The sequence below is a fragment of the Balaenoptera musculus genome, chromosome 14 (genome assembly GCF_009873245.2).
Source record: "Balaenoptera musculus isolate JJ_BM4_2016_0621 chromosome 14, mBalMus1.pri.v3, whole genome shotgun sequence".
Taxonomy (NCBI): Eukaryota; Metazoa; Chordata; class Mammalia; order Artiodactyla; family Balaenopteridae; genus Balaenoptera; species Balaenoptera musculus.
The window spans coordinates 77,947,271-78,019,359 of NC_045798.1; the positions used below are offsets into that span (position 1 = coordinate 77,947,271).

Consider the following 72,089-nt stretch of genomic DNA (forward strand, 5'->3'; position numbering starts at 1 on the left):
TTCCCCTGTCTCTTCTTCACCCCCATCCTCAGAGAATTCTCCTCTGGAGTTACTCCTAAATACCCAGCATGTTGAGGGTGGGAGAGAAGCGCTGCCCTCTCTGTGGGCTCCCCATTCTCCTCTCTCTGTCCTCTGGCCACGTGGACCGATTTGTCCTCCCAGAGGTCTCATGAGAGTAGGCCTGGGCATGATGTTCAGGGAAACCCTTGTCAGGAGGGCTATTGGCGTCCTCTCAACTGAAAGCCTGACAACAGAGTGTTCAAGACTCCAGGACCCGAGGACCTTTGTTCTCGGATGTGTTGGTCCAAGTTCTGGAGCTCTGCCTCAGTTGCACATTCTGGAATGACAACTGACACACCTAACTCAAGGAATCGGTCAGTTTCTCTTCCGTAAAGGTGAATTTCTGGTCTTGGTTGTGGCCCAGTTTCCCTGCCCTGTGACCGTCCTCCTCCCAGTTGCCACTGTGTTGGTTAAATGTGGCTGTAGCAGTTTTTAAAGGAAAAGGTAGGTTAACTTCACCTGCTCTCCTGCCAGCCCGCCCCTAGTTCTCTCACTAGTGTTTTCGTTGTGCTGGAGAAGACAACTGTCATGTTCTTCATAGAGGCTTCTCATGGTCAAAACTTGTTCATGGTATAAAATTTTCTCATTGGTAACATAAGGCTGTTATTCCTGGACTTTACCCAGAATGCATGTGCCACACATCAAATTTATCTCAGATAATCAAAAACATAGTCTCTCCTGCGGTTCCTTTTGGGAATAATGTTTTGAGGGCTGATTCCGTACTGACCTGGCACCACAGCTGGACACTGAGTGAATAACCATGACCTATATTATAGGTCTGGCTTTGTCTGGCATTGCTTTTGTTCTTATTGTTTTCCTTGATAAGCATATTTTCTCATTTGTATTGGTATTTTTCAGAATTTTAATCATGAGGGGAAAATGAATCTATTTACAATAAAGAGAAAGTGTGATGCTTAAATCTTTCTGTAAGTCAGTAAACACATTATTTTTAATGATCTGTGATTGATTAAAATGTTTCCTAGTGAATAAAGCACTTTTGTCATTAGTTAAAATGTGTTTGATGTGTTACCAACTGACTTTTTTTAGTGACATAAATACTTTAAAGTTCATCTAAAAATGTAGAAATACATATGCTATAAAGCTAACAATTCTTCTCAGTTATGTAAGAATAATATATCTTGTGCCAGTAATAATTTTTTCCCCAACTTTCCACCATAATTACATACGAAGGCACACAAAAAAGATGAAAACTCACAACAATTCTGAAATCTAAGAGTGATGGCGAATGGATCATTATAATAAGGGGAACGTTTCTGCTGACTACACGTTGATGGGGCTGGATGGAAAGGCGTGGTTGAGGGGTGACCTAATCATGCCCCCGCTGTGTCAGCCTGCCTTGTTTTCTTCCTAGAACTGCCTTCCACTGAATTCAGAAACACAAGATCTCTGCCAGTCTCAGCATGGGGCACCCATCTCTCTACTTCACACTTGCTGCTGTCTCCCAGCCTCTGCCTTTCTAATCAATCTGTTTTCTTTCTGCAGACATTGAAAGACTGAATGACACTCCCCACGTTTGACTCGGAGGAAGGTGAGGACAGGCATTGGTGCTTTCCATCCTAGGCAGTTTAGTCATTGCAAGTGAAGTCCTTTTGTTGCGACAAGAATAAATAGAGCCCTGGTGGCGGTGTTCTTGGGTTTGTATCGTTCACCTGCCCTCTCTGTTGAGGGTGTCAGAGAGTCAGGCCATCCAGAGAGGGGAGGGTTCTAACTTAGTGCCACAGAACCACACGAGAGGGACGCCTATGAGACGCTGGGAATTAAGCTCAAAATTAGGATCCCTTTGACTCTTTATTCTTCTCACACCAGCAAGGATAGAAAGGAATGAAAATGTGCCATTTGCAGAGACATGGATGGACATAGAGACTGTCATACAGAATGAGGTAAGTCAGAAAGAGAAAAACAAGTATTGTATAATATAGCTTACATGGGGAATCTAGATAAATGATACAGATGAATTTATTTGCAAAGCAGAAATAGAGACATAGACGTAGAGAACAAACATATGAATACCAAGGCGGGGAGGAGGGTGGCTTGAACTGGGAGATTGGGATTGACATATATACACTATTGATACTATGTATAAAATAGATAACTAATGAGAACCTGCTGTATAGCACAGGGAACTCTACTCCGTGCTCTGTGGTGACCTAAATGGGAAAGAAATCCAAAAAAGAGGGGATATATGTATAGGTATAGCTGATTCACTTTGCTGTACAGCAGAAACTAACACAACATTTGTAAAGCAATTATTTTCCAATAAAGATAAAAATAAAAATAAAAAAAACTTAAGGGCTTCCCTGGTGGCACAGTGGTTGGGAATCTGCTTGCCAGTGCAGGGGACACGGGTTCGAGCCCTGGTCTGGGAAGATCCCACACGCCATGGAGCAACTGGGCCCATGAGCCACAACTACTGAGCCTGCGCGCATCTGGAGCCTGTGCTCCGCAACAAGAGAGGCCGCGATAGTGAGAGGCCCGCGCACCGTGATGAAGAGTGGCCCCCGCTCGCTGCAACTAGAGAAAGCCCTTGCACAGAAACGAAGACCCAACACAGCCATAAATAAATAAATAAATAAAATTAAAACAACAACAACAACAAAAAACTTAAAAAAAAAAAGAGTGACCAGTGGGGACGGAGAACTCAAAGAGCAGGATGAGTATGAGGCAGGCAGCCATTGTGGCGGCAGGATTGGGCACTTCACTAGGAGCAGACGGGCAGGTGTGCATCTTTCTGCCCCTGCCTTGTGCTACACCACAGAGTGACATAGGTCTCTGCCTCCAGGCTGGAGCAAGTAAGTGTGTCTGGGCATAGAGGCATCCCAGTGCCGCCAGAAGGCTGTCCGTATTGAAGAGGAGGACAAGTTCCCACTCAGGGGTTATGAGCTCCTAGTACCCTTGCCTGGAAGCCCACGCAGCCTCTCCCGCTCCTAAGTTGCCAAAGCAAATTGTGGTAGCCGCAAAAACGCGTTCGTAGACGGTCTAATGAGGAGTCTCAAGTAGAGAGACAAGCATATAACCGAGATCACCAAATGGTTGGGGGAAATAACCACTTGAAAGAAAAACAACCTCCAAAGAGTTAATCGGTCGAACAAGAGACATCAAAAAATACGAAATAAGAACAGGGGATTATTAAAATATTCATTTAGCGTTCCTGGAAATAAACGTCGTTATTACAAAAGGTCAGTAAATTGACTGAGGAACACAGCTGAAAAGTCAGTTGGCAGATTTGATCCGTGGAATTCTACAAAACTATAGAGTAAAAAGATAAAGAGAGAAAGTACTTTGTTAAGAGCCCTGCAAGGTAGTTGAAGAAGTTTCAGCATTTATCAGTGAGCATTTCAGGAACAGAGAGAGCTGAGGGGAGAATGTACTCAAAGATCATCAGAAAAGAAAATGTAGAGAATTAAAAGCAAATTCATGCAGGCTGAAAGGGCCCATTGAGAACTTATGCTTCCACACTGTGGCAGAATTATGGAAGATCAAGGAAAAAAGTAAGTGTTCCAGAAGCACTGTGAGTTAGAAGAAATATAATTCATAAAATGGAACAGGAATCAGATTGAGTTTAGGATTCTCTTTGTCTCTGCCAGAAGACAGAGCAATACTTTTAGGTTCTGAGAGAAAAAAAATTATGAAACGAAAATATGTACCAGTAGAAACTGTTATTCAAGCGTGATGGTAAAGGCATGACTAGGGACCCTAAGTTTAGTACCTGCAAACTTTAGCCTAAAAGAATATCTGCTCTACTCCAAAAAAATTTAAAAGATGAATTGGAGAAGAAAATGTGGGATATGAGGAGTGATGCCAACAAAGGAACAAAAAAAGAATAAAACATTATTTAAGCCTAAATTAGAATTGACAAATTAAGATTCAGATGATCTCAACATGAGAGGTGGGAGATGGTGGGATGAGGAGTGAGGAGGGAACTAGAGGCATAGGAATAAAACCTCTTGTTATAGTTCAGGGGACGGTGGGGAGAATAGATGATCCCTACATGTTAATAGGAAATTATGTTCAGTATTTGTGTTAAACCTAAGGATGACCAGTTGCAGAACTAGGATAGGCTGCATAACTGCCAAAACATGAGGTGGCAAAAAGAATGAAAAACACTTGATCAACTCAAAGAAATGTGAAAAAAGAAGAAAAGACAAGAAAGCATGGCAATACATAAAACAAGATGGCAAATAAGTCCAAATATGACTAGTCCCAAGAAATGTGAATGAGTTAAATTGGACAGTAAAGACATACTGAATTAAAAATACAAATATTTATTTATAGGCTATTTATAGGAGACAATAATAACAATAATAAGATTAAAATAAAGGTAGAGAAAAAGAGATACTAGAGAAATATTAACAGGAGGGAAGTGAGAATAGGAACAATATCAGATAAACACCTAATCAAAGTCTAAAACAATAATAGGGATTAAAGATAAATGTTTCACTTTGATAAAAGATGCCATTTATCAAAAACAAAAAATGATATCACTTAAGAGTATAATTTCTAAATACAAATAGATACAAATAAAGGAAGAAATTGAAAAATCAACAAAAATAGTGAATAACTTTAATACATTTTTTTCTACATAGCAATTCAAGTAGGAAAAAAAGCTACTCACAGGAAAATGTAAAACTTTTAATGCACTTATTAGAAAACAAGAAACAATTAAAACACTAATTAAGATATTCCCCCCGGAAGTTTAAAAAGAGAACAATACACTTAAGCCCCTGTAAAGGTGAAAAGAGTGAAAATAAAGGCAGAGATTTAAAAAAATGGAAGACAAAAGCTTAAAAAAGGAATTCGAGGTATGATAAAAAGAAAGACTATAAAGACATTAACGAACAATCTAGGAATAAGAAGTGACATGTTATTTTGGGTTTGTGAAGGTTTATCTTTAGAGGAAATTCCTAGGAGCAAAACTGCTGGGACAAAATGCTATTATTGCCTATGTGACTTTGTTAGCTATTGCTGAATTCATAGCATAACGGCTATACCATAGCACTCCAATTAGCAATGTGTGTAGGTGCTTGTTTCCTTATAAACATGCCCACAGAATGCTGTAAAACCTTTGGATTTTTGCCAAACAGATAGACAAGAAAAGATATATTAGTATAGATTTAATTTGGGTATCTCTTGTTTTGAATGAACTTGAGCTTGTTATCATATGTTAAGTCTTTTTTTATCTTTTCCTGTGTAATATCTATTCATATTTTTTGACTGTATTTATGTAGGTTTTTTTCCCCTTGATGTTGTCAACTTAAAAAAAAAAAGCACAACGTGAGGGTTGTGAGTTAAGTTTCATCTGGGGCAAAATGAGGACTGTAGCCTGGGAGACAGCAACTCAGATAGCTCTGAGAAACGGCTCCAAAGAGGCAGGGGTGAAGGCCAGTATATACGTGATTTTGGTGAAGGCAGCCCATATTTTTTGCAGAAGGTTTCTGCTAGTCATGAGGAGCAGTCATCACCATGAAGGATTTTAGTGTTTTTCTGGAAATGAGGAGATACAAGAATTGGGCTCATAAAATTGGCTCCTGAAAATATCTAACTATCTGAAGACCTGTTCTGCCAGTTTTTCCCAGAGCAGAGCGCCTCATTTCTGCTCTCCACCCTGAACTCCTGGCAGGGGGTGTTGAAGGTCAGCAGCAGCAGCAGCAGATGATTTAATCCTCGTAGAGGCAGATGGCAAGTGCCCATGGCGAGTGCCAGTTTGTAGCTGACAATGTTTAAGAGCTCCTTATGAGTTAGGAAAATTAACTCTTCACGTTAGAATTAGCAAAAACTATTTCTTGGGTTGTCATTTCTCTTTGACATTACTTATCATATCTATTTTTCCTTTGGCCAAAAAAAAAAAAAAAACCCAAAAACTAAATTAAAATTTTTTCATAAGCTGAATTGATCAATCTTTTCCTTCATTGCTTCAGGCTTGCCCCACATCCAGGCTGTAAAAGAATTTACCCATTTTTCCCCCCCATTACCTATAAGATTTCAGTTTAAAAAATTTAGATGTCTGGTCCAAATGGAATTTGTTCTGGCGTAGGAGGTGAAGTATGGATCCAATTTTTATCTTTTTCCAAATGGCTATCCAGTTGTTCCAATACCAGAATTTGAGGTACCACATTTATTAGACATTAAATTTCTGTATGTGCTTCCTTCTTTTTATGAACTTTTTGCCCTGTTCCATTGGTCTGTCTACCCATGTGCCAGCATCACAATATTTTAATTATAGAGATTTTATTGCTTTCCTTTTCAAAGTTTTTCTACGTATTCTTATTTGCTTATTTTTTCATATGAACTTTAGAATCGTTTTGTCGTGCTGTTTACTATTTTTTCTCTTTTGAATTTTTCCTTATGGTATTTAGGAAAGTTTGTATTTTTTTGTTTTAGATGTTGCTTTTTATCATTACATAATGACATTACACTTTTTAACTTGCTTAGGTTTTTATTATTTTTAAATGATATCTTCTGACTCTCATCTATTACCGGGGCAATAACCAATGGACTTATTTGACCTTCTCATTTTTTTCTAGCATCTTCTCCCACATTTTGAGTCGTGTTATTTCTGCTTTGGTGGAACATATGAAACTTAGAGTATTTACATGTTACTTTTCCACCCTTATCCCCGAATTTGTTTTAGTCCTAGAGCTACAATAAAATATATTCATGCTTACTACTACCAGCTTTTTGCTGAATCTTCCCCAATCATTTTTGCTGTTTTTGGATGAAGCTTATCCTCTGGTAAATATCTCAAGAAGGGCTAACAAATATAATATTCTTGAAACCCTTGACTGTTTAACACTGTTTCCCTATGGTCTTCTTTAAAAAATTAATTTATTTTTTTTTAATTGGGTTGTAGTTGTTTACAACGTTGTGTTAGTTTCTGCTGTACAGCAAAGTGAATCAGTCATACGTATACATATATCCCCTCTTTTTTGAATTTCCTTCCCATTTAGGTCACCACAGAGCATTGAGTAGAGTTCCCTGTGCTATACAGCAGGTTCTCATTAGTTATCTATTCTATACATATTAGTTTATATATGTCAATCCCAATCTCCCAATTCATCCCACCCCCCCTTTCCCTCCTTGGTGTCCACATGCTTGTTCTTTACCTCTGTGTCTCTATTTCTGCCTTGCAAACAGGTCCATCTGTACCATTTTTCTAGATTGTAGAGACGTGGATGGACCTAGAGACTGTCAAACAGAGTCTGACGTAAGTCAGAAAGAGAAAAACAAATATCGTATAATCTCTGTGGTCTTGATTCATAAAAGGGAACTTGCTGGGATATAAGATTTTTGGTTTGGATTTACTTTGAGTTTCTTTAAATATTGTTCCACTGATTTGTATGTTGCTCTCAAATCTGATGTCAACCTGATTTTCTTTACTTTATAACGAGTTGATTCACACCACCACCCCCCCTCCCCCCGGACCCTGCACACCCTCGGGAGATGGATGTTAAAGACTAATCCTTTTTCTAAAATACGCCTTAGACTTGGTTGTTCAGGGTCAATTTCCCAGGTACACTGTAGGCCCTTTCAATATGTAGATTCAGGATTTATTTTAATTTGGAACGCTTTCTTGGATGATAGTTCTAAATATTATTTCTCCTCCACTGTTTTATTTTTGTGTTTAGAGACTATACATATTTAGACTTGCTTGGTTTCTATTTCTAACCCAATCTCTCTGTTCCTTTGACTCCTTCTTTACTTTGTTTTCCTGCTCTAGGCTATTTTTATTTCTCTTCTCTATGTTCCTTATTGTACTTTCTCCTATAGACGACTTGTTATTTCATCTGATTACTGAGATGATTTTATTTCTATACTTTCTTGGGTTCAGACAGATCTCCTGACACATCTTCCTTTTTGTTATTGTTGCTGTTGATTTCTATTCTGAGTTTTTGACATGATGATTTGTAGCATTCATCGTGTTTACAATTGCTTTACAAATGATATTTATTTTGTAAGGTAGCTTTATGTTGTAGCTTTTTTTTTTTTTTTTTTTTTTTGCCTCGTGGTTGATTTCTTGGAGAATATTTTCATCAGCTGAAAAGTTTTTGATTTTCACTCTTTTCTTCTTAAAGTAGTTTTACATATTTGTTGAGCACCTTTTTCTGTTCATATTAAAATGTGTAGGATTTTGGACTAAAAATGACAGGTAACTTTGCAAAGGCAATTTGGGTTCCTCACTGCTTTTTGGTTCAAGGGTGCCCTCTTCAGTTGGTTAAGTTCAGCTTTTAAAACAAATGGTGCCTTATTGCTAGACTTGTTGATCTGAGCTATGTGCACAGAGATTTGAAATTATTCTGAGGAACGGTTTCCACCAGAGGAATAAACATTGGTAAAGAGAGACCAAGCCATTATTCAGAGACTTTATGATCATTTTTTATGGAAAATCTAAGTGAATTAGCTGACAATTTACCTAATAAGAAAGTTCTTTAAGATGTTCAGCTAGATATCCAAAATTAAAAACAAAACAAAAAAAACCAGTAATAACTATTGGCAAGTTCAATGTTTTATTTAATTCATAAAACTCAATTCTATTTGAGATTTTTCTTATTACTTATTTGTTTATTTATAGTATGCATCTCCCTAATAGAATGTGAATTTAATGATAGAAGGGATCTTTTATGTTTTATTCATTGATGTACATCAGTACCGAAACCAGTATGTGTCACAGAGAAGATGCTCAAAAATATGTGTTGAATAAATGAATGAATGGAAAAACCAAAGAGCTTCTTCACAAGCATATCAAAACAATAAATATCTATGAATAAATCTAACAAGAAATGTGTTTTTGTGATGAATAACACAATATGGAAATATTATTTTTAATATTTTATATAAAAATATAGCTCAATGAATTATCAAAAAGTGAACATCCATTAAACCACCACTCAGGTAAAGAAACAAAATATTATCATCACCTAATCCCTCCTTGTGTCTCTTTCCAATGATTATTTCCTTCATCCTCCTTAAAATATAACTAGTATGTTGACTTGTATCACCATAATTTAGTTTTGCCTTCTTTGGAATTTTATCTATGTAGAATCAGAGTATGTATTCTTTTGCATTTGGATTTTCTTGTTTAATGCTGTTGGTGAAATTCATCCATTTGTTATCTGCAGCTTTATTTCATTCATTGTCATTGCTATGCAGTATTTCAGTATGTGAATGTACCATCCTTTACTTTATATGGTTGTACATGCCTCTTGGTACCCGTGAGCACATACTTCCGTTGGGTGTACACCTGAGGTGGAATTGCTGGTCATAGGGTATGTGTATATTTAACTTTAATAATGTTTTTTGAATAATGAAAGCTTTTAACTTTTATGTAGCCAATTTATTAATCTTTACCATTAATGTAAATACTTTTGTTGTGTTTCATGTAGTTCCGCAATTCACTTAGAATTGATGTTTTGTATATGGTATGAGGCAGTAGTTAAGACTTATTTTTACCCCATACGATCATCCAACTGACTCAGCATCAAGATTTATTTTTACCACATACGATCATCCAGCTGACTCAGCATCATTTATTGAAAACTCAGCTCTTTCCCCACTGCTCTGCAGCAACGTTTTTTAAAAAAGTCAAGTGTGCACATATAAGTAGACACTTTTCTGGGCCTTTGTTCTGGCCTACCCTTTGCCAAAACAACACTTAATTATTTAATGGCAAGTCTTGCCATCTGATAGAACAGGTCTTACCTCCTCCTCCTTCAGGAATATTTTGCCTATTCTTGGTCCTCTGCTATTTCATATAAATTTGGAATCAGCTGGTCAATTTTTTGAAAATGAAACCTCTTGGGATTTCATTTGAGATTGTAATAATCCATTTTGGAAGAACTGACATCTTTAGAATACTGAGTCTTCCAAACCATGAATAAAATACATCCTGCTGTTTGCTTAGATCTTCTTAATGTTCCTATATTACGTTTGATCTTTTTCTACATACAGCCTAGCACATCTTTCATTTTTAATAAGTTTGAGATGCTTTTTGATATTCTTTTAAATTGTACATTTAAGAAATTTTCAATTTCTAACTGTATGTTGCTAGTACATTAAAATATTTGATTTTTTTGACTACTGACCTTGCATTCAGCAATTTTGCTAAACTCACTTTTTAATTCTTATAAAGTATGTGTTGATTCCTTTGTGAATGATAATTTTGTTTTTTCATTTTGAGTGTCTTGAAACTTTTAATTAACTAATGAATTAATCAATCAATTGCCTTATTGCACTTGCTAGGATCTTTGGTTCAGTTTTGAATGGAAATAGTAAGAGTGGGCATACTTGTTCTGTTTTTGATCACAAACAGAATGCTGGTTTTCTCTCTCTCTCTTTCTGCATTTCTTTCTACGTATAAACTCCAGTGAAGAACATGTAAGATAAGCATGTTTCTTGCTCAATATGTAAAGATGCCAATGTCTGCTGCATTTACGTGCCAGTTCTGAAGAGTCCCCATCTAAATTCCCAGAGGGTTTTTCGTAGGCCTTTCCCCATTTTCAAATCAACTCAGTCATACCTGGCCCACTGGAGAAAATACTCCCACGACATCCTACTCTTTTTTAAAAATTTTATTTATTTATTTATTATTATTCTTATTATTCTTTTGGCTGTGTTGGGTCTTCGTTTCTGTGCAAGGGCTTTCTCTAGTTGCGGCAAGCGGGGGCCACTCTTCATCGCGGTGCGCGGGCCTCTCACTGTCGCGGCCTCTCTTGTTGCGGAGCACAGGCTCCAGACGCGCAGGCTCAGTAGTTGTGGCTCACGGGCCCAGTTGCTCCACGGCATGTGGGATCTTCCCAGACCAGGGCTCGAACCCGTGTCCCCTGCATTGGCAGGCGGATTCTCAACCACTGTGCCACCAGGGAAGCCCCATCCTTCTCTTTATATCAATCCATTATTTCACCAAGGCTTCAATATCTTCATCTGCTCACATCATATGCCAGTCAACCCGAGCAGCCATTGAAAGCTCACTAGCCGTTTAAGGGCTCAGAGCAGCAAGATATTTAGGAGAGAGAGATATGCAGTGGTGTGAAAAAGTTTACATTAAAACAAGAAAAATGGATATTCAATGTGATTGCAACTGTATAATATATATTATATTATGTATTAATATAATATAAATTATATCATAATATTATAGTTATATATAATTTATATACAATAGTATAGAAATTATATATAATACATATGTAGACAAAGATTAGAGGGGAATAGTCAAAAATGAAATAATATATATCGATAGAGTAAGAAATGACTTATTTCTCACCTTTAAAAATTCATTTAATGCTACTGAGTTTTCATACATACACAGATAATTTAAATAGAGAAATATAAGACAAGTGCCTGGTATATAAAGATAACAGCTGAGTGAAATGAAATTTCTATTTTCATTTGTTACTCAAACTAATGATTTCTGACTGATATACATTAGCGTTACACTGTTTCAAATTTTTATTGATAATCATGCCATTTTTCCCTCCTTTTTTTTCTTAATAGATTATAGATAAAATAACTCCCAAGAAATTAATAGAATGGACTAGCCCAGGGCATATGGAAGAAAGGCATATGAACTTGCACTTGCCGCGCTTTGCAGTGGAGGCTAGTTGCGACCTGGAGGCCGTCCTGACAGCCATGGGGATGGAGGACGCCTTCAGCCAGCAGAAAGCTGACTATGATCCGGGAACGTCCTCACGCTCCGGGTCGCATGCCCACAAGTTCCTGCACAGGCCCTTCTTGGTGGTAACCGAGGAAGGTTCGGAGGCTGCAGCTGCCACCAGTGTGGGCTTAGCTGTCACATCTGCGCCAGATTATGAAAATTTTCACTGCAATCACCCTTTCCTGTTCCTCATCAGGCACAATGAGTCCAACAGTGTCCTCTTCTTTGGCCGATTTTCTTCTCCTTAGGACAGTCAATGCCCTGGCATAAAACAACCACTACCACCGGTGTTAGAGCATTAATAAGATTACGGAAATAGACCATTCTCTTAAAAATCCTTTTACTTGAATTCCAAGTTTACCATCAAAATCAATGATTAATGACTGTAATAGTGTGTGTATTTATAATGTTCCTTGCAACTGAAATGTTCTTTTGTTTGTGACATGCATATAGTAAGTCAAATCAAGGCTCCTTAATACTCTTCCATTGATTTCTTCTGAAAGTAAATCAGTGTCTTGTAGTTTTGTGCACTAATGGAGAGAAACAGTCTCTTCAACAAAGACTATGGGCTCGTGATTTTGAGACTCCCACCAGTTCTAATATTTTGGTAGATTATAATACAGGAGTAAAAGAAAACAAAAATTTACTCAATTCATGTCTTACTTTTTTCTTTCTCAGCAAATAGTGTGGCAAACTGAACATAAAAAAGAGAATTTAGAAACACATTAGCAAAACATAAAAACTCAAAAGCCAAAGCAAAATAAAATAAAACAATAAACCAGGCAGAGAGGATTCCCATATTTTCGTCCTCTGTTCTAACAGTAGATTATCCATTGTCAGTTTCATAAGCATTTTGATGTTGTGAAATAAATGTGATCATAAAATAAATTGCACTCATTTTAAGCCTAGAACTTGATGAGTTTTGATAAATGTGTACACTCGTGAAAACACCATCACACCCAAGATACGGAACATATGTGTCATCCTCCAAGGTTCCCTTGTTCAGCTTCCCAGTCAATTGCCCCTGTACAACTCCTGCCCAGGCAACTGCTGATGTGCCTTCAATCACTACAGGGTAGATTTGTCCTTTCTAGAGTTTCATTCAAATGGATTCATGTAGTGTGTCCTTTTTCTGTGTCTAGCTTCTTTTGCTCAGCACTGCGTTTTTGAGACTCGTTGAAGCAGTTGGGATATCAGTAGTTGGTTACTTTCTACTGACAAACAGTATTGCATCATCTGGATAAACCACATTTTGTTTACCCATTTACCCACTGATGGGCATTTTTGTTGCTTCCAGTGTTTGGCAACTATGCATAATGCTATTACGCACATTTGTGTATATAAGTCTTCGTGTGAACATGTACTTTCCTTTCTCTTGGGTAGATACCTAGGAGTGAAATGGCTGGGTCTTATGGTGAGTACATGTTTAAACAAACTGCTTAGGTGTTCTCCCAAGTGCTTGTACCGTTTCCTACTCCTACAAGCAATGTATGAACGGTCCAGTTGCTCTGCATACTCACCAGTAGGTGGTGTGGCCAGTCTTCTTCATTATAGCCATTCTAGTGCATGTGAGGGTGGTATCTCATTGTGGCTTTAATTTATGCATTTCCCTTATGACTAATGATGTTGGGCATGTTTTCATGTGCATATTGGCCCTATGTATATCTTCTTTTGTGAAGTGTCTGTTCAAATCTTTTGCCCATTTTTATTAGATTGTTTATTTTCTTATTATTGAGGTATAATTATTTATAATATATTCTGAATAAAAGTTCTCTGTCAGATATATGGATTACATTTTATTGATGGTGTCATTGAAAGCTGTTTTAAATTTTAAAGGGGTCCAGTTCATTAAATTTTTTCTTTTATGGTTTCTTTTTTTTTTTCTTATTTAAGAAATCTTTGCCTATCTTAAAGGCACATTCAATTGTTCCAGCATCACTTGTTGAATAGACTATTTTTACCCCCAATGAATTAATTGCCTTGAAAACTTTGTGACATGTATGTGTGTTGGATCTGTTTCTAGATCCTGTCTTCTTCCAATGATCTATGTTTCTGTCACATGTCACTACCTCTCCATCCCTGATAATGGCCCTTGTCCTGAAGTTTAATTTGTCTAATAATAATATAACCACTTAAGCTTTCTTATGGCTAGTGTTCACATGCTATGTCTTTTTCTATCCTTTCAGTTAACCTATTTGTGTCCTTATATTTAAAGTGAGGTTTTTTGTTTGTTTGTTTGTTTTTAAGTAGACATCATAGACTGAGATGTTGTGGTCTACATACCATTTTGCCTCCATGGTAAAATGGACACCCCACCAAAAAAAAAAAAAAAAAAAAAATTGGTTGGACATTGAGATGAATGATTCCACACCTGCACCAAGAAGGTATGAAGAGATTTATTACTCATGTAATGAGGCTTTCTGGGGAGCACATGGCAGTGTCCCTGGCTGCCAAGAGCCAGGAGGGCTTTTACTGTGGTTGAGTTGGGCTTGGGTAAGGGTTCCTGTGCATGGTAAGGGCTTGCTTGGTTTGCACTTCCTGCAGGTACCAGGGGAGGGAGCCGAAGGCTTTCCTCACCAGCTGGCTCAGCCATAGGTTAGAGGGAAAGAAAAAGGGGTGGGACTTGAACACTGTGAGCAGTCAAATATCAAAAATGAATAGGACTCTTTATTATACTGGCTCCTGCTTTTTTGATGTAGTCTGACAGTTTCTATCCTTTTAAGAGTGTTTGGACCATTGGGGTTTGCTGTAATTATCTTGTGTTTGGGTTTAAATCTACCGCATTGCCATTTGTTTTCTGCTTTTCTCATTTGTTTGTTCTTCTACTTTCCTTCCTTCCCTGACTTCTTTCTGATTATTTTTAGCCTTCCATTTCATCTCCACTACTGACTTCCTAGTGGTTGCTTTAGAGTTAATACTATCCATATTTAGCCCCTCATAGGCTATCTTAAGGAAATACTGTACCATTTAATTTTTAATATGACAACTTTACAATAGTGTACTTCTACTTCTCCTGTCCTTTGTGCTATTGTAATTATAGATTTGAGTTCTACATTTCTTATAAAACCCACAATAGATTGCTATTCTTTTTGCAATTAAACAGTTAATTATCTTTTAAAGATGAGCAAAAATGTCTTTTATATTTACCCCCAATTTCCCATGTTGGTCACTCTTCATTCCTTTGTGTAAATCTAAGTCTCTATTTGGTATCATTTTCCTACCACCTGATAAAGTTTTGTGAGGCAATTCAAGCAACTCCTTGACGAGAAGTATGGAGGTGATCTGACTCCTAGGGGCACGTGTGATGGACCCATGGGGTCACACAATTGGACTTTTCCTACCTTGCTTGAGACTCTGTATTCCCAAGTAGAAACATAAAAGAGAAAGCAGGCATAATTTTTAAACCTGTGATGTTCAATAGTGTAGTCACCAGCCATGTGAGGCTACGTTACATTTAGATTAATTAAAGTGAAAAATTCAGCTTCTGTATTAGTTATCTGTTGGTGCATAAAAAATTATACCAAAATGTGGCAGCTAAAAACAATAAGCATTTCTGATCTCACATTTCCTGTGGGTCAGGAATATGGGCAGAGCTTAGCATCAGGTGCTTAGAAGAAAACAGAAACTCCTCTTTTCTGTTACCAAACACAAGTTTGTGTACCCCATGCAGAGTGAGGCCAAACAAACTGAAAGTATGGAGTTTGGAGCAGAGAAAGGTTTAGTGCAGGATAAGCAAGGAGAATGGATGGCTTGTGCTAAAAAAAACCCTGAACTCCCTGAAGGTTTTCAGGGAGTTTTTTTTTTTTTTTTTTTTTTTAGGGAGAAGTTTTTATAGGCAAAATTTGGGGCGAGAGCTGCAGTGTGTGTGACTTTCTTTGGATTGGTTGGTTGTGAGGTAAAAGGACAGCACTCTAGAAAAATTTTGCTCAGCCAGAAGGAAGTTACCATCCTACACCTGGGTGGAGGGCCTTAGTTCCTGCAAAAGAACTCAAAGATATTGTTATGTATATTCCTTGAGGAGGCACCAGGATCCTGCTTTAATCCTGCACTCTAGTTTCTTAATTGTTCCTCCTTTGTTTCTGCATTCCCTCGCTTCCCTGATTAACAACTGTTTGAATCTGCCCTTTGGTATTCAGGAAGGTCTAGGAGGCTGAAGTCTTTTTCCTGCAAATAAGGCATGGAAAGAAAGGCTTTTGTGCCCAGGAGAGCTCCACACATTTCTACTTGGTTTCACTTCCAAGTTACAATTACTGCACACATTTTTTAGCTCCCATGGCAGGCTTCTGGTGGGACAAAGCATACTCTTCATCATGGTGGAATGTGTTGGGGAAATATAATTAAAAGTAAAATCCTCCTCCAACCCAGAAATTCTTTCCACAAAGAGAAAACACTTTTATTATTAAGTAAGCATTAAACCAGGCAATTCGGTAAGAAATTGCAAAGGCGGATACTGTTATACAACCAAACAGATACAGCACATTACCTACATATTCTCAGACAATAAACAATAACAAGTGTTCAAGTAAGAGACTTCACAGCACCATTTGTCACACAGAGTTCATCCTAGATTCTCCTGGTAATTAGGGTGACCACCTGGGTTAGCTAATTGCTTTTAACCAGAGGAAAATCAAACTTCTCCTATCTTTAGGATGGGAGGTAATTTTGCAGCTTGGCCCTTTAATTTCAGTGCCTACCCTTCTACAGAAGCTGGGAGGTAGGGCTGCTATCTCCCCTGAAGTTTCCATTTCAAACATGTCTCCCAGGTCCTGGAAAAAAGACATTCCTCTCCCATAAAGCTAACAAAAGGCTTATTTAGTCTTCAAAAGGATATATATATATATATTTCAAAGGGGAGAAAGTGCTTAGAATTACAAATTTCCTAAAGTAGATGCTGTGAGGAAAAGGAAGGGAGGGGAATCTCTTCTTTCATTTTCAAAGGGAAGAATTAAGCCTCTTATTTTTAATTTGTATTTGTCCTTACAATTGCTACATTGACCTTGTGTTTTTTCATTTAATGTTAAGGCAGTTACCCACAATCTGATTATCACAGCTGTCATATCTTACTCAAAAATTTATGTAAAATAATGTGGTCATTAATATACTTTCACTTCTCTCTTTAAACCCATTGCACTGTTTTCTTTATCATTGTTTTTACTGTCTTGAGCTAGAACTACCAGATGTTTGGAAATAATAGTCACCAAAACCACTTATTAGAATTACAGAGTATGGAAAATAGTGAACCTTTGTAGACAATAGGATAATTGCAGAGCATTCTGCTTTGTTTAATATGCGTCATGGCTTATTCCAACAGCAGTGGTTTATGTTGTACTCTGTGTTCCTAGCCAGTGGATAAGTCTATTAATGCAAATTGATATTGCTCTAAAAGCCATAGTAAGGTCACACTAGATCTTTTAATATCTTTAATCTTAGTTATTTTAAATTGGGTCTGTGATAGTTCCTACATTTGTATCATCTTGGAGTCTGGTTCTGTTGATTGCTTTGTCTCTCTGCACAGTGGGTTCTTTTCTTCTTTGTGTATGTTTGTGAGTGTGTGTGTCTCACAGATTATTATTGCATATCAAATTTTGTGTGTGGTACAGCAGAGACTGAGGGAAATAGCCTTTATGCTTAGCATGACTCTTTTTTTGCCATATAATTAGCATGGGGTATGGAGTCATTCTAGATAGGATCTGAGCTGAGTCTGCATTTTGTTGTTGCAATGGTTGCCTTCAGTGCTGCCCTGGCTTTCCATTCCTGTGGGGTTACTCTGTGTTTGGGGTGGAGGCCTGAATGCTGGAAGGTTTCCCTGGGGGTCTGCACCGCTGCTATGGGAGTGACAAGGTTTGCTGCCCTGTCTCAGAGGTTAATGACGTCTGTTTCTTGGGGGAGAAGAATCAAGTGGGGCTTTAGTCCTTTTTGCAGTGGCAGCCCCTTCCTTCTCCACTGAGTGTGCCCTGTCCCCAGTCTTTCCCTTGAACACCCAGTGAACCTCTGGAGAGAAGACTCAGTGGGTATAAACTCCCTGCGTGGCTGCGGCTCTGAGGGTCTGTACCCTCACGCTTGTCTGGGGCCCTGCCTTCCCCCGTGTCCGCCCCAGACATGTCAGTGTTTGCATCTGTCTCTCCTTGGGGGCATAGTAAGTCCTCTACATATGAATGAGTTCCGTTTGAGAGCGTGTTCGTTAAGTCCAATTTGTAAGTCCAACGAAGTTAGCCTAGGTACCCAACTAACACAGTCAGCTATGTAGCACTGTACTATAATAGGTTTATAATACTTTTCACACAAATAATACATTAAAAAAACACATAAAATAAAGAAAACGTTTTAAATCTTATGATACAGTACCTTGAAAAGTACAGTAGTACAGTACAACAGCTGGCATCCAGGGGCTGGCACCGAGTGAACAGGCAGGGAGAGTTACTGGCTGGAGGAGGGAGAGGAGGTGGGAGATGGTAGAGCTGAAGGACCATCAGCAATAGGAGACGGAGGGCAAGCTGCAATTTCCCTCACGCCTGAATGCATGTTTGCATCTTTGAAAGTTCTCGACTTGAAGGTTCCTATGTAGGGCACTTACTGCACTTGTTTTTTCCTTAGATTTCAGGCTGGGTAGTTGTCTTGCACCTGTGGCTTTCTGATGAGTTCAAGCATTTGTGTGTTATCCAGACTCTCCCATTAGAGGAGCGGCTCTCTTTCCAGCTTTCTCCATCACAGCAGAAGCTGGAAGGTGGCGTGGTTCCTGGGGTGACCCGCCGCTTCTGTGCTCCTGGGTCAGATCAGGCCCAGGAAGCTTCCAGCTGCTGACCCGGTGTGCCCCGGCCCTATGACTGCTGTGGTGATGGCTCCCAGAGAAGGCCTGCTGTTTTCTGTGTTAAGGGGGTATTTTTGCCGAGACTTTCTGAAATCTGCTGTTGCTAAAGCCCTCTCATCCTTCTTCTTGATTTTCTCTTATTTCCTCCAGGGCTTCCTGCTCAACCCCAGTTGCTTTCACCTTTGGCAGCCTTTACATGAATTATGAGTCCCCAAATTCTACCAACTTTATTGAAAAAGGAATCTACAGAACGACCTTAGATTAATTAAGTAGTTTTTGCTTACTACAATCTGCAAAAGAGAAGAGAAAAGATACTGATATACAGAGCCATCTTTTATGCTGGAAATCCCATTTTAATTTTTTCGTTTTCTGCATTGGCCCAGCAAGTTTCTCGTTTACAACTTGAGCTGTGAACTTAAGCAACAGAAGACGTTTCCAGGGATAACTAGCCATAAATTTACAGTACGTTTCCCTCTATATATGAATACATTGACACTCTGGATGTGAAATATGTAAATCAGACACTTCTGGATTGGAGTCAAGTGCAACTCTCCTCCTGGAAGCATTTTTTTCCTGCCCCTCCCTAACTATCTCACACAATCCAGTCCTCCCAGAGTGCCTGCTGAAGCTTTTTCATACTGTTAACTCTATCGTATTGATATGTTCTGTTCAAATGAGTCTCCACTGCTAACTGGAGTCATCTTTGCACGCTCAGCATGTAGAGCAATGTCTGGGAATACAAGTGCTCAAGAATCTGGTCAGTTCCTGGTCCCTGCACATCTTTTTTTCCAAATTGTATCTCAAAGCTCTTAATTTTTATTTTTATTTATATATATATATATATTTTGGCTGTGTTGGGTCTTCGTTTCTGTGCGAGGGCTTTCTCTAGTTGCGGCAAGCGGGGGCCACTCTTCATTGCGGTGCGCGGGCCTCTCACTGTCGCGGCCTCTCTTGTTGCAGAGCACAGGCTCCAGACGCGCAGGCTCAGTAGTTGTGGCTCACGGGCCCAGTTGCTCCGCGGCATGTGGGATCTTCCCAGACCAGGGCTCGAACCCGTGTCCCCTGCATTGGCAGGTGGATTCTCAACCGCTGCGCCACCAGGGAAGCCCCCCTGCACATCTTATATCCAATGTTCTAGCTACCAATTTATTGGAGGAGCAAGGAGACAGCACCCAATGGAAACTTAGTAGCATCAACATATATACACTACCAAAAGTAAAATAGTTGGCTGGTGGGAAGCAGCAGCATAGCACAGGGAGATCAGCTCGGTGCTTTGCGATGACTTAGAGGGGTGGGATAGGGAGGGTGGGAGGGAGACTCAACAGGGAGGGGATATGGGGACATGTGTATGCGTGTGACTGATTCTCTTTGTTGTGCAACAGAAACTAACACGGTATTGTGAAGCAATTATATGCCAATAAAGATCTATTAAAAAAAAAAGAATATAATTGCCCTAAAGAAAATGGAAGTGTTTAACTCCCATGTAATCTGTTAGGTATGAATCACAGGGTAATCAGCCCTGGGCCTGTTGATGATGACCAAAGGTGAGTGGATCGGGGAATGGATACACCCAGACCCGTGCAGTCAATGCTTTTGGAGGATAACAGATCAGTGGGCAATATAACATGTAAAACTGAATTGATCAAATAGTGAAGGGAAAGAAAGTAAATGAAGAACACCAGACCCGGAGTCAGGAAGTTAGAGTTTCTATCCCAGCTCTGCCCTGACTTAACTGTGACCTCAGAGAAGGTAGTTAATGTCTCTGGAATTTTGGGTTTTTTATTGCTTAAATGAAGAGCATTGTATAAATGATCTCTAATATCACTTCTAACATTATATTTGGTGAGTACTTCTAATGAAATGATCCACTAACTAATTACATGGAAAATAATTAATCCAGGGAATTAAGGTCAACCACTTTAGCAATAAAAACAAATTTTGTTCATGTCCATTTCTAAATCCTCCTCTTATGTGGCAACTTTAGGGTCAGACAAACTGAATAAATATCTGGGCTTTGGGAAGAGCTATAGGGCCTTGGGTAGTTTTGTTCATCTCTCTAACCTTCAGTCTCTTCATTTAAAAAAATGGGTTTTATAAGAGTTTCTATTTTATTGAGTTGTTTGAGGATAAACAGACTCCGTGCTTATTAAAGGATCTGGAACATGGTATGCCTCCAACTGATATTTGCTGCTCTTTTCTTCGTCTTTGACATCAGCACGACCACCATCACCACCATCATCACCATCATCACCAACAGCAGCACCCTCTAACTTTGCTTAGAAACCAAATCATAGCCACCATATTAGAATCTGAGCTGTCATTGATCAGTTCTAAAACATTAGTGAATTTCAGGTACAGAGGCATTCCTCTCTCTGCTTGATTTGTATCTCCAAGTCAGTATTTGCAAGTGAGTGATCCAGGACAACAATGTGTGTATTAAACCAATGGAGGGTGTTCAAAAGTTCTGGCTCATGACGCTTACATGGATAAATCCCTTGGGTTTTGAAAATATTCACATGTGATCCATTATTTGTGACGCATTCTGCATCTCCAAGCAGTTTTTATCTCATTGCCACACCCAAAGCCTGTCCCTGCAGGAGGTGTTGGTAGAATAACCAGTTCTAAAATTGACATATGTCCAAGCTGCCTTTCTATGCCCCTATCTGAGAGTCAGCAGAAGGTCCCAGGACCTCTGAGCACTTATTTAACCACCGCTTCTTCATCTATATGATAGGAATACTGGCATATAATTAAATGTGGTTAAATGTATACAAATAAATTGAGGATCAGACAAAAGTTGGTAAGAAGGGGGTTGTTTTTAAAAACATATTTAGTTAAGAACTGTTTTTCACTCAAATACTTCTAGAGGCAACAATAACCATGTGTGTTTTGTATAATTCTCTTCTTCTCCCTCCTTCCCTGTCTATTTTATGAGGCAGAATTTATATAAAGCAAAAGTGACACACTGGGGGGTGTACCCATCAGTGACTTTTCACAAAAGTAAGCATCCATGTAGCCACTGCTCAGTCAGATTACAGAGCATTCATCTCAACTAGAAATGTCCCTTGGACTCTTTTGCAATCAATTTCCTCCCTGATTCCAGCCCTGGGAAAGCACTAATCAGCTCTCTGTCAGGTTGGACTCCACACATGTAGAATTATGCAATGGGGACGCTTTCTGTTCAGCTTCTCTCCCACAGCGCAGTGTTGGGAAGTTTCATCTGTGGCTCTGCAAGAATCAGTATTTTCTTCCTTTTTATGGCTGAGTCCTATTTCATTGTTTACCCATTTACTCTCTGAGGCCAAATTGAGTTTTTTCCAGTTTTGGGCCATTATTAATAAAGCTGCTTTGAACATATGTACACAAGTACTTTTGTAAACACCTGTTTTCAGTTCTCTTGGGTGGATATCAAGGAGTGGCACTGCTGTATCATATGTTGAGTAAACGTTTAATTTTTATAAGAAATTACTAAACTGATTTCAGAAGTGGTTACACCTTCTTGTATTCCCACCAGCAGTGTATGAGAGTTTTCGTTGCTTCACATTCTCTCCAAAATTTGATATGGCCAGTTCTTTACTTTAATAGATGTGAAATGGTACCCTGTGGGGAGGAACTTTGATAGCAGGAAAACATCCATTCAGTATAAAACTTTTAATTCAGTCATCTATTTATTTTGTATCAATATGGCCTCATTGTATTCTGTTTAATTCAATGCATTATAATCTATTACTTTAAAAATAAAGATACAGGTGTTGAATTTCCCTTCAATTTCTCTTACATGTGGCCACTAGGCAAGGCAGTAGGTTCTCTGCCTTCTAGTTGGCCTAGAATATAGGCAAAGCTTTTCAGATCTCATAGATAGATGTCTACCATGCCCTCTACCTGATATGATTCAAATGCCTATGAGCCTTTGTCTTACTTTTTTGCATTTATAAAGTTCCTTTGGAAAACCCAACTAAAATAACAAGCAGTTGAAAGGTGTGGTCTAAAGGCATTCTAACCAACAATTCTTCAAACGCCCCCCCCCTCCAAAAAAATCTAAACAACTCTATACCAGTTTCAAGTTCATTGAATCATTAGAAATTAATTCAGACACGTGATGGCACTCTGATCTTATTTATTACCTACAATTTTCCACTTTAAAGTACAGGAAAAATCCCAGGTCCTGGGCCAAATTTTGATCCTCTCATACTTCTCAGAAACTCATTCCCATCATTTCTTTGCTTCAACCCCATTAAGTACCCCAATGCTTCTCTGTTCATCGAGGCAACGGCTCCCTGCCTTGTCTTCCCTTCCCACCCGTTCACTGCATCGCTTACTCATGTGACCCACTCTCTGGCCAGTCTGTCAGTTCCCTTGACCACGTCTCACACTTAATGGTGAAACAACTACTTTCTTTGCTGTGTTCCTGGGTTGCTGAGTTTGGCTGAGGAAAATTTTAACTTTGCTCACATCCTCCAAAATTCATGGTTTATGAAATCAGCTGGGATTAAGTACTGACTGGGAAGGATTTGGAATGAGTACAGTCCCCTAAGAAAAGCTATGTTTAGAAAATAAAAATTGTCCATACCTGACCTTTATATATTGATGTACTTCAAGGTCAGTTCTAGGCCCTCCTTTCTTATCACTTTCCACCCTCTCCCTAGGGTCTCATTCCTGCCTTTAGCTATCCGTTTAAAACAAAACAAAACAAAACAAAATTTTAGGATTACTGAATAAATATGGTAAACTTTTTTTTCTTATTTTCTTTTTTTTTTTTGTGGCTGCGTGGCATGCAGGGTCTTATTGCCCTGACCAGGGATCAAACCCATTCCCCCTGCAGTGGAAGCACGGAGTCCTAACCACTGGACCACCAGGGAATTCCCCCTGGGACTGGGAAATTTTCTGTTGAGCATGTAGGGGAGAACAAATTATTTCACTATTTTTTTTTTTAAGCAACAAAAGTCTCAGGAAGAGCTTTTACATCCTCCCCCTTAACTGCCAAAAGCATTTAGATAGGGGGCCAATCCCAGGAAGAGAGCTATAGTCAGAGTCAAGTACAATGAATATGAGTCAGGTATGGTAGACGGGGGTGGGAGGTGAGGGGGACGCTTAGCAAGGCCCTTTTGATCAAAGCCTTCTCTGTGTTCCATTGTCTGTGCATAGCATGGCAAACGTTTGTGTACTAAACATTTGTTTTTTCCCCATCTTCCTGTAAATCTTTTCCTCCCCTTTGAAGTCCCAGCCCCCTACATGCTTTTCCTTCTCTCAGATGCCATATAAGCCTCAATTGACTAATTTGTCCTCGAGTCTCATTTTTCCTATGGGGTCCCCATATGTATGTAATTATATTGGATTTTCTCCTGCTAAGCTGTCTCTGTCAATTTAATTCTTAGAACAGCCAGAAGAACATAAAGGGTAGAGGAAAGTTTTTTCCTTCTCCAACAAGCACAACAAATTTCAAGCTCCAGATCGTATCCTGCATATGAGCTCAAGACTCATGGATTCAAGTGCTTACTAGACAACTCCATTTGGATGTCTCAAAAGGAATTTTACAAAGTGCAAACTTAAGCCGAGGATCATCTCTTCTCTCCAAAATGAAATCTTCTTCCATCCAACCAGCTGGTTAGGCCAGAAACTTCATCATAGGTCTTGGGTTCTATCTCTCGTTTCTGCCATATATAACGTGCTACCAAAATTCTATGAATTTTAGTTCCTAAACAATTATCACACGTAACTATTTGTGAGGGAGGAAGAAACTTTTTTCTACCATACATGGGAGAGACCCAGGAAGACTGAGAAACTTGCCAAAATGGCCCCAAACCTCACATTAAATACCATCTTCAGAGAAGACAAAAGAGGATGTTGGGTGTAGTGGTTTGGGACTTCAAAAACGCAACTGACAAGGAGATGGAAAAGCAAATGTTTCGTAACATGTTTGCTGGGCCAGGCGGAGACTATGGGGCACAGAGGGGACTGATCTCCAGGCCCTGCCGAGGTTCCCCACCACTTCTCGCCCATATTCTCTGCAGGTATCTCTGGTGATAGCTCTCTTGTGGGAACAGGCCCTTAAACTAAACTCTTTAAGCAGCTAAGTGGGAGATAAAAAGAAAGACTTCCTGGGTCTTCCTCGGTTCTCTGTTTCTTAAAAATTATTAGCCTAAATAATCCTCACGCCAAAAAGACACATTTTGGAGTGGCAAATTTTACTCCCCAAATATTTATCTCAGTTCCACTCTTGACATTCTAATGGTTTACTAGTAATTTCACAATATCCATGCTGTTCTTTCCTCTCATCCATTTACATCATAATAACCAGATATATATATTAAAGTGGCAGATATGATCTCTATCCCCCCTTTGGAAAACAAGCAAAACCTGAAATGAAGCAGGACCCTATGGTCCTCCCCCGCCATGTCCTCAGCCTGCTTTTTGTCTGTGGAAATAACTTTAGCCAAAGAATAAGTTCAATCAGAGAAGTGAGAAAATGCAGAAACAAAGGAAAACAGTCAAAGGAGACCAAATGATAGTAATTTAGTCATTAAGCAAAGTCAAGGACTTTTATTTCCTTCTCAAGGGCTGTAGATAATATTCTGAGCCGTATCCTGTGAGCTGTGTTGTAGATACTGAAACCCACACCGGGTGGAAGAAGTTAACTACATGGTGACCAGACTGTAGGCATGACATAAGCTGCCACAATTCTGAGAACTGGCCTCAAGGAAATGGGAAAAAACCAGCCCTGGAACTGAAGACTAACTGTACTTAAAACAATCAAGATGACACAGGTCAGACCACCACATGACCAATTTCACGATGACTGTCAGAGCTGACTGTCGTCAGAGCTGTTTCTGCATGTAGCCCCTTCCCTCTGTCTATAAAAGCTCTTGCCCCCTGATTGTCAGGGCGGGAGTCGGCCTTTGGACAGGGGTCTGCCCTCCCCCCTGGTTGCCAGCATCCAAAATAAAGCAAACTTTCCTTTCCACCAACCTGGCCTCTTTATTGGATTTTGAGCAGTGAGCAGCTGGGCCCCACTTTCGTTACAAACCTACAATGTCTTTTCATTTATCTAGAGATAAAATACAAAGTTCCTAACATGGGCTTAAAGCCTTTCATGCTCTGGTACCAGTCTGCCTCTTCAGCCTCATCATGCTCTACACTTGCTTTGAATTTTTCTTTTTATAAATTATTATATTTCTGAATTATCTCTCCTATGTGTGGCAGGCCACTTGCACTTTGTTGAAAAGAAAGAAAGCAAAAAAGGAAAAGCAACAAGTAGTGTGAATAAGTACTGTATTATTGATAATGTATTTTATAAGAGGAAGAATTTCTGGCATGTAAGGGTTCCACAGATCACTTAAATTCAAATAAATGTGGGTGTCTAGGTGAGTAGGTTTGAAGAGTAGATACGATGTTTGAAACAGCAGCTATGTTATTTCAAATTCAGGTGAAGATAGAGTGTTGAAATATCCTTTTATCATATCTTGAACATTTTGTCCACATGAGAGTTACCATGGGGAGATACAGTAGGTTTACATGGGTTTGTGGAAAGAGAGAGACAGACAGACATGGTATTTCAACCAACACATTCTTAGTGATGACTATGAGTTTGGAAAGGAAAATGAATCAAAGAGAACCTGTTACTTCCAGCAATCAAGGTTCGGGAACAGCTCTGTGAATGTCCCCCGAGTGTAGCCGCTGGCTAATCACATCTAAGGGGAAGAGACTCTGCCGTAGAAGAGGATGCTGTTGGTCTTGTTGTGCTTGATGAAGAACAGGAAAGGGTGGTCACAACGGAAACTGTCTGGAATTAATCTTGTTTTTGTACGAATTTCTATTCCAGTCGCAGCTGCGGCCTCTGTGCCCTCCTCATTCACCTCCACGAAGGACTTGTGGAGGACTTTCGACACCACCACATCTTGTCTCCCGGTCATGCCTGAGAAGTCAGTGTCCTGGTCAGTGAAGGCGTCCACCATCCCCAGGGCTCCCAGCGTGGCCTTGAGGTCATAGCTCTCCTCCACTTTGAACTAAGGTAGGTGTAAATCCACTTGTCTCTCCCTCATATTCTGTGGGCTCGTCCACTCTATTAACTTCTCAGCAGTGAGTTGATCTTCAAGCTGTAACAATGGAAAAAGGAAAAACTGGCACGATTGTCAGTGGACATGGAGCCCCCCTTAACATTGGATTGAAACGTGGAAATCCTTTATTTTAACAATAAATGTAAATAGAGGAGATTCAGTTATATTATATATATAAACATATGTATTATATAAATATAATATTTATGTATTGTATATAATCTTATTATATATTATAAACTGAATCTTCCATAATATATATGTGATAAACTGAACCTTCTGTATTTTACATGTATAACAGCAGAACCATTAAATAAACTTATTTTGTAAAAGAGAAACTATATATCTTCATTTCTCAAGCTGCCAGACCACTACATATTTCATTTTCAAATAACCTTTTCTTGTTAATGCCTTTTTGTATATAACTTTTTACATGGTATAATTATCGTGTACAACTCCTTTTTATTCCTTTTTCTTGCTTGACCTATTTGCAAACTTGTGCTGTATAGATATATATTTCTCTAATCAAGTTTAAATTGTTACATAACACTACCATTAAACAGATATTCAGTGTATATGTCTTTACTTAATTAACATTTTCAAGCATTCACTGTGTGTCAGTCCCTAAGCTAAACTATTGGTAATACAAACATTCACCATGTTTCTTGTTTTAAACTTTTCATTATTTTGAGGCGGTTCTGTCCAAGAGCTTTTCCCTTGTTTATACTTACTGCTGTAGGAATCAATCCTAGGACTGGGGTTCCCGATGTCACTGATGACAGGGATTGCTGAGCTGAAACATAAACATTGTGATGGTTCTTTATATGTCTTGGCATATTATGTTCCCTGAGGATTTCCAATTTCCAGTGTTACCTTGTATATATTTTGAGCGTGGCTAGTTCACCACAACTTCAGCATCACTGGCTATTATAGTAGTTGCAGATGGCCATTTATGGAATGTCCTCTATATGGCAGATATTGTTATTGTTATTTTTACACATTATCTTGAACCAATATAACAACACTAAGAGGGAAATTCACTTTTTTTTTCTTTCTCCCAGCAACAAGGCTCTGAATGACTCTGAGAGAATACTTCTAAATAGAAAAGTGAGCATCAAGATAAATCTATGTGTCTCCTGGCTACGAAACACTGTGATTTAGCATCAACAGTGGTATCCACTATTGTTTCAATTTGCTTGATTTGGTTTATGAGTGAATATGCATGTATTTTCCCTGTGTCACCTACACCTGAGTCTTAGTTTCCCAGTCTTCAGATGAAGAGACTGGAATAGATGAGGTTATGACGGTTGTAAAATATTAATGTGTGAGCCAAGTATATCGTTTTATCTGAACTGATATTCTAGTTTTCTGAGAATATTACTGGGGCCTGTGACGTTAAGATTTTCTACATATTCATCCATATCACACTGTGATATTTATTGTTTGGAAAGTGACAGGATACCAGGTTCTCCTTCATGATGTTCCCCCAGGCTCTATCCAGGGAAGAGAAGGATGCACTCTAATATCGAGCTCTTACCCCACATCACCAGCGTTCTATGAGCATTGCTTCCATGAGCAGCCCGTACGAGCAGTGTCTCACTAGGAATTTAAGCAATAGTAGGCAGCATTGGAGGTACCAGCTTTTACCTTCTGCAGACCATCTAGTTCATTGGGCAGCAGCACCATCATGCTTAGCTCTTTGCCTTTGTACGGTATTTCCAGGATCTTGACTTGCATGTCCTCCAGTGACGTGAAATTGAAGTGATCGGTTTGTTTCATCATCTGCACAGATTTGCTTGTATCCTGCAATAAATTCATGTGGCAAAAAATGCTAAGTGAGCATAAGTCAAAAAGAAAGATAATATTATTGTAATACCAAACACACCCTCCTTCTAAGAGATGATCTCGGAAATCTGTGAATTAGAGACAAGAGTTTCTTCAAGGACTCCCAACGAAATAAAGTAAAAAAGAAAAAAAAGACAAGAAAATAAGCCTTGACAAATTCTATCTTCTACCCGCAGCAGCTATATATTAATCATTAGGTAGTTAAATTTCACACTGAATGTGTAGCTATGTTATATTATATACATAATTTATAGACAATACCTTGTTCAGCCAAAATTTTTCCTCCCCAGTATTTTCTTTCTTAAATTTCTGGCACCACTTCCCTTTGAAATAGACTGCGTTCACCAGAACCAGAACGGTGAAGCTACCGAGAGAGTCTTTGGGAAAGAGATCCTTGATTTTTTCTGCAAAGAAAGAAAAGCAAAGGTTTGCCATGAAAGGCACAAGTGGTTTGTCTGGAAGATGCTTTGAGAGTTACAACTGATGATTAAATATTCACACAAATCACCACATTAGGGACTCTGTGCCCGATTGTTCACAAGGTGAAGCTTTCCTCGTGGCGCCAGCCTGATGGAGTCGCCCTCATGCAGACCCCCCTTCTTCTGACTGGGAACGTGTTTGGTCTCTGTGGTGACATCAGTCACCTCACACTGAATTCTGATGAACTGATGTCAGCTGATCTTTCCACTGGTCAGTTTTCCCCCTCCCTCCCTACCACCCTCCCTGTCCCCTCAATAACCCCCACCCTCCCTTGTTTCCTCCATCCTTCCTTCTATTCTTTTCTTCTTCACTTTCTTCTTTGCTTTCTATTTTTTCAAACTGAACTCACTACTCAGAGGAAATGGGCCTGAATGTTCTTTAGGACAAATGACATGAGGGCTAAAATCTAACACACGTGTCCAGATACCATTCCCTGGGTGTCTTCCTGTTCATTCTCCACTTTGAATTGCTTAGGTTTGGCCAGTATTTAGGATGGGACGTAGGATATGGTTCATAGGATGGAGACATCGTCCAGCTGCCCGCCATGGTTGGGGAGGACAGCTGTGACCATCCCTGCAGGGTGGGGGGATGGAGAGGTGGGCCAGGCAGCTCCTGCTGCAGGTGGTAGTTTCTACAAGAAGCCTAGTTTAGAGGAGAGTGGCTCGTTTCCCAATTAACAAAGGATAAGGGAACCCTTTCAATATTTTCTCTTTGGGATCATAATCTAGACGTTATGCCTCGAATTTAAAGAAAAAGATGAGAAATCAACCTGAAGTTTGAGCAGAGACTTGGGATCCACAAAGACACTGTCATCTACAGACTCAGCTGAGTTTCCAGGTAGCTGGTCCTGGGATCCCTCCTGGGCTCCCCTTGTTTCTCTCCACACTGACGTGGACCATTCCACCCTCTGCAGTGCCCTCCTCCATCTTCTGTAATCTCATCTCACCCCGGCTCCTGGCACCCCATGCAGGGGCCAGCACAGCGTTCACACACAGCGGGGACTCTACAGTGATTTTTAAGGAGTGATTCTCTCATAACCTACCATTAGTTTGGCTTTCTACCCAGGAATTAATCATCTTCCGACTTTCTTCTGCAGCATTGACAAAATCAGCAGATTCCACACTGGCTAGGTAAAATTTCTTAACATTATCCATGTATGCCTATGGCATGGGCAGGAAGAAAGGAGGGATTAAGAGTAATTTGACAGTAACTGTCTAGGTATTCCCAGATTAAACTGTGTTCAGTGATGACCAAAGAGAGTACCTGAAACGATCCTTACACCCACTTCCCCGGTGGGTTGTCAGGTTCTGGGACACTCCAGTGGGGGGCATCGTGGTCCAGGAGCTGAATGCCCCTGGGGCAAATGCTCCCCATGTGGGTCAGCCAGCCTCCTCTGCCTCCCTCTCCCCCATTAGGAGATGGGATCAGAGGACCCAGGATGCAGACCAAAGGTGTGACAGGTCATGAAACTTACCTGCAGAAACAGAAAAGTCTTTTCTCCATAGAGCCTGTTGGCTATGTTCAGCTCATAGGCATCAGTGGGTTTCTTTAATTCGGTAGAAGAGTTTCAAATTGATGATGAACATTTCCTGTATTTTCAACCTTCAAACACCAGAAAGTGAGCTCATTGGATTCTCATTGTATGTAAATACTACAACCCCATAGGTCTGTGAGCTCCGTACCTAGAGTTTGGTATCCCCACGGATGATGTTTGTTGTTATTTCCCCATATTTGGTGTATTTTACTGGAAATATCCTTTATAATCCTTACATTTGGTCTTCCAGGTAATTCTTCCTTCCTGCTCTAACACACTCCAATCTTTTCTCTTTTGAACTGAGATGCAGAACCATTCCACTATTGGATTGTGTCTTAATTGTTTCAAATGGTCAGGTTTAACTTCCCAGCTTAACTTAAGCTCCTTGAGGGCTAGAATCATAGTACATGCTTAACAGTCAGGAATTGTATGAGAACATCACATTTGTATATTGTCCTATATTATGATATGATGCCCTGTTATACTCCTTGGTGGGATTACCTTCTAAGACCATTTGACTGTGATCTACGGCTGTTCACTCATGATGGTCACAGTTTAGGAAGGGTGTGTGCCTGGTACACTGCTAATAGATTTACACCAGCATCTCTAGGTCTTTAGTTCAATTCAGATGAAAACAAGAGAGATCAGAGAACTAAGAGACTTCTCCGTAGAGACAGAGCCAATTTTTCAACTCAGGCTTGTCTCAATCCAGAACCTTCCACTTGCTAGCTAAGAGTTTTGAACTATTTAGACTATAAACCATAAATCTCACAGTCATTTTCCAAAATATATTTGGATGTCTGCTTATTGCTCTTAATCTAATTTATGAGTTAATTAATATTATCCAATTTTAGCAACATGTTGTGATTACTATAATTATTATTATTCTATAATAATAATAAAAGTACATAACATTTATCAGGGTTTCCATTTTCTAGGCACTGCTGTCCTGTTTCACATGTATTTGCATGTCTTGCAGCAGACATTTTATTGCTCCTACTTAATGGAGATGAAGTCACTGTGGCTCAGAGCAGTTGTATTTTGGCACCTTCCTCATTCCTGAACAACAGAGCACAATTGGAAGCTCCTTTGGGTTTCAGAGCCCCCTGCTGTGACGCACATGCTACTCTCCTCTCAGGAAAACAAAGAAATGAAATAAATAAGTATGTAATGTGATATGAGAAACAACTTTGTTTGTCCAATCTGTTTTGCCTAAGATGTCCCCTAAAAATGGACTTTCCCTGTTTATCTGAAATTCCCAGTTTGAACTCCAACCCTCTTGGATATGTGATCTCCTTCTAGATTCAATGCTCTGTGACTCACGGGATCAACTGTAGTTCCTCCTTTTTTGTTCCCTGCGATTTCATTAGAGTGCAGGACCTGGAGGAGACAGGGAGTGGGACAAGAAAACTTTACTCTGGTAAATAAAAAAGAAAGAAAGGAAGGAAGGAAGGAAGAAAGAAGGGAGAAAGAAGGAAGGATAGAAAGAATCCAAACAAAACAAAATACCCAACCAATCAAAAAAAACCCAGAAGAAACAAAGAAAAAGAACAAAGAAATGTTCCGTGCAAGCATTTGCTCCTTGAAAAACACAACCTGTGTGTGAAAAACACAACCTGCGTGTGAAAAACACAAAGCTGGTTGGATCACCAGCCAGTTCAAAGAATCCTGATTCATTTTTCATTCATTGCTGAGGAAACATGTAAAGATGTCTCCCATGGATTTTAGTCAATGCACCACTTCTACCTGAACTCTGCCATTTAAAGCCTCACCTGTGGTCACTGGGCAGTTGTAGGGTTCATCCCAGCTCCCAAGGGAAGTCTCGGCACAGGGAAGAGGTGGGGCGGATCACTGGGGGGAGAGCATATGCTCCCACAGCTCTGTGCCCGCCCAGTCATGGGGAGTTTGCAGCTTGCTGTGCTACCCCTGGGGACAGCCAGATCTGTGATCATCTGCACAGAAGCCAACAGAGAAACCTGGACAAACTGGTAAATGGAAAGGAAGCTGCAACCTACCTTCTGGATTTCTGATGCCGTGTATTCTCGGGCCCCCAAGGAAGTCATGGCTAAGGCTGACATGATACTCAAAGGGGAAAAGAAGATATTTTCCTCCTCTGATTGTCTGATCTGTTGGAACAGGTTGACTGCAAAGTGGTTGATTGCTTCACCGAGTGAACTCACGTTTGCTTGATGTGGTCTGGAACCCCTGGAGAAGCATCAGATTCATTTTATAATGACTTTACTGAGGGGAAGGTTAGTCTGTAATAAGATTTTCTTAAAAGAAATGCCTTATATACTGGCTGTGGGATTCTGGCAAGTAAGGTTTTTCCTCTTTTCACTCTTCAATCATTTCAAAACGTATACATTTCATAATTAGAAGACTGTGAACTTAGTATTTAAAGAAAACTTTTTTGAAAAAGTAATAGAATATCTTTACCTTTTCTTCCTTACTGACTGTATTAAGACTGGGTAGAAAATGCTTTATAACAGATCCCAATACAAAGACTGATGTGGTAACATCCTGCCATCTCCCATTAGGTACCTCCCTGCCTTTTCTTGAAGGACCTCTGGGTTCTGAACATCTACCAGATGTAATCAGGGGACATCTACCCCTGATTACATGTGCTCCTAAGGGAGCATTGGTTTATTTGGGAAATAAATAAATTCTCTAAGGATTAAATCAGGAGAAAACGGTCTTTTGCTCTGGCAGAATAAGTACCATAATACCGAATGAAATAGATGCATGATTTTTAAAAAATGTGCGTTATTATTTTCAGGAAGGATTCATGTAGTCAATCAGAGCTGCTGGAAGCACTTACCTGTGAGCTTGGAGTGAGCAGAGGTGGTCAGGCAGCCTGTGAGCCGATGTGCCGTGAATGGTCAGGTCTGGACTATATAACTCTCTCTTGCTGCCTCCCATCCCTCACAACAACTGGTATTTCAAATAAAGCAGCTTCTGATTTCTTCACCAGGCTACCCATCACCTTCATGAGCATGAAGTCTCTATGAGTAAAGGCAAGATTATTGTTCTATTCTCGTACGTCCGCAGAAGAAATTGTGACCTGCGATCACTGGCTCATATGAAATGCATGTAGGTGCCTTTCCAACACCAAGGAGAATAACGTTAAATTGTAACTTCTTCACATGCCCTGAGCTACTGTGCCCAAGCAGAAATAACCCTTAAAATATCTTTCTTGTCTTACATGTTTAATTGTCTTTAAGACCACTTCTAACACCGAGAATTAAAAAGCTTATATCTTCTATTTTATGTTCTGAAAGGGCTTCTCCAACCTCACCATTTCCTTCAGAATTATTCTGTATAACCAGGAAAATAGCTCCAATTCTCAACTTAAGAGATCCTGGCGAAGTGTCTCAGCAGTAGGTGGAGAACAGGCATCATTTGCCTTCCCCTAAAGGCTGGACCTTGGCCGTGGTCCTCCCTGTGACCCCCATGCCCCTTGCAGCCAATCCCAGATGGCCAATGACTTCTAAGGTCAGTGGGAAGCTCATTTCCCTGCAGTGTAATCAGCTCTCAGTGAGAAGGACAATGGATCCAAACAGGGGCCATTTTGGTGGCAGTATTCCAATATTTTGTACAAAGATGTATCAGGAAAATAAATTGTTTGAACTCCAGAATTAAGACATTTCTCAGTCAGCCTGCTCTTTAGCACGACAGCTTCTGATTCACGGTCTGGACAGTGGAGTAAAATTCCTGAAAGAAAAAAAGAGAAGAAATATGTTCATTGAATGCCATGGATAAGTCTGTTATCACTGGAGTCTCATTCTCTTCATGGGCCTCACGTTCTCATAGTGGAAGAATATTAATAACTGTTGAAATTTACTGAGGGGGGATATGTATTCACTCATTACCCTCTTTAACACCTTATTCAGGTCAGCAGCTTTGTTTTCCCCATGTCACAGATGGCAGAAACCAGCACAGAGTCTGAGGTTTCTAAGATAGTTAATTGCCCAGGTGAGGTATCCAGGCAGGCAGCTGGTTCAGGAAGGTGGGTGTGTGTCTGCTCCCAACAAGGTAGACTCTTAGACAGACTCTGGGCTTTTAGTGACATACCTCCACGCATTGAAATGAAAGAACCTGTTTCTTCTGCACTCTCAAAAGAGATAACATCCTCCCACAAAATCTGAAGGCGTGGGAATGCATCCCCCAAATTCTCCTTTGTGAGCCCTTCAGTCACTAGGAGGGAAGGCTGGGGTTCAGACACTCTTTTCGGGCTGTGTAAAATTTAGGTATTTCAGTGTGGACGTGTGTTTTAATTTCTCAGGCATTTACCTACGAGTGAAACCCTGGGTCAATGGCAAGTCTATGTTTGATTTAGAAGAACCGCCAGACTGCCTTCCCCAGAAGCTGCACCATTTATATTCCCACCAGACTCTGATGGCAGCACGTGTGTGTGCCGTTCTGATTCTCTGCAGGTCTCCAGCACTTGTTACCGTCTTTGGTCCTTTTTAACACCTGCCAGGAACAGAGTCTGTAGTCTCAGCACGTCGCTTATTCACAGGAAGATTCACCTACAACAAGGTCCCAGAAGCACAGGGGATGGAGACACGAGGTGAAGGGAAGAGGAGATCTGTGTTTCTCAACCTGAAAGATGATTCTGCCTGATCCCCCAGCCCCCAGCCCTGCTGCTCTTAGGGCTCCTCTGTCGATATGTGTGCAGTGACCCCTGAGTGATACTGTAGGCCAACGATCCCTGAGCTGGGACCGGGTGGGGCTGAGTGAGGATGTACACTGTTGGCGTTTGATGAAGGAATTAAGTCCCAAAATAGAGGGAAATAAGACAAGACCCAAGATGAAAAATGACAAACACGAGGAATAGGAACTTCTAGTCAAGGTTGCATCACAGGCCACTGGGTTTCTTTGGGCTCAAAGAGAAAGGGATCTGACCTCCATAGACAGTAGCAAGAAGCTCAGCCTGGGCCTGGAGGAAGCAACAGGGGGACAAAGTAGGACAAATGGACACAAGGGAACTACTGACTAAGCTGATTCTTCCTGTGACTAAATTACGGAGGTTTGTCATGCAGAGGTTGGCTTTGAGGTAAAGGCACTAATTGATAAGGACCAGGAATTTGCATAGATTTAGAGAGAACTTGGGTTACTTCAAATAAGAAACCATGTCATGCTTTTTTCGCCCTCTTTATGAAAAGTGCTTCTGGCGTGTAATAGACAAGGTTATGACACCGTGATGTCATACAGTGTCATAGGAGACTCAGCAATTCTCAGAAGTTTTTGCAAGTCAGTACTGGCCAACCTATGTCTTTGGGTATTTCTTAAATATACACCAATATCATTGTCGTTAGGAATCCACGAACCCAATACAACTGAAGAGCAAATGACACTTTCTGGAACCATCCTGCTGTTTCCAGTTCCTTTATAGGTGGGTTAAGAAATAGCTCCTCTGTTTTTCTAAATCTTACTTCCTTGTGAAGGCTGTGAAGATATGTCAGCATTATTGAATTGCCCTTCCTAGGGTGCATTTTATTTCTTCCTTCTTGCAAAATAGGTTGTTGTTCCTGTTTGCAGGTAAACTGGTTATTGCAGAAGATCCGTTGAGGATCCAGTAATTGGATATCTGCCAATTACAGTATCCACTACAGATATAGATGTAGATATACACATGTACGTGGTGAATAACATCCAAACAGGATGAATCAGTTTTGCCTTGATTTTCGTGAGTTAGGGAATGGTCTCACATGTAGGTATGTCATGGAAGATCGAGACAATTCATGTCATCTCCACCTGTCCCCCCCATTTCCATGCCTCCAACTCCACCCGTGACACTCATCCTACTCTGTGCTCATCACCATTCAACTCTGTTACCTTCTGATCTCTTACAAGTCCCTCTTGTTTCATCTTGTCTTTCCTGTTCTGCTGCCAATAAACCTATTGTATTTTCTCCCTTTTCCTGTGACTGTGCCGCTTCCTCCTTGCTTTATCTGAAATATGGATTTTCCCCATGACTGCCTGTCCCTTCACCTCTCTTTATGAGCAGCTCCCCTTTCTCCTATTACATACTGTAAAGAAAAGAAAACGTGGTCCTCTGGTTCTCTTGTTTCCACTATCTTTTCTAGCCATTGTTCTCTCTCTGTCTCAATGTCCCTTTTCCAGTTTCTGGCCATGCAGGTATTTTACCCTGTGCCCACCTACCATCTTGTATGTTACTCTTTGATATTCACTAAAAATCAGTTGCCCCTCCACCATTTATGGTTTTGCTCTTCTTGCCAAGTGTGTCCAGTGTTCTGGGTGACGTCAAAACTTTTATTCCATAGGCACGGGACGGAATCCATGCTTATTTTATGTTACATCTCTATTCCTGTTGAAGCTCCTCCTTTGTGAAAATCTTGTCATGTCTTTTGTCCTTTTGTTAATTGGATCCATGAGCTTTCTTATCTATTTGGATATGCTTTTCATATAAGGAGACATTAATTATCGCTGATGCCTGTCACTGGAGTATTAATGGAGATGGAGAGTTCTAGAGGGAAGAAGGAATTTGATTACATGGGATATTGTGTGCTGGGGATTTTATTTTGCTTCTCCAGTTTCACCCTTCACTGGCTCAACCTCCCCTGGTCCTAGGAGGCAGAGATGTAGGGAGACATAATCTGGGTCCTTCTCCTCTAGGGAACCTTGCATCTGGCCTGTGAGAGGAAGCAAGAGTAGACTCGCAGCTGGGTGAGTGCAGGGCGCTCGGTCACCTGCTTCCTCTCAGCGAGGTTGCCAAACAATGGCTGCATTTCTTTACCAAAGGCTGCAGATCTTATCGGGCAGCTTTTCTGCAGCTACAGCTACTTTCTCTGGATTTTGGTCACCATTCCTGCCCTTGCCATGTGCGTCTAGGGGTGGCAATGTCTCCCTACTGTTGCTAGCCATGGGTTGCTTCACCATCCTTTCTTGGTTTCTCTTAGCCCTGACCATACTTTGTATAGTCCCTTTGTTAAACTTTCCTGAATTACCCAATTTGACTGTGTCATTTGTTTTCTGCTAGAGCCTTGACTATTACGGTAAGTAAATGGCTTTGGGAAAAACATCTTGGAATGGAATTTTTGGGATCAGGTTGGTCCCATATTGAGAAGAAATGTGCTGAGAGGAGATGGGGGAGTGGTGTAAGGCAAGGCACATGTAGCACCAAATTCGGGATGGAGGCAAGACGTGAAGCGCAGGTGTAAGACGGGTGTTGGGACATCAGATGCTGTGTTGCTTAGTAGCTATTGTGACAAGTTGTGGGATCAGCTGCTTTGTTATGATGGGCGTGGGAAAGTCATTCAGCAGAAATTGAAAAACAATGTTAAGGGAGAGAATAGGGTGGCAGGGAGAGAAGGAGAGGGAGAAAGAGAGGGTGAGAGAACTTAGAAGGGAGGAAACTGGACAGGGAGAAGGAGAGCCTGAAGCCGCTGAAGTGGACGGTGCATCATGGAACCATGACAGTTCCCTGTATGTGAGGGTGGGAGGCTCCCGCTAAGGCTAACGTCTTCTAAAACAGTGGTCTTCATATGAGAGTGATTCTAACGCTGCTTGCAGAGCTGTTTCTATTGTATGAGATTTTCAACATCGCAAGTGTGTGTGTTCTCCTCCCCAAAATTTATCTGCCTAAAAATGTCCTGTGTTCACAGCGGCAGGTTTCCCAACTCTACTGCATTTCACAAAAGAAAAGCAAATTGTCACCTCCTTCACATCTTACTGATGAGAGGTGCCCGGGAGCAACAAAGACAAAGCTCTTTTACTGATTAATCAAGACACACAAACCCACTCATAGGGCTTCTGCCTCCCCTAGTTTCTACCGATCCCTATAACGTGTGAAGAGTGGGATGTCAGAAGGGTAGTATTTTAGCTCGCATTTAGGCATTCTGAATTAAGAATATACATAAATTAAGGCAAGGTGACAGTGGGAGTAATGACAATTTTTCAGTAATAACATAACTTCTTCTCTTTCACTGTTGTCTAGTTTGGGTTCCTTTGGAGATTCAACCAGAAGAGCACCTCAAAAACTACTGAAACTAAGTATGCTTTTTCCACCCATGTGTTTACACATGACAAATTCTTTTCTGCTGTTCCTGATACTTAATCAGGCACAAGAAAATCGGACTATCATATGACCCAGCAATCCCACTACTGGGCTATACGCTGAGAAAACCATAATTCAGAAAGAGTCATGTACCACAATGTTCACTGCAGCACTATTTACAAGAGCCAGGACATGGGAGCACCCTAAGTGTCCATCGACAGATGAATGGATAAAGAAGATTTGGCACATATACAGAACGGACTATTACTCAGACATAAAAAGGAATGAAACTGAGTTTATTTGGAGTGAGCTGGATGGACCTAGAGTCTGTCATACAGAGTGAAGTAAGTCAAAGAGAAAAACAAATACCGTATGCATACGCATATGTATAGAACCTAGAAAAATGGTACTGATGAACCTAGTGGTAGGCCAGGAATAAAGATGCAGACATTGAGAACGGACTTGAGGACACAGGGGGCGAAGGGGAGGCTGCGACATGGTGAGAGAGTAGCATTGACATATATACACTACCAAATGTAAAATAGATAGCTAGTGGGAAGCAGCCGCATAGCACAGGGAGATCAGCTCGGTGCTTTGTGATGACCTAGAGGGGTGGGATAGGGAGGGTGGGAGGGAGGCCCAAGAGGGAGGGGATATGGGGATATATGTATGCATATGGCTGATTCACTTTGTTGTACAGCAGAAACTAACACAATATTGTAAAGCAAATATACTCCAATAAAGATATATATAAAAAAAGAAATACCAAAAAACTGGAAAGTTTACTGGGTTATAGAGGTTTAAGATATTTTGGATAAAAGCCATGAAGAAAACCTATGAAATTTCATGCCGATATGGTCTGTATTATTCAACTAATATAAAAAATCCGTTTCATCAATCCCAGCATAAATATTTTCTCCTATGGAAGTGACTCCTCATTTATTTCATCTCTAAAAATGTTTAATGACTCAACCTGCTATTAACAAAGTTCAAGATTCTATGTCAGATGCAGAACCAATGAGTATTTAGCAGTATCCATATTTACCTTAAGTGAAAAAGCACAGAGAAATTATGCTGCGGTTCATCTCATCAAGATATGGTATTTCAATAAAATATTAGATTCGTGTTTAATAAGTATTCATTAAATTTTTGTATTTTTTTCTTCGTATTTCCCATGATCGTATTGCTCCGTTTCAAAGGTCTCTTTTGTATTGAGATGTAACTACTCTCACTCATAGTATAAAATTGTCATATAAGTGGAATTATATAACATGTACATTTTCTGTTCAGCTTCTTTTTTGCACAGCATAGTGTGTGGGAGTTTTATCCATGTTGCTGCAGGAATCAGTAGTTTCTTCCTGTTTACCTCTAAGTGCAATTCTTTTGTTTGTAATTGTTCACCAGCTGTTAAAAATTTGAGGTCTTGCCAGTGTTTTGGTTGTTAAAATAAGGCTTCAATGAACATTTGCATACTAGTCCTTTTGTGGTGAATATATTTACATGCCTTGGGTAAAATCAAGGTGTGGAATAACTGGATCATAATTACTGGATCAGTATACGTTTAACTTTGTTAAGAAAGTACTGATGCATGTCTCTTTGTACACTTGAGGAAGACTTTCTCTAGAATTGCATTGCTCAGCCATGAAGATTTACAATTTTCTGGAGGGACATCACCCACATGGCAGTGTAGGAGACCCCAGCCTCCACTCCCCCTCAGAGGTCAACAATGAGACAGCTCTCCTTGAACAAAAACAGCTCACAAAGAAGAAATGGTAATGTGATAGAGGTGTCAGCCCAAGCTGTGGTGGTGGCCATTTTGCAGAAAATAAGTGTGTCAAATCCACACGTTGTACACCTTCAACTCACTCAATGTTATGGGTCCATTATACCTCAATAAAGATGGAACAAATAAAATTGCATGACTGTTTTCTGAAGTGGTTGCAGCTTTTGGGTCCGAACCAGTGGTGTAGGAGAGCTCTGGTTGATCTACATTCTCTCCACACGGGGTTTGACCAGTCTTTGTGTTTTAACTTTGGCCACTCCAGTGGGGACGAGGTGGTATCTTGTGGGGAGGTATTTTGTATTTACATGTATTTCTTTATTACACTTCTATTATATTTATTTTTATTTTTAAAACCACATAACATGTTGATTTTTACTACTTTCCATTCAAAACTAACTTTATTGATGTATGATTGATATAGAAAGTGCCGTACATATTTAATGTCTGCAACTTCATGAGTTTTGAGATGTGTATACATATGTGAAACCATCATACTAATCTATGTATTAAGTATATCCATCACCTCCAAAAGATTTTTCCTGCCCTAGAAAAGTTATGTTTTAGGAAATAACAATTGTCAATACTTGTCCTTTATATTTTGGTGTATTTCAGGGTCATATCTTGGCATTCCTTTCTTCTCACTTTATTCTCTCCCAGTATGATCCCATCTTTGCCTTTAGCTACAATTACTGTATTTCTCTCAGTATCTCTAAAATTTATATCATCTCTATTACTTACCAGTTCATATCCCAGTTCTGAGTTCTAGAGTCTTAAATTCTTGACATGGGTTACAGAGCATTTCATGTTTTGGTAACAGCTCACCTCTTCAACCTCATCATGCACTACAATTTTGAATTTTCATATATGATAATATATTTCTAAATTATCTTTTCTACATGTGGTGGGTCACTTGCACTTTGTTGAAAAGAAGAAGAAAGGAAAAGTAACAAATGACAAAAATGAAGAGAAAATGGGAGAAAATATTTGCAAAGGAAGCAACTGACAAAGGATTAATCTGCAAAATATACAAGCAGCTCATTCAGCTCAATATCAAAAAAACAAACAACCCAATACAAAAATGGGCAGAAGACCTAAATAGACATTTCTCCAAAGAAGATATACAGATGGCCAAGAAGCACATGAAAGGATGCTCAGCATCACTAATCATAAGAGAAATGCAAATCAAAACTACAATGAGGTATCACCTCACACCAGTCAGAATGGTCATCATCAAAAAAATCTACAAAGAATAAATGCTGGAGAGGGTGTGGAGAAAAGGGAACTCTCTTGCACTTGTGGTGGGAATGTAAGTTGATACAGCCACTATGGAGAACAGTACGGAGGTTGCTAAAAAAACTAAAAATGGAACTACCATATGACCCAGCAATCCCATTACTGGGCATATACCCTGAGAAAACCATAATTCAAAGAGAGTCATGTACCACAATTTTCACTGCAGCACTATTTACAATAGCCAGGACAAGGAAGCAACCTAAGTGCCCATCGACAGATGAATGGATAAAGATGTGGCATATATATACAATGGAATATTACCCAGCCATAAAAAGAAACAAAATTGAGGTACTTGTAGTGAGGTGGATGGACGTAGAGTGTGTCATACAGTGTGAAGTAAGTCAGAAAGAGAAAAACAAATATGCTAACATGTATATATGGAATGTTAAAAAAAAAAAAAGGTTCTGATGAACCTAGGGGCAGGACAGGAATAAAGACACAGATGTAGAGAATGGACTTGAGGACACAGGGCGGGGGAAGGGTAAGCTGGGATGAAGTGAGAGAGTGGCATTGACATATATACACTACCAAATGTAAAATAGATAGCTAGTGGGAAGCAGCTGCATACATAGCACAGGGAGATCAGCTCGGTGCTCTGTGACCACCTAGAGGGGTGGGATCGGGAGAGTGGGAGGCAGAGGCAAGAGGGAGGGGATATGGGGACATATGTATACATATAGCTGATTCACTTTGATTTTCTTTGTTATACAGCAGAAACTAAAACAACACTGTCAAGCAATTATACTCCAATAAAGATGTTAAAAAAAAAGAATGACAAGAATAAGTCATTGTTTTATTGATAATGCATTTCACAAAATCAAAAATTTTAGATATGTAAGGGTCCCATATATCACCTAAATTCAAATAAATGTGTCTAAGTGAATAGTTTTGAATAGTAGATATAATTTCTGAAATAGGAGGTATGATATTTCAAATTTTGTAGAATATAGAGTGTTGAAATAACCTTTCAGAATATACTGAACATATTGTCCGAAGAGGAGTTACCATGGGGAGACAGAGTAGGTTTACATGGGTTTGTAGAAAGAGAGAGAGACAGACATGGTAATTCAACCAACACATTCTTAGTGATGACTATGAGTTTGGAAAGGAAAATGAATCAAAGAGAACCTGTTACTTCCAGCAATCAAGGTTCAGGAAGAGCTCTGTGAATGTCCCCCGAGTGTAGCAGCTGGCTAATCACATCTAAGGGGAAGAGACTCTGCCGTAGAAGAGGATGCTGTTGGTCTTCTTGTGCTTGATGAAGAACAGGAAAGGGTGGTCACAACGGAAACTGTCTGGAATCCCAGGTGACGTTAGACCAAGTACTATTCCACTCGCAGCTGCGGCCTCCGTGCCCTCCTCATTCACCTCCACGAAGGACTTGTGGAGGACTTTCGACACCACCAGATCTCGTGTCCCGGTCATGCCTGAGAAGTCGGCTTTCTCCGTATTGAAGGCGTCCACCATCCCCAGGGCTTCCAGCGTGGCCTTGAGGTCATAGCTCTCCTCCACTTTGAACTGAGGTAGGTGTAAATTCACTTGTCTCTCCCTCATATTCTGTGGGCTCGTCCACTCTATTAACTTCTCAGCAGTGAGTTGATCTTCAAGCTGTAACAATGGAAAAAGGAAAAACTGGCACGATTGTCAGTGGACATGGAGCCCCCCTTAACATTGGATTGAAACGTGGAAATCCTTTAACAGTAAACATAAATACAGGAGATTCAGTTGATATGGTTTTATCTGAGGAGGTAAAAATAACAAAGTCCTCAATATGTATTATATAATCAAAAAAATGTTCTTATATTTTCATGACTTTGTTATTTTTATGTATATATGTACACATTAATAATATATGCATATGTATAAATATCTATACAAATGTATATATGTATAATATATATGCACACATATATGCAACAGAATGGCGAAATAAAATTAGTTGTAGAAGATGAGCCATCCACTTCTTAGGCTTGCTCTCTATTTCATGCTTCACTTTCAAATAACCTCTTGTCAATGTCCCTTCGTCCATAAATTATTACATAGTGCATTTACAACGTATAGCCTACTTTTATTCCTTTTTCTTGCTTCTTTTATTTGTAAACTTTTCCTGTATAGATATATGTTTCTCTAATCAAGTTTACACTGTTACATAATACTATCATTAAATTGATATTCAGTATATATATCTTTATTTAATATCTTTTAAGCATTCACTGCATGTCAGTCCCTAACCTAACTGAAGGTAATACAAACATGTACCATTTTTCCTCATTTAAAATTTTTCATTATTTTGAGCCACTTCTGTCCAAAAGCTTTTCCCCTGTTTAGACTTGTTGTTATAGGATAAAATCCTAGCACTGGGATTCCCTGTCATTGATAATGGGGAATTTAGAGCTGAAGCCGAAATATTCCGATGACTCTTCACATTTATTGCCATGTTGCTTTCCCTAAGAATTTCCAGTTTCCAGTGTTACGAGATATGTATTTTGAGTGTGGCAAGTTTACTGCCGCTTCTGCATCATCATCGACTATTACAGTAATTGCTTATGGCCTTTTATGGAATGTCCTTTTATGCCAGATATTGTTATAGATTTTTTTACATATTAACTTTATTATAACAATGCTAACAGGAAAATTCTATAATCACCCCCTTTTTTGAAATCTTAGCAATGAGGCTCTGAATGAGCCTTTGGTCCATTTTGAGCACTTAGGGACCAAATACTTCAAAATTGAAAAGTGGGCATCAAGATAATCTATTTGTCCATGGTCTACAGAAGCACTGTGAATTAGTGGGCAATATGTAACCACTTTGTTTTTTTAATTTCCTTATTTTACTTGTGAGTGAACTTGCAAATATTTCTATGTGTCACCTATGTATGAGTGTTAATTTCCTTGTCTTCAAATGAGTGGACTGGAATATATCAGAGGTTCTTATGGTTGCAAAATAGTTCTGTGTGTATCTAGGTATATGTTTTTTGTGAACTGACATTCCATAGTTTCATCAGAATATTAATGTGACCTGTGAGGTACAGATACACTATTTGTATCATACTATGATCCCTAAGGTATTGATTTCATTTTTTTGTTGTTTGCTTGAGCTCTGCCAGGCACTAGCACCAGTCTATGAGCAGCCCGTACGAGCAGTGTCTCACTAGGAATTTAAGCAATAGTAGGCAGCATTGGAGGTACCAGCTTTTACCTTCTGCAGACCATCTAGTTCATTGGGCAGCAGCACCATCATGCTTAGCTCTTTGCCTTTGTACGGTATTTCCAGGATCTTGACTTGCATGTCCTCCAGTGACGTGAAATTGAAGTGATCGGTTTGTTTCATCATCTGCACAGATTTGCTTGTATCCTGCAATAAATTCATGTGGCAAAAAATGCTAAGTGAGCATAAGTCAAAAAGAAAGATAATATTATTGTAATACCAAACACACCCTCCTTCTAAGAGATGATCTCGGAAATCTGTGAATTAGAGACAAGAGTTTCTTCAAGGACTCCCAACGAAATAAAGTAAAAAAGAAAAAAAAGACAAGAAAATAAGCCTTGACAAATTCTATCTTCTACCCGCAGCAGCTATATATTAATCATTAGGTAGTTAAATTTCACACTGAATGTGTAGCTATGTTATATTATATACATAATTTATAGACAATACCTTGTTCAGCCAAAATTTTTCCTCCCCAGTATTTTCTTTCTTAAATTTCTGGCACCACTTCCCTTTGAAATAGACTGCGTTCACCAGAACCAGAACGGTGAAGCTACCGAGAGAGTCTTTGGGAAAGAGATCCTTGATTTTTTCTGCAAAGAAAGAAAAGCAAAGGTTTGCCATGAAAGGCACAAGTGGTTTGTCTGGAAGATGCTTTGAGAGTTACAACTGATGATTAAATATTCACACAAATCACCACATTAGGGACTCTGTGCCCGATTGTTCACAAGGTGAAGCTTTCCTCGTGGCGCCAGCCTGATGGAGTCGCCCTCATGCAGACCCCCCTTCTTCTGACTGGGAACGTGTTTGGTCTCTGTGGTGACATCAGTCACCTCACACTGAATTCTGATGAACTGATGTCAGCTGATCTTTCCACTGGTCAGTTTTCCCCCTCCCTCCCTACCACCCTCCCTGTCCCCTCAATAACCCCCACCCTCCCTTGTTTCCTCCATCCTTCCTTCTATTCTTTTCTTCTTCACTTTCTTCTTTGCTTTCTATTTTTCAAACTGAACTCACTACTCAGAGGAAATGGGCCTGAATGTTCTTTAGGACAAATGACATGAACGCTAAAATCGAAAACATGTACTCAGACACCATTTCCCGGGGTGACTTTGTCTTCATTTGCCAGGTTGAGTTGCTGTAGGTTTGGCCTGTATTTAGGATGGGAGGTAGGATATGGTGCACGGAATGGAGACATCATCCAGCCGCCTTCCGTGGTTGGGGAGGACAGCTGTGAGCATCCCTGCAGGATGCGGGGATGGGGAAGTGGTCAGGCTGCTCCTGCTGCAGATGGCAAGAAGGGTGGTTTGCAGGAGAGCGGCTCGTTTGCCAGTTAACAAAGGATAAGGGAACCCTTTTAATATTATCTCTTAGGGATCATAATCCAGACGTTCAGCCTCGAATTTAAAGAAAAAATGCAAATCAACATGAAATTTGAGCAGAGAGTTGGGATCCATAGAGATACTGTCGTCCGCAGACTCAGCTGAGTTTCCAGGTAGCTGGTCCTGGGATCCCTCCTGGGCTCCCCTTGTTTCTCTCCACACTGACGTGGACCATTCCACCCTTTGCAGTGCCCTCCTCCATCTTCTGTAATCTCATCTCACCCTGGCTCCTGGCACCCCATGCAGGGGCCAGCACAGCGTTCACACACAGCGGGGACTCTACAGTGATTTTTAAGGAGTGACTCTCTCATAACCTACCATTAGTTTGGCTTTCCACCCAGGAATTAATCATCTTCCGACTTTCTTCTGCAGCATTGTCAAAATCAGCAGATTCCACATTGGCTAGGTAAAATTTCTTAACATTATCCATGTATGCCTATGGCATGGGCAGGAAGAAAGGAGGGATTAAGAGTAATTTGACAGTAACTGTCTAGGTATTCCCAGATTAAACTGTGTTCAGTGATGACCAAAGAGAGTACCTGAAACAATCCTTATGCCCACTTCCCCAGTGGGTTGTCAGGCTCTGGGACACTCCAGTGGGGGGCGTCGTGGTCCAGGAGCTGAATGCCCCTGGGGCAAATGCTCCCCATGTGGGTCAGCCAGGCTCCTCTGCCTCCCCCTCCCCCATTAGGAGATGGGATCAGAGGACCCAGGATGCAGACCAAAGGTGTGACAGGTCATGAAACTTACCTGCAGAAACAGAAAAGTCTTTTCTCCATAGAGCCTGTTGGCTATGTTCAGCTCATAGGCATCAGTGGATTTCTTTAAGTCAGTCAGAAGGTTTTGAAATTGATGATGAATATATCCTGGCTTTTCAACCTTCAAACACCAGAAAGTGAGCTCATTGGATTCTCATTGTACATAAATACTACAACCCCATAGGTCTGTGAGCTCTGTACCTAGAGTTTGGTATCCCCATGGACGACATTGGTTGCTATCTCCCCATATATGGTGTATTTTACCGGAAGTACCCTTCATAATCCTTCCATTCAATCTTCCAGGTAATTCTTCCTTCCTGCTCTAACACACTCCAGTCTTTTCTCTTTTGAACTAGAGATGCAGCACCATTCCACTATTGGATTGTGTTTTAATTGTCTCAAATGTTTTGGGACCAGCTAAAACTTAAACTCCTTTGAGCTAGAACCATAGTGCATCTCTAACAGTCATCAACTGTATGAGAACATGAAATTTGTATATTGCCCTATGTTATGGCATGAAGCCCTGTTTTACTCCTTGGAGGGATTACTTTCTAAGACCCCTTGATTGCGCTCTTTGGCTGTTCATTATGCCAGTCACTCTGAAGTAGGAGCAGTGTGTCTCTGGTACACTGCTAACAGCTGTACATCAGCATCTCTAAGTCTTTAGTTCAATTGACATGAAAACAAGAGAGTTCAGAGAACTAAGAAACTTCTCCAAGGAGACAGAGCCAATTTTTCAACTCACGCTTATCTCACCCAGAACCTTCCCCTTGCTAACTAAGAGTTTTGGACTATTTAGGCTACCAACCATAATTCTCACTCAATCATTTTCCAAAAAATAGTTGATCATATGCTTATTGCTCTTACTCTAATTTAGGGGTTAATTAAAATTATATAATTTTAGCAACATATTGTGATTAGTATAGTTATTATTATTCTATAATAATAATACATAACGTTTATGGGGGTTTCTGTCATCCAGGCACTGTTGTCCTGTTTCACATGTAGTTGCATGTCTTGCAGCAGACTCTTTATTGCTCCTAGTTAATTTGTATGAAGTCAAATTGTGGCTCAGAGCAGTTGTATTTTGCCACGTTCCCCATTCCTGAACAGAAGAGCACAATTTGAAGCTCCTGAGTTCCCTGGCGGCCTAATGGTTAGGATTCCAGGCTTTCATTGCCATGGCCTGGGTTCAAGCCCTGGCCGGGGAAGTGAGATCCTGCCAGCTGCGTGGCATGGCACAAAAACCATTCTTCAGTTTGAAGCTCCTTTGGGTTTCAGAACCCTTGCTCTTAAGAACATGCTACTCTCCTTTCAAGAAAACAAATATATAAAATAAATAAGTACATAATATGATATGAGAAACAACTCTGTCCAATCTATTTTGCTTAAGATGTCCCCTAAAAATTGGCCTTTTCCTGTTTATCTGAAATTCCCAGTTTAAACTCTGAACCTCTTGGACATGTGATCTCCTTCTAGGTTCAATGCTCTGTGACTCACGGGCTCAACTGTAGTTCCTTCTCTTTTGTTCTCTGCGATTTCATTAAAGTGCAGGACCTGGAGGAGACAGAGAGTGGGACAAGGAAACTTTAGAGATCTATGTACCCCAGAGTAAATAAAAAAGAAAGAAAAGAAGGAAGGAAGGAAGAAAGAAAGAAGGAAGGAAAGAAAGAATGCAAACAAACAAATAAAACAAAATGCCAAATCAAAAAAAACACAAAAAAACAAACCCAAAAAGAAAGAAAGAAAAAGAACAAAGAAATGTTCCATGCAAGCATTTGCTCCTTGAAAAACACAACCTGCGTGTGAAAAACACAAAGCTGGTTGATCACCAGCCGGTTCAAAGAATCCTGATTCATTTTCATCCATTGCTGAGGAAACATGTAAAGATGACTCCCATGGATTTTAGTCAGTGCACCACTTCTACCTGAACTCTACCATTTAAAGCCTCACCTGTGGTCACTGGGCAGTTGTAGGGTTCATCCCAGCTCCCAAAGGAAGTCTCGGCACAGGGAAGAGATGGGGCGGATCACTGGGGGGAGAGCATATGCTCCCACAGCTTTGTGCCCGCCCAGTCATGGGGAGTTTGCAGCTTCCTGTGCTACCCCTGGGGACAGCCAAATCTGTGATCATCTGCACAGAAGCCGACAGAGAAACCAGGACAAACTGGTAAATGTAAAGGAAGCTGCGACCTACCTTCTGGATTTGTGATGCCGTGTGTTCTCGGGCCCCCAAGGAAGTCATGGCTAAGGCTGACATGATACTCAAAGGGGAAAAGAAGATATTTTCCTTCTCTGATTGTCTGATCTGTTGGAACAGGTCGACTGCAAAGTGGATGATTGCTTCACCGAGTGAACTCATGGTGGCTTGATGTGGTCTGGAACTCCTGGAGAAGCATCAAGTTTATTTTATAATGAATTTTTTGGAGGGAAGGTTAGTCTGTAATAGAATTTTCATAAGAAATGCCTTACATGTGGGTTGTGGGATTCTGAAAACTATAGCTTCCTTCCTTTTACTTTTAAAGCTTTTTTCAATGTACATGTATATACTTCATAATTAGAAGACTATGGAAATAGTATTTAAAGAAAACTTTTGTGGGGACTTCCCTGGCAGCGTGGTTAAGACTCTGCACTTCCCATGCAGGATGGCGCAGGTTTGATCCCTGGTCAAGGAACTAAGATCCCACATGCCATGTGGTGCGGCAAAAAAAAAAAAAAATAAAAGGAGAAGAAAACTTTTGTGAAAACTAATAGAATATCTTTTCTTCCTTACTGGCTGTACTAAGACTGGGTAGAAAATGCATTATAACAGATCTAAGGCAAAGATTGATGTGTAACATCCCACCATCTCTCATGAGGCACCTCTATGCCTTTTTCTTGAGGGATCTGTGGGTACTGGACATCCTACCCCCCAATCACACTTCCTCTTAAGGGAGCATTTGGTTTTTGGAAATAAATAAATTACCTAAAGATTAAAGGAGATGAAAAATTGTTTTACTTTTGCCCTGGCTAAAGAATAAAATACAATCAGAGAAAACAAATTAGATAAATGATGTAGCACACATCATTGTTATTATTTTCAGGAAGGATTCATGTAGTTAAGCAGAGCTGCTGGAAGCACTTACCTGTGAGCCTGGAGGAAGCAGAGGTGGTCAGGCAGCCTGTGAGCCGATGTGCCGTGAATGGTCAGGTCTGGACTATATAACTCTGTCTTGCTGCCTCCCATCCCTCACAACAACTGGTATTTCAAGTAAAGCAGCTTCTGATTTCTTCACCAGGCTACCCATCACCTTGAGCATGAAGTCTCTATGAGTAAAGGCAAGATTATTGTTCTATTCTCGTACGTCCTTTTCACCTGCAGAAGAAATTGTGACCTGCAATCACTGGCTCATATGAAATGCATGTAGGTGCCTTCCCAACACCAAGGAGAATAACATTAAATTGTAACTTCTTCACATGCCCTGAGCTACTGTGCCCAAGCAGAAATAACCCTTAAAATATCTTTCTTGTCTTACATGTTGAATTGTCTTTAAGACCACTTCTAACACCAACAATTAAAAAGCTTATATTTTCTATTTTATGTTCTGAAAGGGCTTCTCCAACCTCACAATTTCCTTCAGAATTATTCTGTATAACCAGGAAAATAGCTCCAATTCTCAACTTAAGAGATACTGGCGAAGTGTCTCAGCAGTAGGTGGAGAACAGGCATCATTTGCCTTCCCCTAAAGGCTGGACCTTGGCCGTGGTCCTCCCTGTGACCCCCATGCCCCTTGCAGCCAATCCCAGATGGCCAATGACTTCTAAGGTCAGTGGGAAGCTCATTTCCCTGCAGTGTAATCAGCTCTCAGTGAGAAGGACAATGGATCCAAACAGGGGCCATTTTGGTGGCAGTATTCCAATTTTTTGTACAAAGATGTATCAGAAAAATAAATTGTTTGAACCCCAGAGTTATCACATTTCTCAGTTAGCCTGCTATTCATTATGCCATCTTCAAATTCGTGGTCTTGAAAACAGAGTCAAATGCCTGTGAGAAAAAAGCAGGGAAAAGTGTTCTTTTGAATGCCATGGTTAAGTCTCTTATCATTGGAGCTGTATTCTCTTCAGGGGCGTGGCATTCTCATAGCAGAATAATATTAAAACAGTTGACTTTTACTGAGGGGGGTATGTATTCACTCATTTCCCTCTTTAACACCTTATTCAGGCAGATCCCTTTGTTCTCCCCATTTCACAGATGACAGAGATGGGGCCCAGAGTGGCTGAGCAGAAGCCCAGGTCTCTAAGTTAGTGAAGTGCACAGGTGAGGTATCCAGGCAGGCAGCTGGTTCAGGAAGCTGTGTGTGTGTCCACGCCCCACAGGGCAGTCTGTTGACGGACTCTGCTCTTTTAGTGACATAACTCCTTGTGTCTAAATGACAAGAACCTGTTTCTTCTGAACTTTCAAAAGAGATAATGTCCTCCCGCAAAATCTGAGGTGGTGGGAATGGGTCCCCCAAATGCTCCCCTGTGGGCCCCTCAGTCACTAGGAGGCAAGGAAAAGTTCAGACACTCCTTTAGGGCTCCATCCAGAGACCACCAGGGGCAGTGAGTGGGGAGTGGAGTTGGGCTGGTTTCCTCGGTGGGTGTGACTCTGAGAGAGGGTCAGGTGCTCACTTTCCATTCCCTCACACTGCTCTATCCAGCTGGAATTTGGTAGAAATGGATCACTTTGAGCGGGGAAAAAAAGATGGAGAAAAGGAAGTGTTTTTCTCCAGAGGACACTGCTCCCTGTGGCATGGCTGTCAGGGGGGAGGGTTGCGTTTCCAGGGTATCTGACCCACTATCTCCCCTGCCACAGGTGTGGGATGTTTGTACCATGGAGCAGCTTTCCAACAGAGATTATCACTCACATACAGTCAGCCCTCCATATCCATGGGTTCTGCACCCACAGAGTCAGTCAACCAGATGGAAAATATTTGGGAAAAAGTTCCGGAAAGTTCCAAAAAACAATCCTTAAATTTGCCCCACACCAGCAACTATTTTACTTTGTATTTACGACTCTTTACGTAGCCTTTACATTGTACTAGGTATTATAAGAAATCGAGAGATGATTTAAAGTGTAAAGAGAATGTATGTAGGTTATGTGCCATTTTATATAAGGTACTTGAGCATTCCTGTATTTGGGAATCCTTGGGGTGTCCTTGAATCAGTCTCCCGTCGATCCCAAGAAATGTCTGTAGTGTAAGTTTCAGCTTTTAAAAATGTATAAGTCATTGGTTTTTAGGCCAGTGACAAGGTTGTGCAACTATCACCATGATCTTTTCCAGAATAATTTCATTTCTCCCCAGAGAAGCTCCCTACATAGTTCTTTCTTCCCCCCGGTTTTTGGAAACCACTAATCTACTTCTTGTTTCTATGGATTTGTTTATTCTGGATGTTTCATATAAATGGGATGGCACAGAGTGTGGCCTTTTCTATCAGGCTCCTTTCACTCAGTATAATATTCTCAAGGTTCATCCATGTTGTAGTATAAAATGGTGCATTTCTTTATATGGCTCTATTATGCACCATTGTATGAAGTACCACTTTTAAAAAATCCATTCATGTGTGGATGTACATTTGGGTTTTGTGTACTATCGTGAGTAATGCCGACATGAACTCTCATGCAGAAATTTCAGTGTTGACGTGTGTTGTAATTTCTCAAGCATTTACCTACGAGTGAAACCCTGGGTCAATGGCAAGTCTATGTTTGATTTAGAAGAACTGCCAGACTGCCTTCCCCAGAAGCTGCACCATTTATATTCCCACCAGACTATGATGGCAGCACGTGTGTGTGCCGTTCTGATTCTCTGCAGGTCTCCAGCACTTGTTACCGTCTTTGGTCCTTTTTAACACCTGCCAGGAACAGAGTCTGTAGTCTCAGCACGTCGCTTATTCACAGGAAGATTCACCTACAACAAGGTCCCAGAAGCACAGGGGATGGAGACACGAGGTGAAGGGAAGAGGAGATCTGTGTTTCTCAACCTGAAAGATGATTCTGCCTGATCCCCCAGCCCCCAGCCCTGCTGCTCTTAGGGCTCCTCTGTCGATATGTGTGCAGTGACCCCTGAGTGATACTGTAGGCCAACGATCCCTGAGCTGGGACCGGGTGGGGCTGAGTGAGGATGTACACTGTTGGCGTTTGATGAAGGAATTAAGTCCCAAAATAGAGGGAAATAAGACAAGACCCAAGATGAAAAATGACAAACACGAGGAATAGGAACTTCTAGTCAAGGTTGCATCACAGGCCACTGGGTTTCTTTGGGCTCAAAGAGAAAGGGATCTGACCTCCATAGACAGTAGCAAGAAGCTCAGCCTGGGCCTGGAGGAAGCAACAGGGGGACAAAGTAGGACAAATGGACACAAGGGAACTACTGACTAAGCTGATTCTTCCTGTGACTAAATTACGGAGGTTTGTCATGCAGAGGTTGGCTTTGAGGTAAAGGCACTAATTGATAAGGACCAGGAATTTGCATAGATTTAGAGAGAACTTGGGTTACTTCAAATAAGAAACCATGTCATGCTTTTTTCGCCCTCTATGAAAAGTGCTTCTGGCGTGTAATAGACAAGGTTATGACACCGTGATGTCATACAGTATGATAGGAGACTCAGCAATTCTCAGAAGATTTTGCAAGTCAGTACTGGCCAACCTATGTCTTTGGGTATTTCTTAAATATACACCAATATCATTGTCGTTAGGAATCCACGAACCCAATACAACTGAAGAGCAAATGGCACTTTCTGGAACCATCCTGCTGTTTCCAGTTCCTTTATAGGTGGGTTAAGAAATAGCTCCTCTGTTTTTCTAAATCTTACTTCCTTGTGAAGGGTGTGAAGATATGTCAGCATTATTGAATTGCCCTTCCTAGGGTGCATTTTATTTCTTCCTTCTTGCAAAATAGGTTGTTGTTCCTGTTTGCAGGTAAACTGGTTATTGCAGAAGATCCGTTGAGGATCCAGTAATTGGATATCTGCCAATTACAGTATCCACTACAGATATAGATGTAGATATACACATGTACGTGGTGAATAACATCCAAACAGGATGAATCAGTTTTGCCTTGATTTTCGTGAGTTAGGGAATGGTCTCACATGTAGGTATGTCATGGAAGATCGAGACAATTCATGTCATCTCCACCTGTCCCCCCCATTTCCATGCCTCCAACTCCACCCGTGACACTCATCCTACTCTGTGCTCATCACCATTCAACTCTGTTACCTTCTGATCTCTTACAAGTCCCTCTTGTTTCATCTTGTCTTTCCTGTTCTGCTGCCAATAAACCTATTGTATTTTCTCCCTTTTCCTGTGACTGTGCTGCTTCCTCCTTGCTTTATCTGAAATACGGATTTTCCCCATGACTGCATGTCCCTTGATCTCTCCTTATGGGCAGCTCCCCGTTCTCCTATTACATACTGTAAAGAAAAGAAAACATGGTCCTCTGGTTCTCTTGTTTCCACTATCTTTTCTAGCCATTGTTCTCTCTTTGTCTCAATGTCCCTTTTCCAGTTTCTGGCCATGCAGGTATTTTACCCTGTGCCCACCTACCATCTTGTATGTTACTCTTTGATATTCACTAAAAATCAGTTGCCCCTCCACCATTTATGGTTTTGCTCTTCTTGCCAAGTGTGTCCAGTGTTCTGGGTGACGTCAAAACTTTTATTCCATAGGCACAGGACGGAATCCATGCTTATTTTATGTTACATCTCTATTCCTGTTGAAGCTCCTCCTTTGTGAAAATCTTGTCATGTCTTTTGTCCTTTTGTTAATTGGATCCATGAGCTTTCTTATCTATTTGGATATGCTTTTCATATACGGAGACACTAATTATCGCTGATGCCTGTCACTGGAGTATTAATGGAGATGGAGAGTTCTAGAGGGAAGAAGGAATTTGATTACATGGGATATTGTGTGCTGGGGATTTTATTTTGCTTCTCCAGTTTCACCCTTCACTGGCTCAACCTCCCCTGGTCCTAGGAGGCAGAGATGTAGGGAGACATAATCTGGGTCCTTCTCCTCTAGGGAACCTTGCATCTGGCCTGTGAGAGGAAGCAAGCGTAGACTCGCAGCTGGGTGAGTGCAGGGCGCTCGGTCACCTGCTTCCTCTCAGCGAGGTTGCCAAACAATGGCTGCATTTCTTTACCAAAGGCTGCAGATCTTATCGGGCAGCTTTTCTGCAGCTACAGCTACTTTCTCTGGATTTTGGTCACCATTCCTGCTCTTGCCATGTGCGTCTAGGGGTGGCAATGTCCCCCTACAGTTGCTAGCCATGGGTTGCTTCACCATCCTTTCTTGGTTTCTCTTAGCCCTGACCATACTTTGTATAGTCCCTTTGTTAAACTTTCCTGAATTACCCAATTTGACTGTGTCATTTGTTTTCTGCTAGAGCCTTGACTATTACGGTAAGTAAATGGCTTTGGGAAAAACATCTTGGAATGGAATTTATGGGATCAGGTTGGTCCCATATTGAGAAGAAATGTGCTGAGAGGAGATGGGGGAGTGGTGTAGGGCAAGGCACATGTAACACCAAATTCGGGATGGAGGCAAGACGTGAAGTGCAGGTGTAAGACGGGTGTTGGGACATCAGAGGCTGTGGTGCTTAGTAGCTATTGTGACAAGTTGTGGGATCAGCTGCTTTGTTATGATGGGCGTGGGAAAGTCATTCAGCAGAAATTGAAAAACTATGTTAAGGGAGAGAGTAGGGTGGCAGGGAGAGAAGGAGAGGGAGAAAGAGAGGGTGAGAGAGCTTAGAAGGGAGGAAACTGGACAGGGAGAAGGAGAGCCTGAAGCCGCTGAATTGGACGGTGCGTCATGGAACCATGACAGTTCCCTGTAGCTGAGGGTGGGAGGCTCCCGCTATGGCTAACGTCTTCTAAAACAGTGGTCTTCACATGAGAGTGATTCTAACGCTGCCTGCAGAGCTGGTTCTATTGTATGAGATTTTCAACATCGCAAGTGTGTGTGTTCTCCTCCCCAAAATTTATCTGCCTAAAAATGTCCTGTGTTCACAGCGGCAGGTTTCCCAACTCTACCGCATTTCACAAAAGAAAAACAAATTGTCACCTCCTTCACATCTTACTGATGAGAGGTGCCCGGGAGCAACAAAGACAAAGCTCTTTTACTGATTAATCAAGACACACAAACCCACTCATAGGGCTTCTGCCTCCCCTATTTTCTACCGATTCCTATAACGTGTGAAGAGTGGGATGTCAGAAGGGTAGTATTTTAGCTCACATTTAGGCATTCTGAATTAAGAATATACATAAATTAAGGCAAGGTGACAGTGGGAGTAATGACAATTTTTCGGTAATAACATAACTTCTTCTTCTCTTTCACTGTTGTCTAGATTGGGTTCCTTTGGAGACTCAACCAGAAGAGCACCTCAAAAACTACTGAAACTAAGTATGCTTTTTCCACCCATGTGTTTACACATGACAAATTCTTTTCTGCTGTTCCTGATACTTAATCAGGCACAAGAAAATCGGACTACCATATGACCCAACAATCCCACTACCAGGCTATACGCTGAGAAAACCATAATTCAAAAAGAGTCATGTACCACAATGTTCACTGTAGCACTAGTTACAAGAGCCAGGACATGGGAGCACCCTAAGTGTCCATCGACAGATGAATGGATAAAGAAGATGTGGCACATATACAGAACGGACTATTACTCAGACATAAAAAGGAATGAAACTGAGTTTATTTGGAGTGAGCTGGATGGACCTAGAATCTGTCATACAGAGTGAAGTAAGTCAAAGAGAAAAACAAATACCGTATGCATACGCATATGTATAGAACCTAGAAAACTGGTACTGATGAACCTAGTGGTAGGTCAGGAATAAAGATGCAGACATTGAGAACGGACTTGAGGACACAGGGAGCGAAGGGGAGGCTGCGACATGGTGATAGAGTAGCATTTGACATATATACACTACCAAATGTAAAATAGATAGGTAGTGGGAAGCAGCCGCATAGCACAGGGAGATCAGCTCGGTGCTTTGTGATGACCTAGAGGGTTGGGACAGGGAGGGTGGGAGGGAGGCTCAAGAGGGAGGGGATATGGGGATATATGTATACATATAGCTGATTCACTTTGTTGTACAGCAGAAACTAACACAACATTGTAAAGCAATTATACTCCAATAAAGATGGATAAAAAACAAAGAAATACCAAAAACCTGGAAAGTTTACTGGGTTATAGAGTTTTAAGATATTTTGGATAAAAGCCATGAAGAAAACCTATGAAATTTCTTGCCGATATTGTTTGTATTATTCAACTAATATAAAAAATCCGTTTCATCAATCCCATCATAAATATTTTCTCCTATGGAAGTGACTCCTCATTTATTTCATCTCTAAAAATGTTTAATGATTCAACCTGCTATTAACAAAGTTCAAGATTCTATGTCAGATGCAGAACCAATGAGTGTTTAGCAGTATCCATATTTATCTTAAGTGAAAAATCACAGAGAAATTATGCTGCGGTTCATCTCATCAAGATACGGTGTTTCAATAAAATATTAGATTTCGTGTTTAATAATTATTCATTAAATTTTTTGTATTTTTTTCTTCGTATTTCCAATGATCGTATTGCTCCGTTTCAAAGTTCTCTTTTGTGTTGAGATGTAACTACTCTCACTCATAGTATAAAATTGTCATATAAGTGGAATTATATAACATGTACATTTTCTGTTCAGCTTCTTTTTTGCACAGCATAGTGTGTGGGAGTTTTATCCATGTTGCTGCAGGAATCAGTAGTTTCTTCCTGTTTACCTGTAAGTGCAATTCTTTTGTTTGTAATTGTTCACCAGCTGTTAAAAATTTGAGGTCTTGCCAGCGTTTTAGTTGTTAAAATAAGGCTTCAATGAACATTTGCATACTAGTCCTTTTGTGGCGAATGTATTTACATGCCTTGGGTAAAATCAAGGTGTGGAATAACTGGATCATAATTACTGGATCAGTGTACGTTTAACTTTCTAAGAAAGTACTGATGCATGTCTCTTTGTACACTTGAGGAAGACTTTCTCTAGAATTGCATTGCTCAGCCATGAAGATTTACAATTTTCTGGAGGGACATCACCCACATGGCAGTGTAGGAGACCCCAGCCTCCACTCCCCCTCAGAGGTCAACAATGAGACAGCTCTCCTTGAACAAAAACAGCTCACAAAGAAGAAATGGTAATGTGATAGAGGTGTCAGCCCAAGCTGTGGTGGTGGCCATTTTGCAGAAAATAAGTGTATCAAATCCACACGTTGTACACCTTCAACTCACTCAATGTTATGGGTCAATTATATCTCAATAAAGATGGAACAAATAAAATTGCATGACTGTTTTCTAAAGTGGTTGCAGCTTTTGGGTCCGAACCAGTGGTGTAGGAGAGCTGTGGTTGATCTACATTCTCTCCACACGGGGTTTGACCAGTCTTTGTGTTTTAGCTTTGGCCACTCCAATGGGGACGAGGTGGTATCTTGTGGGGAGTTATTTTGTATTTACATGTATTTCTTTATTACACTTCTATTATATTTATGTTTAGTTTTAAAACCACATAACATGTTGATTTTTACTACTCTCCATTCAAAAATAACTTTATTGATGTATGATTGATATAGAAAGTGCCGTACATATTTAATGTCTGCAACTTCATGAGTTTTGAGATGTGTATACATATGTGAAACCATCATACTAATCTATGTATTAAGTATATCCATCACCTCCAAAAGATTTTTCCTGCCCTAAGAAACGTTATGTTTTAGGAAATAACAATTGTCAATACTTGTCCTTTATATTTTGGTGTATTTCAGGGTCATATCTTGGCATTCCTTTCTTCTCACTTTATTCTCTCCTAGTATGATCCCATCTTTGCCTTTAGCTACAATTACCGTATTTCTCTCAGTATCTCTAAAATTTATATCATCTCTATTACTTACCAGTTCATATCCCAGTTCTGAGTTCTAGAGTCTTAAATTCTTGACATGGGTTACAGAGCATTTCATGTTTTGGTAACAGCTCACCTCTTCAACCTCATCATGCTCTACAATTTTGAATTTTCATATATGATAATATATTTCTAAATTACCCTTTCTACGTGTGGTGGGTCACTTGCACTTTGTTGAAAAGAAGAAGAAAGGAAAAGTAACAAATGACAAAAATGACAAGAAAATGGGAGAAAATATTTGCAAAGGAAGCAACTGACAAAGGATTAATCTGCAAAATATACAAGCAGCTCATTCAGCTCAATATCAAAAAACAAACAACCCAATCCAAAAATGGGCAGAAGACCTAAATAGACATTTCTCCAAAGAAGATATACAGATGGCCAAGAAGCACATGAAAGGATGCTCAATATCACTAATTATTAGAGACATGCAAATCAAAACTACAATGAGGTATCACCTCACACCAGTCAGAATGGCCATCATCGAAAAAATCTACAAAGAATAAATGCTGGAGAGGGTGTGGAGAAAAGGGAACTCTCTTGCACTTGTGGTGGGAATGTAAGTTGATACAGCCACTATGGAGAACAGTACGGAGGTTGCTAAAAGATCCAAAAATGGAACTACCATATGACCCAGCAATCCCATTACTGGGCATATACCCTGAGAAAACCATAATTCAAAAATAGTCATGTACCACAATTTTCACTACAGCACTATTTACAATAGCCAGGACAAGGAAGCAACCTAAGTGTCCATCGACAGATGAATGGATAAAGATGTGGCATATATATACAATGGAATATTACTCAGCCATAAAAAGAAACAAAATTGAGTTACTTGTAGTGAGGTGGATGGACCTAGAGTCTGTCATACAGGGTGAAGTAAGTCAGAAAGAGAAAAACAAATATGCTAACACATATATGGAATCTTAAAAAAAAAAAAAGGTTCTGATGAACCTAGGGGCAGGACAGGAATAAAGACACAGGCGTAGAGAATGGACTTGAGGACATAGGGCGGGGGAAGTGTAAGCTGGGACGAAGTGAGAGAGTGGCATTGACATATATACACTACCAAATGTAAAATAGATAGCTAGTGGGAAGCAGCTGCATACATAGCACAGGGAGATCAGCTCGGTGCTCTGTGACCACCTAGAGGGGTGGGATCGGGAGAGTGGGAGGGAGATGCAAGAGGGAGGGGATATGGGGATATATGTATACATATAGCTGATTCACTTTGATTTTCTTTGTTATACAGCAGAAACTAAAACAACACTGTCAAGCAATTATACTCCAATAAAGATGTTAAAAAAAAAGAATGACAAGAATAAGTCATTGTTTTATTGATAATGCATTTCACAAAATCAAAAAATTTAGACACGTAAGGGTCCCATATATCACCTAAATTCAAATAAATGTGTCTAAGTGAATAGTTTTGAATAGTAGATATAATTTCTGAAATAGGAGGTATGATATTTCAAACTTTGTAGAATATAGAGTGTTGAAATAACCTTTTAGAATATACTGAACATCTTGTCCGAAGAGGAGTTACCATGGGGAGACAGAGTAGGTTTACATGGGTCTGTAGAAAGAGAGAGACAGACAGACATGGTATTTCAACCAACACATTCTTAGTGATGACTATGAGTTTGGAAAGGAAAATGAATCAAAGAGAACCTGTTACTTCCAGCAATCAAGGTTCGGGAACAGCTCTGTGAATGTCCCCCGAGTGTAGCCGCTGGCTAATCACATCTAAGGGGAAGAGACTCTGCCGTAGAAGAGGATGCTGTTGGTCTTCTTGTGCTTGATGAAGAACAGGAAAGGGTGGTCACAGTGGAAACTGTCTGGAATGCTACTTGAGTAATAAACAGCTTCTACTCCAGTCGCAGCTGCGGCCTCCGTGCCCTCCTCATTCACCTCCACGAAGGACTTGTGGATGACTTTCGACACCACCAGATCTCGTCTCCCGGTCATGCCTGAGAAGTCGGCTTTCCCCTCACTGAAGGCGTCCACCATCCCCAGGGCTTCCAGCGTGGCCTTGAGGTCATAGCTCTCCTCCACTTTGAACCGAGGTAGGTGTAAATTCACTTGTCTCTCCCTCATATTCTGTGGGCTCGTCCACTCTATTAACTTCTCAGCAGTGAGTTGATCTTCAAGCTGTAACAATGGAAAAAGGAAAAACTGGCACGATTGTCAGTGGACATGGAGCCCCCCTTAACATTGGATTGAAACGTGGAAATCCTTTAACAGTAAACATAAATACAGGAGATTCAGTTGATATGGTTTTATCTGAGGAGGTAAAAATAACAGAGTCCTGAATATATATTATATAATCAAAAAAATGTTCTTATATTTTCATGACTTTGCTATTTTTATGTATATATGTACACATTAATAATATATGCATATGTATAAATATCTATACAAATGTATATATGTATAATATATATGCACACATATATGCAACAGAATGGCGAAATAAAATTAGTTGTAGAAGATGAGCCATCCACTTCTTAGGCTTGTTCTCTGTTTCGTGCTTCACTTTCAAATAACCTCTTGTCAATGTTCGTTCGTCCATAAATGTTTACATAGTGCATTTACAGCGTATAGCCTACTTTTATTCCTTTTTCTTGCCTCATTTATTTGTAAACTTTTCCTGTATGGATATATATTTCTCTAATCAAGTTTACATTGTTACATAATACTATCATTAAATTGATATTCAGTATATATATCTTTACTTAATATCTTTTAAGCATTCACTGCATGTCAGTCCCTAACCTAACTGAAGGTAATGCAAACATGTACCATTTTTCCTCATTTAAAATTTTTCATTATTTTGAGCCACTTCTGTCCAAAAGCTTTTCCCCTGTTTAGACTTGTTGTTATAGGATAAAATCCTAGCACTGAGATTCCCTATGTCATTGATAATGGGGAATTTAGAGCTGAAGCCGAAATATTCTGATGACTCTTCACATTTATTGCCACGTTGCTTTCCCTAAGAATTTCCAGTTTCCAGTGTTACGAGATATGTATTTTGAGTGTGGCAAGTTTACTGCCGCTTCTGCATCATCATCGACTATTACAGTAATTGCTAATGGCCTTTTATGGAATGTCCTTTTATGCCAGATATTGTTATTGATATTTTTACATATTAACTTTATTATAACAATGCTAACAGGAAAATTCTATAATCACCCCCTTTTTTGAAATCTTAGCAATGAGGCTCTGAATGAGCCTTTGGTCCATTTTGAGCACTTAGGGACCAAATACTTCAAAATTGAAAAGTGGGCATCAAGATAATCTATTTGTCCATGGTCTACAGAAGCACTGTGAATTAGTGGGCAATATGTAACCACTTTGTTTTTTTAATTTCCTTATTTTACTTGTGAGTGAACTTGCAAATATTTCTATGTGTCACCTATGTATGAGTGTTAATTTCCTTGTCTTCAAATGAGTGGACTGGAATATATCAGAGGTTCTTATGGTTGCAAAATAGTTCTGTGTGTATCTAGGTATATGTTTTTTGTGAACTGACATTCCATAGTTTCATCAGAATATTAATGTGACCTGTGAGGTACAGATACACTATTTGTATCATACTATGATCCCTAACGTATTGATTTTATTTTTTTGTTGTTTGCTTGAGCTCTGCCAGCCACTAGCACCAGTCTATGAGCAGCCCGTACGAGCAGTGTCTCACTAGGAATTTTAGCAATAGTAGGCAGCATTGGAGGTACCAGCTTTTACCTTCTGCAGACCATCTACTTCATTGGGCAGCAGCACCATCATGCTTAGCTCTTTGCCTTTGTACGGTATTTCCAGGATCTTGACTTGCATGTCCTCCAGTGACGTGAAATTGAAGTCATCGGTTTGTTTCATCATCTGCACAGATTTGCTTGTGTTCTGCAATAAATTCATGTGGCAAAAAATGCTAAGTGAGCATAAGTCAAAAAGAAAGATAATATTATTGTAATACCAAACACATCCTCCTTCTAATAGATGATCTCGGAAATCTGTGAATTAGAGACAAGAGTTTCTTCAAGGACTCCCAACGAAATAAAGTTAAAAAAAAAAAGACAAGAAAATAAGCCTTGACAAATTCTGTCTTCTACCCGCAGCAGCTATATATTAATCACTAGGTATTTAAATTTCACACTGAATGTGTAGCTATGTTATATTATATACATAATTTATAGACAATACCTTGTTCAGCCAAAATTTTTCCTCCCCAGTATCTTCTTTCTTAAATTTCTGGCACCACTTCCCTTTGAAATAGACTGCGTTCACCAGAACCAGAACGGTGAAGCTACCCAGAGAGTCTTTGGGAAAGAGATCCTTGATTTTTTCTGCAAAGAAAGAAAAGGAAAGGTTTGTCATGAAAGGCACAAGTGGTTTGTCTGGAAGATGCTTTGAGAGTTACAACTTATGATTAAATATTCACACAAATCACCACATTAGGGACTCTGTGCCCGACTGTTCACAAGGTGAAGCTTTCCTCATGGCGCCAGCCTGATGGAGTCGCCCTCATGCAGACCCCCCTTCTTCTGACTGGGAACGTGTTTGGTCTCTGTGGTGACATCAGTCACCTCACACTGAATTCTGATGAACTGATGTCAGCTGATCTTTCCACTGGTCAGTTTTCCCCCTCCCTCCCTACCACCCTCCCTGTCCCCTCAATAACCCCCACCCTCCCTTGTTTCCTCCATCCTTCCTTCTATTCTTTTCTTCTTCACTTTCTTCTTCGCTTTCTATTTTTTCAAAGTTGAACTCACTACTGAGAGGAAATGGGCCTGAATGTTCTTTAGGACAAATGACATGAACGCTAAAATCGAAAACATGTACTCAGACACCATTTCCCGGGGTGACTTTGTCTTCATTTGCCAGGTTGAGTTGCTGTAGGTTTGGCCTGTATTTAGGATGGGAGGTAGGATATGGTGCACGGAATGGAGACATCATCCAGCCGCCTTCCGTGGTTGGGGAGGACAGCTGTGAGCATCCCTGCAGGATGCGGGGATGGGGAAGTGGTCAGGCTGCTCCTGCTGCAGATGGCAGGAAGGGCGGTTTGCAGGAGAGCGGCTCATTTCCCTGTTAACAAAGGATAAGGGAACCCTTTTAATATTATCTCTTAGGGATCATAATCCAGACGTTCAGCCTCGAATTTAAAGAAAAAATGCAAATCAACATGAAGTTTGAGCAGAGAGTTGGGATCCATAGAGATACTGTCGTCCGCAGACTCAGCTGAGTTTCCAGGTAGCTGGTCCTGGGATCCCTCCTGGGCTCCCCTTGTTTCTCTCCACACTGACGTGGACCATTCCACCCTCTGCAGTGCCCTCCTCCATCTTCTGTAATCTCATCTCACCCCGGCTCCTGGCACCCCATGCAGGGGCCAGCACAGCGTTCACACACAGCGGGGACTCTACAGTGATTTTTAAGGAGTGACTCTCTCATAACCTACCATTAGTTTGGCTTTCCACCCAGGAATTAATCATCTTCCGACTTTCTTCTGCAGCATTGACAAAATCAGCAGATTCCACACTGGCTAGGTAAAATTTCTTAACATTATCCATGTATGCCTATGGCATGGGCAGGAAGAAAGGAGGGATTAAGAGTAATTTGACAGTAACTGTGTAGGTATTCCCAGATTAAACTGTGTTCAGTGAAGACCAAAGAGAGTACCTGAAACGATCCTTACACCCACTTCCCCGGTGGGTTGTCAGGCTCTGGGACACTCCAGTGGGGGGCGTCGTGGTCCAGGAGCTGAATGCCCCTGGGGCAAATGCTCCCCATGTGGGTCAGCCAGGCTCCTCTGCCTCCCCCTCCCCCATTAGGAGATGGGATCAGAGGACCCAGGATGCAGATCAAAGGTGTGACAGGTCATGAAACTTACCTGCAGAAACAGAAAAGTCTTTTCTCCATAGAGCCTGTTGGCTATGTTCAGCTCATAGGCATCAGTGGATTTCTTTAAGTCAGTCAGAAGGTTTTGAAATTGATGATGAATATATCCTGGCTTTTCAACCTTCAAACACCAGAAAGTGAGCTCATTGGATTCTCATTGTACGTAAATACTACAACCCCATGGGTCTGTGAGCTCCGTTCCTAGAATTTGGTATCCCCACGGACGACATTGGTTGCTATCTCCCCATATATGGTGTATTTTAGCGGAAATACCCTTCATAATCCTTCCATTCAATCTTCCAGGTAATTCTTCCTTCCTGCTCTAACACACTCCAGTCTTTTCTCTTTTGAACTAGAGATGCAGCACCATTGCACTATTGGATTGTGTTTTAATTGTCTCAAATGTTTTGGGACCAGCTAAAACTTAAACTCCTTTGAGCTAGAACCATAGTGCATCTCTAACAGTCATCAACTGTATGAGAACATGAAATTTGTATATTGCCCTATGTTATGGCATGTAGTCCTGTTTAACTCCTTGGAGGGATTACTTTCTAAGACCCCTTGATTGTGCTCTTTGGCTGTTCATTATGCCAGTCACTCTGAAGTAGGAGCAGTGTGTCTCTGGTACACTGCTAACAGCTGTACATCAGCATCTCTAAGTCTTTAGTTCAATTGACATGAAAACAAGAGAGTTCAGAGAACTAAGAAACTTCTCCAAGGAGACAGAGCCAATTTTTCAACTCACGCTTATCTCACCCAGAACCTTCCCCTTGCTAACTAAGAGTTTTGGACTATTTAGGCTACCAACCATAATTCTCACTCAATCATTTTCCAAAATATAGTTGATCATATGCTTATTGCTCTTACTCTAATTTAGGGGTTAATTAAAATTATATAATTTTAGCAACATATTGTGATTACTATAGTTATTATTATTCTATAATAATAATACATAACGTTTATGGGGGTTTCTGTCATCCAGGCACTGTTGTCCGGTTTCATATGTAGTTGCATGTCTTGCAGCAGACTCTTTATTGCTCCTAGTTAATTTGTATGAAGTCAAATTGCGGCTCAGAGCAGTTGTATTTTGCCACGTTCCCCATTCCTGAACAGAAGAGCACAATTTGAAGCTCCTGAGTTCCCTGGCGCCTAGTGGTTAGGATTCCGGGCTTTCATTGCCATGGCCCGGGTTCAAGCCCTGGCCGGGGAAGTGAGATCCTGCCAGCTGAATGGCATGGCACAAAAACCATTCTTCAGTTTGAAGCTCCTTTGGGTTTCAGAACCCTTGCTATTAAGAACATGCTACTCTTCTTTCAAGAAAACAAATATATAAAATAAATAAGTACATAATATGATATGAGAAACAACTCTGTCCAATCTATTTTGCTTAAGATGTCCCCTAAAAATTGGCCTTTCCCTGTTTATCTGAAATTCCCAGTTTAAACTCTGACCCTCTTGGACATGTGATCTCCTTCTACATTCAATGCTCTGTGACTCACAGGATCAACTGTAGTTCCTCCTTTTTTGTTCTCTGTGATTTCATTAAAGTGCAGGACCTGGAGGAGACAGAGAGTGGGACAAGGAAACTTTAGAGATCTATGTACCCCAGAGTAAAAAAAAAAGAAAGAAAAGAAGGAAGGAAGAAAGAAAGAAGGAAGGAAAGAAAGAATGCAAACAAACAAACAAAAGAAAATGCCAAATCAAAAAAAAAAAAAAAACAAACCCAAAAAGAAAGAAAGAAAAAGAACAAAGAAATGTTCCATGCAAGCATTTGCTCCTTGAAAAACACAACCTGCGTGTGAAAAGCACAAAGCTGGTTGATCACCAGCCAGTTCAAAGAATCCTGATTCATTTTTCATCCATTGCTGAGGAAACATGTAAAGATGACTCCCATGGATTTTAGTCAATGCACCACTTCTACCTGAACTCTACCATTTAAAGCCTCACCTGTGGTCATTGGGCAGTTGTAGGGTTCATCCCAGCTCCCAAAGGAAGTCTCGGCACAGGGAAGAGATGGGGCGGATCACTGGGGGGAGAGCATATGCTCCCACAGCTCTGTGCCCGCCCAGTCATGGGGAGTTTGCAGCTTCCTGTGCTACCCCTGGGGACAGCCAGATCTGTGATCATCTGCACAGAAGCCGACAGAGAAACCAGGACAAACTGGTAAATGTAAAGGAAGCTGCGACTTACCTTCTGGATTTGTGACGCCGTGTGTTCTCGGGCCCCCAAGGAAGTCATGGCTAAGGCTGACATGATACTCAAAGGGCAAAAGAAGATATTTTCCCTCCCTGATTGTCTGATCTGTTGGAACAGGTCGACTGCAAAGTGGTTGATTCCTTCACCGAGTGAACTCATGGTGGCTTGGTGTGGTCTGGAATTCCTGGAGAAGCATCAAATTTATTTTATAATGAGTTTTTTGAAGGGAAGGTTAGTCTGTAATAAAATTTTCATAAGAAATGCCTTATATGTGGGTTGTGGGATTCTGAAAACTATATCTTCCTTCCTTTTACTTTTAAAGCTTTTTTCAATGTACATGTATATACTTCATAATTAGAAGACTATGGAAATAGTATTTAAAGGAAACTTTTGTGGGGACTTCCCTGGCAGCGTGGTTAAGACTCTGCACTTCCCATGCAGGATGGCGCAGGTTTGATCCCTGGTCAAGGAACTCAGATCCCACATGCCGTGTGGTGCGGCAAAAAAAAAAAAAAAGGAGAAGAAAACTTTTGTGAAAACTAATAGAATATCTTTTCTTCCTTACTGGCTGTACTAAGACTGGGTAGAAAATGCATTATAACAGATCCGAGGCAAAGATTGACGTGTAACATCCCACCATCTCTCATGAGGCCCCTCTATGCCTTTTTCTTGAGGGATCTGTGGGTACTGGACATCCTACCCCCCAATCACACTTCCTCTTAAGGGAGCATTTGGTTTTTGGAAATAAATAAATTACCTAAAGATTAAAGGAGATGAAAAATTGTTTTACTTTTGCCCTGGCTAAAGAATAAAATACAATCAGACAAAACAAATTAGATAAATGATGTAACACACATGATTGTTATTATTTTCAGGAAGGATTCATGTAGTTAAGCAGAGCTGCTGGAAGCACTTACCTGTGAGCCTGGAGGAAGCAGAGAGGGGCAGACAGCCTGTGAGCTGATGCGCTGTGAATGGTCAGGTCTGGACTATATAACTCTGTCATGCTGCCTCCCATCCCTCACAACAACTGGTATTTCAAGTAAAGCAGCTTCTGATTTCTTCACCAGGCTACCCATCACCTTCATGAGCATGAAGTCTCTATGAGTAAAGGTAAGATTATTGTTCTATTCTCGTACATCCTTTTCACCTGCAGAAGAAATTGTGACCTGCGATCACTGGCTCATATGAAATGCATGTAGGTGCCTTCCCAACACCAAGGAGAATAACATTAAATTGTAACTTCTTCACATGCCCTGAGCTACTGTGCCCAAGCAGAAATAACCCTTAAAATATCTTTCTTGTCTTACATGTTGAATTGTCTTTAAGACCACTTCTAACACCAACAATTAAAAAGCTTATATTTTCTATTTTATGTTCTGAAAGGGCTTCTCCAACCTGACCATTTCCTTCAGAATTATTCTGTATAACCAGGAAAATAGCTCCAATTCTCAACTTAAGAGATACTGGCGAAGTGTCTCAGCAGTAGGTGGAAAACAGGCATCATTTGCCTAACCCTAAAAGCTGGACCTTGGCCGTGGTCCTCCCTGTGACCCCCATGCCCCTTGCAGCCAATCCCAGATGGCCAATGACTTCTAAGGTCAGTGGGAAGCTCATTTCCCTGCAGTGTAATCAGCTCTCAGTGAGAAGGACAATGGATCCAAACAGGGGCCATTTTGGTGGCACTATTCCAATTCTTTGTACAAAGATGTATCAGAAAAATAAATTGTTTGAAATCCAGAATTATCACGTTTCTCGGTTAGCCTGCTATTCTTTACGCCATCTTCAAATTCGTGGTCTTGAAAACAGAGTCAAATGCCTGTGAGAAAAAAGCAGGAAAAAGTGTTCTTTTGAATGCCATTGTTAAGTCTCTTATCATTGGAGCTGTATTCTCTTCGGGGCATGGCATTCTCATAGCAGAATAATATTAAAACAGTTGACTTTTACTGAGGGGGGTATGTATTCACTCATTTCCCTCTTTAACACCTTATTCAGGCAGATCCCTTTGTTCTCCCCATTTCACAGATGACAGAGATGGGGCCCAGAGTGGCTGAGCGGAAGCCCAGGTCTCTAAGTTAGTGAAGTGCACAGGTGAGGTATCCAGGCAGGCAGCTGGTTCAGGAAGCTGTGTGTGTGTCCACGCCCCACAGGGCAGTCTGTTGACGGACTCTGCTCTTTTAGTGACATAACTCCTTGTGTCTAAATGACAAGAACCTGTTTCTTCTGAACTTTCAAAAGAGATAATGTCCTCCCGCAAAATCTGAGGTGGTGGGAATGGGTCCCCCAAATGCTCCCCTGTGGGCCCCTCAGTCACTAGGAGGGAAGGCTGGGGTTCAGACACTCCTTTAGGGCTCCATCCAGAGACCACCAGGAGCAGTGAGTGGGGAGTGGAGTTGGGCTGGTTTCCTCGGTGGGTGTGACTCTGAGAGAGGGTCAGGTGCTCACTTTCCATTCCCTCACACTGCTCTATCCAGCTGGAATTTGGTAGAAATGGATCACTTTGAGAGGGGAAAAAAAGATGGAGAAAAGGATGTGTTTTTCTCCAGAGGACACTGCTCCCTGTGGCATGGCTGTCAGGGGGGAGGGTTGCATTTCCAGGGTATCTGGCCCACTATCTCCCCTGCCACAGGTGTGGGATGTTTGTACCATGGAGCAGCTTTCCAACAGAGATTATCACTCACATACAGTCAGCCCTCCATATCCTTGGGTTCTGCACCCACAGAGTCAGTCAACCAGATGGAAAATATTTGGAAAAAGTTCCGGGAAGTTCCAAAAAACAATCCTTAAATTTGCCCCACACCAGCAACTATTTTACTTTGTATTTACGACCCTTTACGTAGCCTTTACATTGTACTAGGTATTATAAGAAATCGAGAGATGATTTAAAGTGTAAAGAGAATGTATGTAGGTTATGTGCCATTTTATATAAGGTACTTGAGCATTCCTGTATTTGGGAATCCTTGGGGTGTCCTTGAATCAGTCTCCCGTCGATCCCAAGAAATGTCTGTAGTGTAAGTTTCAGCTTTTAAAAATGTATAAGTCATTGGTTTTTAGGCCAGTGACAAGGTTGTGCAACTATCACCATGATCTTTTCCAGAATAATTTCATTTCTCCCCAGAGAAGCTCCCTACATAGTTCTTTCTTCCCCCTGGTTTTTGGAAACCACTGATCTACTTCTTGTTTCTATGGATTTGTTTATTCTGGATATTTCATATAAATGGGATTGCACAGAGTGTGGCCTTATCTATCAGGCTCCTTTCACTCAGTATAATATTCTCAAGGTTCATCCATGTTGTAGTATAAAATGGTGCATTTCTTTATATGACTCTATTATGCACAATTGTATGAAGTACCACTTTTAAAAAATCCATTCATGTGTGGATGTACATTTGGGTTTTGTGTACTATTGTGAGTAATGCCGACATGAACTCTCATGCAGAAATTTCAGTGTTGACCTGTGTTGTAATTTCTCAAGCATTTACCTACGAGTGAAACCCTGGGTCAATGGCAAGTCTATGTTTGATTTAGAAGAACTGCCAGACTGCCTTCCCCAGAAGCTGCACCATTTATATTCCCACCAGACTATGATGGCAGTACGTGTGTGTGCCGTTCTGATTCTCTGCACGTCTCCAGCACTTGTTACCATCTTTGGTCCGTTTTAACACCTGCCAGGAACAGAGTCTGTAGTCTCAGCACGTCGCTTATTCACAGGAAGATTCACCTACAACAAGGTGCCAGAAGCACAGGGGATGGAGACATGAGGTGAAGGGAAGAGGAGATCTGTGTTTCTCAACCTGAAAGATGATTCTGCCTGATCCCCCAGCCCCCAGCCCTGCTGCTCTTAGGGCTCCTCTGTCGATATGTGTGCAGTGACCCCTGAGTGATACTGTAGGCCAACGATCCCTGAGCTGGGACCGGGTGGGGCTGAGTGAGGATGTACACTGTTGGCATTTGATGAAGGAATTAAGTCCCAAAATAGAGGGAAATAAGACAAGACCCAAGATGAAAAATGACAAACACGAGGAATAGGAACTTCTAGTCAAGGTTGCATCACAGGCCACTGGGTTTCTTTGGGCTCAAAGAGAAAGGGATCTGACCTCCATAGACAGTAGCAAGAAGCTCAGCCTGGGCCTGGAGGAAGCAACAGGGGGACAACGTAGGACAAATGGACTCAAGGGAACTACTGACTAAGCTGATTCTTCCTGTGACTAAATTACGGAGGTTTGTCATGCAGAGGTTGGCTTTGAGGAAAAGGCACTAATTGATAAGGACCAGGAATTTGCATAGATTTAGAGAGAACTTGGGTTACTTCAAATAAGAAACCATGTCATGCTTTTTTCGCCCTCTTTATGAAAAGTGCTTCTGGCGTGTAACAGGCAAGGTTACGACACCGTGATGTCATACAGTGTCATAGGAGACTCAGCAATTCTCAGAAGTTTTTGCAAGTCAGTACTGGCCAACCTATGTCTTTGGGTATTTCTTAAATATACACCAATATCATTGTCGTTAGGAATCCACGAACCCAATACAACTGAAGAGCAAATGACACTTTCTGGAACCATCCTGCTGTTTCCAGTTCCTTTATAGGTGGGTTAAGAAATAGCTCTTCTGTTTTTCTATATCTTACTTCCTTGTGAAGGGTGTGAAGATATGTCAGCATTATTGAATTGCCCTTCCTAGGGTGCATTTTATTTCTTCCTTCTTGCAAAATAGGTTGTTGTTCCTGTTTGCAGGTAAACTGGTTATTGGAGAAGATCCTTTGAGCATCCAGTAATTGGATATCTGCCAATTACAGTATCCACTACAGATATAGATGTAGATATACATATGTATGTTGTGAATAACATCCAAACAGGATGAATCAGTTTTGCCTTGATTTTCGTGAGTTAGGGAATGGTCTCACATGTAGGTATGTCATGGAAGATCGAGACAATTCATGTCATCTCCACCTGTCCCCCCCATTTCCATGCCTCCAACTCCACCCGTGACACTCATCCTACTCTGTGCTCATCACCATTCAACTCTGTTACCTTCTGATCTCTTACAAGTCCCTCTTGTTTCATCTTGTCTTTCCTGTTCTGCTGCCAATAAACCTATTGTATTTTCTCCCTTTTCCTGTGACTGTGCCGCTTCCTCCTTGCTTTACCTGAAATA

General features: G+C 40.6%; 2 protein-coding genes, 1 long non-coding RNA gene and 1 pseudogene across 5 annotated transcripts in view; 1 reads left to right on the forward strand and 3 right to left on the reverse strand.

The window, feature by feature from the left end:
- Nucleotides 1–11,495: 11,495 nt before the first annotated feature.
- Nucleotides 11,496–19,431, forward strand: LOC118879952. 2 transcript variants are annotated; one of them, XR_005016193.1, is made up of 3 exons: nt 11,496–13,142; nt 13,976–14,112; nt 18,687–19,431. It is a non-coding gene; the product is annotated as an uncharacterized LOC118879952 (long non-coding RNA). The 2 variants fall into 2 exon arrangements; XR_005016194.1 differs by having other exon boundaries at nt 13,979–14,112.
- A 6,326-nt stretch (nt 19,432–25,757) lies between these two features.
- LOC118880324 lies at nt 25,758–35,879 on the reverse strand (annotated as a pseudogene).
- Nucleotides 35,880–42,317: 6,438 nt separating this feature from the next.
- Nucleotides 42,318–50,134, reverse strand: LOC118880323 (serpin B3-like). The gene is made up of 8 exons (XM_036823951.1): nt 50,018–50,134; nt 49,090–49,279; nt 48,394–48,450; nt 46,886–47,014; nt 46,454–46,571; nt 45,204–45,346; nt 44,745–44,900; nt 42,318–43,153 (listed from the first exon to the last, which is right to left on the reverse strand). Exons 1-8 carry the CDS (start codon nt 50,116–50,118, stop codon nt 42,749–42,751), a joined length of 1,299 nt encoding a protein of 432 aa, XP_036679846.1. The 5' UTR covers nt 50,119–50,134; the 3' UTR covers nt 42,318–42,748.
- A 10,033-nt stretch (nt 50,135–60,167) lies between these two features.
- The window catches only part of LOC118880322 (serpin B3-like), a 25,436-nt gene continuing 13,514 nt past the window's right edge, over nt 60,168–72,089 (reverse strand). Inside the window, exons 1-8 of one of the 2 annotated variants that reach the window (XM_036823949.1) lie at nt 67,853–68,014; nt 66,930–67,119; nt 66,239–66,295; nt 64,732–64,860; nt 64,300–64,417; nt 63,048–63,190; nt 62,592–62,747; nt 60,168–60,998 (exon numbers count right to left, since the gene is read on the reverse strand). In XM_036823949.1, coding sequence (XP_036679844.1) covers nt 60,594–60,998; nt 62,592–62,747; nt 63,048–63,190; nt 64,300–64,417; nt 64,732–64,860; nt 66,239–66,295; nt 66,930–67,119; nt 67,853–67,953 — 1,299 coding nt within the window. In that variant the 5' untranslated portion in view covers nt 67,954–68,014 and the 3' untranslated portion in view covers nt 60,168–60,593. Of the gene's footprint in view, nt 60,999–62,591; nt 62,748–63,047; nt 63,191–64,299; nt 64,418–64,731; nt 64,861–66,238; nt 66,296–66,929; nt 67,120–67,852; nt 68,015–72,089 lie in introns of those variants that run through there. The other variant, XM_036823948.1, reaches the window with a different exon arrangement.

What these genes read in the sequence shown, in the direction of transcription:
- LOC118880323 (XM_036823951.1), bottom strand. Translation starts at nt 50,118, where the DNA reads ATGGGAGGCAGCAAGACAGAGTTATATAGTCCAGACCTGACCATTCAC. An exon ending in AAAAATTTTGGCTGAACAAG is followed by an intron (nt 44,901 to 45,203) that starts GTATTGTCTATA and finishes AATTTATTGCAG; the next exon opens with GATACAAGCAAATCTGTGCA. An exon ending in AACTAGATGGTCTGCAGAAG is followed by an intron (nt 43,154 to 44,744) that starts GTAAAAGCTGGT and finishes CCATTGTTACAG; the next exon opens with CTTGAAGATCAACTCACTGC.